The sequence below is a fragment of the Lathyrus oleraceus genome, chromosome 7 (assembly GCF_024323335.1).
Source record: "Lathyrus oleraceus cultivar Zhongwan6 chromosome 7, CAAS_Psat_ZW6_1.0, whole genome shotgun sequence".
NCBI classification, from domain to species: Eukaryota; Viridiplantae; Streptophyta; class Magnoliopsida; order Fabales; family Fabaceae; genus Lathyrus; species Lathyrus oleraceus.
The window spans coordinates 12,543,015-12,615,103 of NC_066585.1; the positions used below are offsets into that span (position 1 = coordinate 12,543,015).

The following is a 72,089-nucleotide window of genomic DNA, read 5'->3' on the forward strand; positions in this document are numbered from 1 at the left end:
TATATGTAGATGACATATTACTCATTGGAAACGATGTCCCTACCCTGCAACAAGTAAAGTCTTGGTTGGGGAAATGCTTTTCTATGAAGGACCTAGGTGAAGCATCCTATATATTAGGAATCAGAATCTATAGAGATAGATCACAAAAAATGTTTGGCCTAAGTCAGAGTACATACATAGACAAAGTGCTGAGACACTTTAATATGCATGATTCCAAGAAAAAATTCATACCTATGCAACATGGCCCGTGTCTATCAAAAACACAATCCCCTTCAACTTAGGAAGAAAGGGATCGCATGAATAAGATTCCATATGCATCTTCAATAGGATCTATCATGTATGCCATGTTATGTACTCGACCAGATGTCTCGTATGCTTTAAGTGCAACGAGTAAGTACCAATCTGATCCTGGTGATGCTGATTGGGTAGTTGTCAAGAATATCCTTAAGTATTTGAGAAGGACTAAGGACTCATTCTTGATATATGGAGGTCAGAAAGAGTTGGTTGTAATTGGATGCACCGATGCTAGCTTCCAGACAGATAAGGATGACTTTAGATCGCAATCTGGTTATGTGTTTTGCTTAAACGGTGGCGCTGTGAGCTGGAAAAGTTCAAAGCAAGATACAGTTGCTGATTCTACAACCGAGGCCGAGTATATTGCTTCCTCAAGTGCATAAAAGGAAGTTGTTTGGATCAAAAAGTTCATTAGTGAACTTGGCATAGTTCCTAGCATTGTGGATCTCGTTGGTCTCTATTATGATAACAATGGTGCTATCGCACAAGCTAAGGAGCCTAGATCTCACCAACGATCCAAACACATACTTAGGCGTTATCACCTCTGTCATACCCCAAAATTTGCCCGTTGATATTACAAAGCATTTTCCAAGACCCTCCGACTTGTTCCACAAGGCACTGACATCCCAAAGGAACGAAGGCCCAGCTCACGAATGGCCCAATCCAGAAAATGGCCCAAAACTGGCATGTTCGCTACACGCTCGCCTAGCGAACGTTACGTTCGCTACACGCTCGCCTAGCGAACGTTCGCTACACGCTCGCCTAGCGAAGCAAACGTTCACTACCAGCTCGCCTAGCGAGGCTGACAGACAACAAAAAATTTCGGGCTTCGTTCTGAGCCCATTAGGTCATGAAAAGGGCATTATAAATACCAGCACTTCAGTAATGAAAAGAGGACGAAAAACAGAGGAAGATGGACGGAAACCCTGGCACGGAAACCCTGGAGGCTACTTTAGAGAGTTCCGAGTGAAAAAACCCTGAAGGCCGCTTCCCCGCCCCGAAGCTACCGCCGCCCATCTCAATCCGGCTCGCCAATTCAAGGTTGCAATTCGATTGCAAACAGGTTTGCATTACTATTATCGTGTTATTTTCTTAATTTGCATGTGATGCCGCTTTATGTTCTTAACTTGCATGTGATAATATAATTGAATTCATAAACATATTTGAGGTTTTGCATGTGAATTTAAATGTGCCTGGATATTGTGAATGCTGAACCATATAATTATGTGTTGGATGCCATGAGCCATGCCGCAGGTTGAAGTCATACTGTTCTGAAATTCAAAACCCGCAGTCGCTCGCTAGCACATCGCTAAGCGAGCATGCAGCGAGTATTCGCTAAGCCTTCGCTAGGCGAGGCCGGCGCGAACCTGATAGTAGCCAGCTTTTCTGTTATGACTTTTCATTCATGTTTTATCATAGCCAGGCATTGTTTATTTTTTCCTATTACTGTTGTGATTTCTTTTGCGGTGCAATCTTTGATTGCACCCGGATTTGGTATGCTAACCCGTTTGTTGAATTTTGCAAAGGTTCATATGTCCCAGAAAGAAGATCGCCGTTTAGGTCTTCCACTTTATTTGTGGGATACCCTTGGGGAGACTCACCCTAAATTGCTTAATTAATTTTAATGTGTTAATTTTAATGTATTAATTTTAATGTATTAATTTTAATGTATTGATTTTAGTATGGACTTAATTACTTAATTGACTTTAAAATATGACCTTTAAATATGTGATCTTGGACCTCTCTTTTGCCTTATGATATTACGGTACTACGGTCATGTCCCGCGAATGTGGGGATACACTTAGCAATGGCCCTTCGATTAAATCATCATAAAATAAATCATGGTCCCTCGGATGTTGCCTTCGAAAATACAATTTTGTCCCTCGATGACCCTTCGGTGTAGCCTACGGTTAAATGATGATCGTCCCTTCGAATGCTAAGGTATCCTTACAACTGTTGCCTTCAATGACCTAACGATGACCCTACGGTGACCCTTAAACATCCAAAGGGTAAGATTACTTACTTCTCAATAGTAAGGACAGTTTTACCCTCATAAGGATAGGAAATGCCCATAACGACCTCAGGAAGGTATAACTCTCAATTACTGGATCATAACCTAAAACATTTTCCACCCCTCACACTTTACACTTTACAAATCCTAGAAAATCACCACTTGGTATACATTCATACTAGAATCATTACCGAGTTATATTTTTCTAAACCATTTTCAAAATCAAATGAGATAAATACTTTGTATACATTCATACGAGAATCATTACAAAGTTAAACTCTCTTTCAAACATTTTTTAAGCAATTCACCGACACTTTTCAGACAAAAATATAAGTGATCCAGTAATTAAGAGCCCATGGATAACCATGGATACAAAGGGTGCTAACACCTTCCCTTTGTATAATGTACCTCCCGAACCCAAAATCTATTGAGGTCTTTCCTGTTCTTTTCCACCTTTCCTTATTGGATAAAAGAAAAGTCGGTGGCGACTCTTGCTAACCGCGACATTGCGATAAAAAGCAAAACACCCTAAAGTCAGTTCACCGTGTGACAGAACTGGCGACTCTGCTGGGGACACTTTAAAAAGAGAGGTTACCTTAAAAACAAGATCACTTATTCCAAATTGTCTGATTTACTTTTAAGGGATTGCTTGGGTATTTTTGAGTGAAAGATCCTACACCCGGATCTAGTGTACCTTAGGTAAGTAGCAATAGATCATCGCGATTATCCGGCGTATACTGGAATGGTTAAAATGATGGCTACGGTTAATGTGACACTTTGGATGTCCCGATGTTCCTCATGTTTACTTGAGAAAAAATTTGGCATCTGCGTGGTGTCATCAAAGCATTAACCAGACCTTTAGAACCCTAATTGACTCATCCTAGCCATTAGAAAGTAGTGAGATAACTGACTTCGGTTCCGACTGGGGTTGGTTGAGACTCGATACTACACTCTTTGAGATTGGACTTTAGGGAAGCTTCGGTCAACCACTTGGTGTTGCACTGAAGTGGACTTGAAGGAAGGTCAATGATTGGAGATCCTTTTAGAACCCGGTTACTATTCTAGGACAGGTTGAACCAACCAAACTTCAGTGGGGAGGGTACTTACCTATGGAACTCATGCAAGCCTTAAAACCTAGGAATGATGGTTGTGTGACTTGCTTGTGCTTGTTATTTATTTAACCTCATAACATCATAACATCATAACATCATGACATCATAACATTGTACTAACCATTTCAAGGACTTAGGGATTTAACTTTGCTCTGTTTTGTACAAAAAAAAAAACAAAAAAAAAACAAAAAAAAACAAAAAAAAAGTTTCCCTTTTCAGTAGTTTATGCAAAGTTAAATTCCAAAAGGCCTTGAAAACATTTCATGCATTGCATAGCATAACATAGCATAACAGGCACTCTAAAGGGGTCAGTGTTCTCACGGTTTTCCTCCAAACAGAAAAATGGACCTCGAACAAACTGTCAAGGATCTCCATGCTCAGAATGCTCAACTCCAAGAGATGATCTTGAACTTATCCAGGGGGCAGGAGGAACTGAAAGCTCTCTTGCTCGAGAAAAAGAAAGACAAGAAAGCTGTGAGTTACATTAACCCGGGAAGAAGGCTTAAAGGACAGGCTGCGGGAATCAAAATCAGAATTCCGAAGGATCAAGAAGAGGGAACAGAGACAGATTCAGAAGATGAGAATGCTGATCCTTTCAACCCTGAGGATGACGATGAAGATTACGAGAATGAACAGTACTCTCCAAAAGATGGCAAGTACAAGTTGCTGGAAGAACGCATGCTAGCTATGGAAGGTCAGAAGGCGCCCGGTCTGGATTTTGAAAGTTTGGGTCTAGTCTCCGATGTGATCATTCCTCGCAAATTCAAGGTCCCCGCTTTCACTCAGTATGATGGGGCATCTTGTCCTCAGATGCATCTGAGAGCTTACGTGAGAAAGATTCAGCCGTATACCACTAATAAGAAGCTCTGGATCCATTTCTTCCAAGAGAGTCTGTCTGGCACACAATTGGAGTGGTATTATCAGCTCGAGAGCTCTGACATCCACACATGGACTGATTTAGCAACTGCTTTCTATAAACAATACCAGTATAATTCTGAACTAGCGCCTACTCGGCTACAGTTGCAGAATATGACTATGGGATCTAAAGAAAGTTTCAAAGGTGAACATGTTGAAAATGGCATTCGAAGTGGGAAGATACAGGCGACTATCTTTGATCCTCCGGAGACTCCTAATGGCATCACTGCCCCTCTGCCTAATCAGGGCGAGACTGTCAACGCCGTGGAAGATATTGATAACGATTATGACTTGGATAGCTGGATTTCCCCAACAATTGGTGACGGACTCAATAATTGGAAGGCTGAAGACACTATCCCGATTTCCTTTAGTCAGGAGTAATTGTTATTGCTATTTTTGTGTTTCAAAGCATTGTGTCTATACCCGGGGCATAATAGCTAATTTTTCAAGGGTTTTGTCATTTCATAAGCATATTCATATTCAATAAATCAATGGACTTTTTGCATTCAAATATTGCGCTCTTTATCTTTCCTGTCATTTTTTTCAAAACAAGCTATGTTTTCTTGCACACACGCACGTAACAATTTGCCGATCCATATCCACTCTGAATCATGTTGGTAATGACTCTGCTACTGTTCATTATGACTTTGAAAATCCGATCTACCAAGCCAAGGATGGAAGCGAGGAAGATTGTGAAGTCCCTGGAGAACTTGCCAGACTGGTACTACAAGAAGAAAAGACCATATAGCCGCATGAGGAATCAATTGAAATTGTAAATCTGGGTACTGAAATAGACAAGAGAGAAGTCAGAGGTTTCTTGGGGCCCTTGAATTACATTGCCCGATTCATTCCACACTTGACTGCTACCTACAAACCCATCTTCAAATTACCAAAAAAGAAAAATCAAGAGATGGTATGGAATGATGAATGACAAAATCAAGAAATATCTCCAAGAACCTCCAATTCTAATGCTACCAGTTGAAGGAAGACCTTTAATCATGTATTTGACCGTGTTAGAAAATTCAATAGGGTGTGCTGGGGCAACATGACGAGTCTGGTCGAAAAGAGCATGTCATACACTGCCTTAGCAAAAGGTACCGACTGTGAAACAAGATACTCACAGCTCGAGAAAGCTTGCTACGCTTTGGCCTAGGCTGCTCGCCGACTAAGACAGTATATGTTGAATCATACCACTTTATTGATTTCTAAGATGGATTCTATCAAATATCTACTTGAGAAACCTGCTGTCTCCCGAGAGAGTTATCACTGATAATGGTACTAAACTGAACTCTACACGCAGTTCAAAATAAAGCACCATAACTCTTCTCCGTACCGGCCAAAGACGAACGGCGCCGTGGAGGCTGCTAACAATATCAAGAATATAACAGTAACATACAAAGACCGGCAGGAGATGTTACCTTTTGCTCTTCATGGTTACCGCACTTCGACAGGGGCAACCCCTTTCTCTTTAGTCTATGGAATGGAAGCCGTTTTACCAGTGGAAGTTCAGATTCCCTCTCTAAGAATTGCGAAAGATGCAGGCTTAGATGAGGATGAATGGATTCAAACTCGACTCGATCAGATAAATCTGATTGATGAAAAGAGACTTGCGGCTGTTTGTCATAGGCAGATATATCAGAAGCGCATGACCCAAGCATTTAACAAAAAGGTCAAGAGACAGGTGTACCAACTTGGCGCCTTGGTAATAAAGCGTATCATTCTACCACAAGGTGATCCCAGAGGCAAATGGACTCCCACACACGAAGGGCCATTTGTAGTTAAGAAGGTATTCTCTGGTGGAGCCATGATGCTTGCTACAATGGATGGCGAAGAGTTCCCGCATCCTGTGAACGCTGACATAGTTAAAAAAAATACTACGCATAAAAGAGACCCGCTAGGTCGACGTACCTAGGCAAAAGTAAGGGCATCCCGGCGAACCAAAAGGGTTCGGGCAAAAAATTAGGGATAAACATATAAAGACATACACCCGGCAAGTCGAAAACCTGAAAAGGCGGCTTGAGCAAAAAAAGGGTATCCCGGTGGACTGAAAACCTGAAAAGGCGGTCCAGGCAAAAATTAGGGATTAAAGCGTATGACTATGCCCCGTTCTCTGTCTGCTCCAACCAAGTTCAAGGGACTGAACAAGCCAATCGCTTCTATCCGACAGCAGGAGATGAGATGCTTGAAGACATAATGACAGTGGTGGAATTAGAATCGATAGGACTTTTTCTGCATAGCTTTCTCTTTGTTTGCCTGACAATTTCCTCTTACTAGGATTTCTGTCTCCTTGTACTCAAATTGCCTATGTATAGGCCCTCTTTCAAAATCAATACAATTTCATTCCCAAAAAGTTGCTTTTGTCTTACTTTCTCTGTTTTGTTTGCGTAAACGTCCATTGATTTAATGTGAATTGATATATGCATTTGAATATGATCTATGTTTATCAAAAATACATGCCTAAAATGGAAATAGCAATTACTACGAGACTTCAGGACCAAGGAGAAGGTCTAACCATGCTTCCCAATGAATCTGTTGCTAATTCGATTCCCCGGGCAAAGCCAGCTATTCCCCAGAAGAAGTCGATATCATCAGACAGATTGATCATCTCTTCCATCCCCAGCCAGGCTCTGTTGAGTGGTTCCATTGTCAGACCGAAATCAAGTATCCCCCAGCTAAGAAAGGGTCATCAATACAAATATCACCGACCAGAAGACCGAGATTTATTCCCCCAGTAGAGTCCCCTGGAAGAACGTTTCAGACGCATAGTGCATTCATTACATCATTTCACATCACATACCTACATACAATTTTCATTCCGCATCATATACATTACATCATTTCATAACATATACATGTATACAATGCTCTCATTCATTCCAGACGCATAATTCACTCATTACATCATTTCACAGCATACGCATGCATACAACATTTGCATCTCATGCATCATGACATGGCATGAAGCTAACTTTATTTTTCAGGTCAATTATCCTCCTGACATAGTCAAAACAAAGGTCCATTCAGACGGACACCCTTATCAATTACATTCAGGATTCAACTACATCTTTCAGATACACTCCATGACAACATTCATTCTGACATCCTCCTAACGATGGCATCTATAAGCCCATCCCAGATATTCATTGCAAATACAGCATACACAAATACTATCAGATATAACCTAGTGTACGGTACATTTCTGAAGTGTAGTCTAGTGTACGACTACCCCCTTTTATCATCAGATTCAGCCTAATGGACGGCTCATTCTGCTCAGATACGGTCTAATGTACGACCCAATTAGACCTTCGTCTCCTCATATGCTACCTAGTGTACGGTACATTTCTGAAGTGTAGTCTAGTGTACGACTACCCCCTTTTTATCATCAGATTCAGCCTAATGGACGACTCAGTCTGCTCAGATACGGTCTAATGTACGACCCAATTAGACATTCGTCTCCTCAGATGCTACCTAGTGTACGGTACATTTCTGAAGTGTAGTCTAGTGTACGACTACCCCCTTTTATCATCAGATTCAGCCTAATGGACGGCTCATTCTGCTCAGATACGGTCTAATGTACGACCCAATTAGACCTTCGTCTCCTCAGATGCTACCTAGTGTACGGTACATTTCTGAAGTGTAGTCTAGTGTACGACTACCCCCTTTTATCATCAGATTCAGCCTAATGGACGGCTCAGTCTGCTCAGATACGGTCTAATGTACGACCCAATTGGACCTTCGTCTCCTCAGATGCTACCTAGTGTACGGTACATTTCTGAAGTGTAGTCTAGTGTACGACTACCCCCTTTTATCATCAGATTCAGCCTAATGGACGGCTCATCCTGCAACTCCAATACAGTCTATCATAAGACCCATTTGGATCTTCAACTCAGAGACGATCTAGCGTACGATCCATTCTGATCTTTCATCCCCATCAAAGTCATCCGCCTAACGAACAGCTCACTCTGATACTCAGATATGGTCCAGTGTATGATCCATTCTGATCCCTTATCCCCAGCAGCATATAGCATACTCTGACTCCCCAGCGAAGTCAACAGCATGATGGATGATTCACTATACGGTCTAGCGTATGACCCGGTATGACATCCATGTCTTCAGACATTGTCTAACGTACGACACAATCTGGAAATCTCGTCATCGAACCTCCTGGATGGCACCTTTAAGCCCATCTCCATCAAGACTAATGGACAAGCGCAAATTTTTGGGGCATTCTAGTGTTCAATAATCTTTCACCTCCAGACCACGAACGGCATACTCGCCATTCTAACTCTCTCGGTTCAAGAATATTGAACAGGGGCAGCTGTCATACCCCAAAATTTGCCCGTTGATATTACAAAGCATTTTCCAAGACCCTCCGACTTGTTCCACAAGGCACTGACATCCCAAAGGAACAAAGGCCCAGCTCACGAATGGCCCAATCCAGAAAATGGCCCAAAACTGGCCTGTTCGCTACACGCTCGCCTAGCGAACGTTACGTTCGCTACACGCTCGCCTAGCGAACGTTACGTTCGCTACACGCTCGCCTAGCGAACGTTCGCTACACGCTCGCCTAGCGAAGCAAACGTTCGCTACCAGCTCGCCTAGCGAGGCTGACAGACAACAAAAAATTTCGGGCTTCGTTCTGAGCCCATTAGGTCATGAAAAGGGCATTATAAATACCAGCACTTCAGTAATGAAAAGAGGACGAAAAACAGAGGAAGACGGACGGAAACCCTGGCACGGAAACCCTGGAGGCTACTTTAGAGAGTTCCGAGTGAAGAAACCCTGAAGGCCGCTTCCCCGCCCCGAAGCTACCGCCGCCCATCTCAATCCGGCTCGCCAATTCAAGGTTGCAATTCGATTGCAAACAGGTTTGCATTACTATTATCGTGTTATTTTCTTAATTTGCATGTGATGCCGCTTTATGTTCTTAACTTGCATGTGATAATATAATTGAATTCATAAACATATTTGAGGTTTTGCATGTGAATTTAAATGTGCCTGGATATTGTGAATGCTGAACCATATAATTATGTGTTGGATGCCATGAGCCATGCCGCAGGTTGAAGTCATACTGTTCTGAAATTCAAAACCCGCAGCCGCTCGCTAGCACATCGCTAAGCGAGCATGCAGCGAGTATTCGCTAAGCCTTCGCTAGGCGAGGCCGGCGCGAACCTGATAGTAGCCAGCTTTTCTGTTATGACTTTTCATTCATGTTTTATCATAGCCAGGCATTGTTTATTTGATCCTATTACTGTTGTGATTTCTTTTGCGGTGCAATCTTTGATTGCACCCGGATTTGGTATGCTAACCCGTTTGTTGAATTTTGCAAAGGTTCATATGTCCCAGAAAGAAGATCGTCGTTTAGGTCTTCCACTTTATTTGTGGGATACCCTTGGGGAGACTCACCCTAAATTGCTTAATTAATTTTAATGTGTTAATTTTAATGTATTAATTTTAATGTATTAATTTTAATGTATTGATTTTAGTATGGACTTAATTACTTAATTGACTTTAAAATATGACCTTTAAATATGTGATCTTGGACCTCTCTTTTGCCTTATGATATTACGGTACTACGGTCATGTCCCGCGAATGTGGGGATACACTTAGCAATGGCCCTTCGATTAAATCATCATAAAATAAATCATGGTCCCTCGGATGTTGCCTTCGAAAATACAATTTTGTCCCTCGATGACCCTTCGGTGTAGCCTACGGTTAAATGATGATCGTCCCTTCGAATGCTAAGGTATCCTTACAACTGTTGCCTTCAATGACCTAACGATGACCCTACGGTGACCCTTAAACATCCAAAGGGTAAGATTACTTACTTCTCAATAGTAAGGACAGTTTTACCCTCATAAGGATAGGAAATGCCCATAACGACCTCAGGAAGGTATAACTCTCAATTACTGGATCATAACCTAAAACATTTTCCACCCCTCACACTTTACACTTTACAAATCCTAGAAAATCACCACTTGGTATACATTCATACTAGAATCATTACCGAGTTATATTTTTCTAAACCATTTTCAAAATCAAATGAGATAAATACTTTGTATACATTCATACGAGAATCATTACAAAGTTAAACTCTCTTTCAAACATTTTTTAAGCAATTCACCGACACTTTTCAGACAAAAATATAAGTGATCCAGTAATTAAGAGCCCATGGATAACCATGGATACAAAGGGTGCTAACACCTTCCCTTTGTATAATGTACCTCCCGAACCCAAAATCTATTGAGGTCTTTCCTGTTCTTTTCCACCTTTCCTTATTGGATAAAAGAAAAGTCGGTGGCGACTCTTGCTAACCGCGACATTGCGATAAAAAGCAAAACAACCTAAAGTCAGTTCACCGTGTGACAACCTCATTCGAGAGATAATAGATAGAGGAGATGTGAAAATATGCAGAGTACCTACACTTGACAATATTGCTGACCCACTGACAAAGCCTCTTGCGCAGCAGAAGCATGATGGCCATACTAGATCTATGGGCATTAGAGGTATGCCTGATTGACTCTAGTGCTAGTGGGAGATTGTTGGTGTAAGCCCTATAGGCCAATACTTTTGGTACTTGTATCGAATTATTTATTAATAATAAAAGGCTTTTTCTTTATTAAGTTTGTCTAATAAAGTCCCTAGAATAGATAGTCCGTTTAATGTATCAAGTGTGACTTAATCATGAGATCACATTAAACATAAGGACACTATTCTTAAAGTATTCATAGTCGAGCTTTATTGTGAAGTGGGATAACATTAAAGCATTAAGACTATTATGTATATAGACTGATGATCACATATCATGAATCATGGATAAGGAGTTATCAAGTCTTAAACATAGGTAGGAATATTAAGAGTAATATTTATACTAGATTGACCCGCTATGAGAATACTATATAGAATGTTATGCAAAGTGTCATAAGTTATTCTCATGGTGATAATGGTGTATACCACCCTTCGACCTGAAACCACTATGAACCCTAGATGTAGAGTCGAGTGCCTTATTGTTGATCAAACGTTGTCCGTAACTGGATGACCATAAAGACAGTTGATGGGTACTCCACGAAGCATGCTAAGGGACATGAGTGACCTAGATGGAATTTGCCCATCCTGCGTAACAGGACAAATGTCTATGGGCCCAATATTGAACTGGACAAGGATGACACGGTCTATGCCTTGTGTTCAATATAGACATAAGGGCAAAAGGGTAATTATACACATAATTATTATCACAGAAGGATTTGTCAGATCACATGACATTTTCGTGTCTTGGGTAGCAGTGATGTGTTGCTAGATACCGCTGACTGTTTATTATGTTAAATACGTGATTTAATATAATTGCTAATGCCTCGAAAACCTACAGGGTCACACACAAAGGACAGATATATGAGAGATAGAGTAACTAAGGAATACCGTAATGTACGGTGCCCTTAAGTGAGTTGTAGAACATCGTAAGGTACGGTGTACTTAAGTAGATTACGAAATATGGTAAGGTACCACGCGCTTAAGTGATTTTGGCATATTATAAGATATGGGCCATATACACTTGAGTGAGCTTTTAAGCTTGCAGCCCACACAAGTGGTTATATAAATAGAACCCTTGTGTAGAAGCATTAGTGTAGTTGCAGTTTCGTTTCTCTCTCTCTTTCTCTCTCTCTCTCTCTCACTCAAAGCCTTCATTCGTAGCAGCTAGCACTGAGATTGAAGGAATCCGTTCTTGTGGACTGAGTAGAGGCGTTGTCATTGTTCAACATTCGTGATCACTTCGTAGATCTGCATCAAAGGTTACAATCTCCACAAGAGGTAACGATTCTATCACTAATCATGCCCATTCGTAAGGATCATTAAAGGAGAAATTTTAAATTCTGCTGCGTTTTGGATCGCCCTTCTCCTTCAATGGGCATGTAGTTGAGGATTTTTCACATATGAATAATTTTAGAGTGTGGAGTGGAGTGAAGAAGGATATACCTTTGGTATTAAGAAACGTGTGATAGTAGCATTATGGTCATAAGTGTGTGTAACTGATTACCTTGTTCTGAGATGGTTATGAAGTATCACACTCTTCATTTTGAGCAGTGAGTTTTGTGTTATGAGAAATTGGAGTATTGGTAAGAAGCGGAAGACAAACCAAGATTGAGTATGGAACAAAGTGTAGAAAGTGAAATGGACTAAGTAACATGAACTCGTAAGTTAAGGACAAAGATTGTTAGTTGTAAGTCATCTAGACAAGTAACCTTTGTGTAATGAAGTGCGTAATGGATACTGGTTTGGAAGATAATTCCAATCAATAAGTGTATGGGAATGTCAATGTTCATCTTGAATGCATATTATTTGGTTGACAAGAGTAGGAGTGGCTTATTAGAAGTTAGATTGTTGTTGATCTTCCTAAGTAGTGTTTGGAATTGGTTGATCACGGAGTATGATGTTAACAACTTGTTGGAACTAAGTATATTCCAAATCTCATTGGTGTACTGTTATGGATGTGCAGGTTTGAGAATGGAGTTGCAAGTTATTTCAAGTCGTATTGATAGTTTTAAAGTTGGAATTTTGAAGGTGGGTTGCGTATCTGATCAGTTGTAGATATGTCAAAGGAGATTGACATTTGGTATCATTTGGCAAGGATTAATCTTCAAACATCAATGTACATGTGCCTTGCAATCTAAGCTAACTTCAAACCATCTAATATGCAATTTTGGACCTTCAGCTATAATTTCATGGGCCTATGCGCGCCCATGCATCATTGCATCATCATTTGCCAATTTTGGAAAGTGGAAGTGAGTGTGCAAATATCACTTGATTCATCTATAAATAGAGCTTCAATTACTCAGAATTGAAGACACCATTGCGCCAACTTTGATCCCCCATTGAAAACCATTCACTCTCATAGGATAAACCTGATAAATTCATTTGAATTTGAGCTTGAATCTCCATTATTTTGGAATTCAATTCTCCAGGAATCCATTGCTTCTAAACCTTTCCATTCTCTTCCTGCAAGCAATTGAAGTGAGTCCAAGCACAAGCCAGATCAATATCCATCGTGTTCAGACCTCCATTGAAGGTAATTTGCAGAAATTTTAAGCTCTTCGATTCTCTTAAATTCTTGCTCAATTCCATTGATTCTTTGGTTGTCTGAAGTCCTACCAATGTAGGCAAGAAGATTGAGTTACTTTGAGGTCAAATCGAAGCAACTCAGTTCATGTACCTCGAATTTCAATTCCATATATCTCTCAATATGTTTGGAATTGGAGTAATTGGAGGTCAGATTCGAGCTCAGTGCCATTTTCTCTTTAAGATCATGTCCTTGTTTCTTTCTTTGGTGATGGTTCATGTTAACCAATCCGGCGAGACTCATCGGAGAAGATGACCGGAGCGCTGGCTCCGGTGGTGACTTGGCAAGGTTGTGAACCATAGGATCCATGTCTCATGTTCTAATCTTGATTGTCCCTTGTGATTACCATATTTGCCACGCGGTTGACTCAGGTGCACGTGGAGCGCGCGTTTTGGATCATCAGATCTGCCACCTCAATTAATGAGGGAGATCTGATGGTCCACGTAATTTAGAACTTCTGAATTTTTGTTTTAATTGCATTTTCTTCAATAATTCATATTAAATTCAATATTGATCCAAAAAATACGGGGCTTTCACCAAAAAATTTCAAATATTTTTCTCTTCTATATTCTGAATTAAATATATTTTTTTGGATCATTATTAATATTTTTCATGAATTAATTGATTTTGTATTTGTTTTTAATTGCTTAAAAATATTTTTAAATGTCCAAAAATTATGAAAATTTTTCTCCAAGGTCCTTTGACCTTGTTTGACCTATGATAAATCTCATGGTCATTTCTTTGGTGTTTTAATGAGATTTTAGGATTCGGAAAAAATATATTTGAATTAAATGCACTATTTTATTATTTTTAATTGAATAAATGCCATTTTAATTGTGTTGACCATTTGTATTGACTTGTTGGAGTTTGCTTTTTATTGTGGGGCCTTGGTCAAGGTTGATTTGACTTTGTCAAGTTAATATCATTGGATTTAGGGGATTGATGGAATGTACATTCCATCTCCCAAAATAAATGAATGATATTAATTTAATAAAAGTCCTCCTTTGACCAATTTGTGATCTCATTCATCCCCTTCCCACTTCATCTCATTCCTCTTCTTAATCCCTTCATTTCACTTGGCCTATGACATCTCAAAGTCCTAATGCTAGTTGATTGAAAAATTGACATGAGTATGGATGAGATTAGGCCACACCTTTTACATATCCTTTTTGGGTGTGGTATGTTTTATGAGCATAGTCCATTATACTATGTCTCCAACATGCATTAACACCAAAATTCTATTGCCCGGCCTCAAATAGTTGTGACTTCTACATAAGTCCAATTACGATTGCTTAACATATCGCTAAATTTTTTACACAAAAGTCATAAGCATTCTAGTTAGTGAGATTGTAAGTCTCCCCTCTTTCATGGTATTGTGTGGAAACTTGGTCTTCTTTCCTTCCTTTGGAAGATGTTTTGGTTCAAGGATCCATGCTTGTGATAAGTGGGTTGAGTGTCCTCCAAAGAATGCCTTGCAAAAGCAAAAGCAAAGCAAAACTAACCTCTAACTTACTAACTATTGACTTTTAATTTCAAGTTTTTTATCTTAATGCAATTTATTTTTAGCACTTTATTTCATTTGCCATTGTTCATATCATTTTAATTGTTTATGTTAATGAAATTTTCACTTTGTCCATTTGGACCATATTGTGTGATATATTTTGTTTATGTATACTTTGTTTGTTTGTGTGATCTTTGACCATTAATGTACATAATAATCATAAAAACCCTAAAAAAACTTTTGAGTGGACTGTTGGCTTGATCTTGGACAAATGGACTTAGAATCTAGGCAACCTCCCTAAGCTAAAGGACTTGGCCCATGCCAACTAGTGAAGAACCAAGTGCTTGCAATTTGAATTCATCTGATACATCATTCAAGATCTCTCTAAGTTCATCTGCAACATGATCATTGTGAAGCTGTCATTTTTGAACCTGTGGAATTCATCTGTTGCATGGGCTATTTCTGAAGAAGTTTATGGAATGGATAAGCTTGGATGAAGTCATCTTTATTTGATGCCTTTTCTCTTAAATAGAGTATAATTGTGCATTTGTGTGTTGCTTGATTCTAAAAGTCCAAGGAAATTCTGGGTTTCTATTGACATTTTTGTCTATTGGATTGCTACCCATTTGGTCAGATTTTTTCAACTCTAAACTTTTAAATTTTGTGCATAGGATAGTCTCTTCATCTTCCCCCAATTTCTTTAATTTCAAAATCTAAAATCTTCTTTGTGTGAACTATTCTTGTTCTAAACTTTGACCACTTTTGCAAAAAAAGATAGAAACTTTGGCCTTATGCCATTGCATTTTCAAACTTATTTTCTTAAATCAAACTTGTAAATGAACTTAACAATACTTGACTTAAACTTTCAAAAAAGCCAAAAAGAACTAACTCATTCAAATCATTTGAGGCCTTTGTGCCTTTCAAACTTAAATTTTGTTCAAATCAATGCATCCATTTTGAAATTTGTAGCACGAACTACGAGGTTTTGATTTCTCATTTTTATGTTGGTACGTAGGCACAAAACCGAAGGTCTTGTCAAACATAAAAATATAGTTAATGAATTCTTTTCTCATCCCCTCATTCTATTTGTTTGTAAACATCACTTTGTACAAAATACATATGCACACAAAAAGGGCTCCCTAGGAGTACCTAGGACACTTTGGGTGCTAACACCTTCCCTCTGTGTAACCAACCCCCTTACCTGTTATCTCTGAATTTTATTAGTTTTTATTTAAAAACTTCTTACTATTTGGGTTTTGTTCATACTTTTCCCTTTTCCCTTGATAATAATAAAAGCGCGGTGACGACTCTTGTTAATTGATCTTTAGCTTGTCAATAGCTTAATGATCATGAATTTCCCGCTACAACACTATTTTAGTATTTTTAATTTGAATAAATGACAAATAAATTTGTTGACCAATTGTGATGACTTGTTTATGTTTGACTCTTGTTGTTGGGCCTAGGTCAAGGTTGATTTGACTTTGTCAAATTAATATCATTGGATTTAGGGGATTGATGAAATGTATATTCAATCTCCCAAAATGAATGAATGATATTAATTTGGTAAAATTCCTCCTTTGACCAATTTGTGTTTTGATCCATTTCACTCCCACTTCATCGTATTCCCTTTCTTTATGCATTCATCTCACTTGTCCTATGATATCTCAAAGTACTAATGCTAGTTGATTGAAAAATTAACATGAGTATAGATGAGATTAGGCCACCCCTTTTGCATATATTTTTTGTGTGCGGTATGTTTCATGAGCATAGTCTACTATACTATGTCTCTAACATGCATTAACACCAAAATTCTATTGCCCCGCCTCAAATAGTTGTGACTTCTACATAAGTCCAATTACCATTGCTTAACATAACGCTAAATTTGTGACATAAAAGGCATATCATTCTAGTTAGTGAGATTGTAAGTCTTCCCCCTTTCATGGTATTGTATGGAAACTTGGCATTCTTTCCTTCCTTTGGAAGATGTTTTGCCTCAAGGATTCATGCTTGTGATAAGTGGGTTGAGTGTTCTCCAAAGAATGTCTACGAATGAAAAGCAAAAGCAAAGCAATACTAACTTCTAACCTATTAACTACTAACTTTTAATTTCAAGCCCTTTACTTTAATTCCATTTAATTTTTGCTTTTATTCATTTGCCAATTATTTACGTTAATGCAATTTTCACTTTGTCCACTTGGACCATATTGTGTGATATATTTTGTTTGTGTATACTTTGTTTGTTTGTGTGGTCTTTGACCATTAATGTACATAATAACAACAAAAAACTCTAAAAACTTTTGTGTGGACTGTTGGTTTGATCTTGGACAAATGGACTTAGAATCTAGGCAACATTCCTATGCTAAAGGACTTGGCCAATGCCAACTTATTGAGAAACCAAGTACTTGCAATTTGAAACTTCATCTGATACATCATTCAAGATCCTTTTGAGTTCATCTGCAACATGATCATTTTGAAGTTGTTATTTTGAACCTGTGACTTGTGGAATTCATCTGTTACATGGGCAAATTTGAAGAAGATTATGAAGTGGATAAGCTTGGATGTGGCCATATTTATTTGATGCCTTGCTCTTCAAGATAATATAATTGTGCATTTGTGTGTTTCTTGATTCTAAAAATCCAAGGGAATTCTTGGTTTCTATTGACATTCTTGTCTATTGGATTGCTACCCATTTGGTCAGATCTTTTCAACTCTAAACTTTTAATTTTTGTACATAGGATAATCTCTTCATCTACTCCCCATTTCTTTAATTTCAAAAATCTCTCTCCCTTTTCAAAATCTTCTTTGTGTGAACTACTTTTGTTCTAAACTTTGACCACTTTGCAAAAAGATATAAACTTTGGCCTTATGCTATTGCATTTTCAAACTTATTTTCTTAAATCAAACTTGTAAATAAACTTAATTATACTTGACCTAAACTTTCAAAACTCCAAAAAGAACTAACTCATTCAAACCATTTTTAGGCCTTTGTGTCTTTCAAACTTAAATTTTATTAAAAGCAACGCATCCACTTTGAAATTTGTATCACGAACTACGAGGTTTTAATCCCTCATTTTTATGTTGGTACGTAGGCACAAGATCGAAGGTCTTGTCAAACACAAAAATATAATCAATGAATTCTTTTCTCATCCCCCCATTGTATTTGTTTGTAAACATCACTTTATACCAAGTACATATGCACACAAAAAGGGCTCCCTAGGAGTACCTAGGACACTTTGGATGCTAACACCTTCTCTTTGTGTAACCAACCCCCTTACCTGTAATCTCTGACATTTTATTAGTTTTGATTTGAAAACTTCTTACTTTTGGGTTTTGTTTGTACTTTTTCCCTTTTCCTTTGGAAACAATAAAATCGCGGTGGCAACTCTTGTTATTTGATCTCTAGCTTATCCATAACTTGATGATCATGAATTTATCGCTACAGTGAGAAGTATATCTTTATATTTTTTTTAAATGTGCCACCATGTGCTTATTCTTATCATTTTATTAGGTAACTCATCTCTTTAATTTTAAATGAGTTATTTTCATCTATTTTGTTATATATGATATTTTTGCTTTTTTCTATGATTATTTATCCTCGACTTTTAATAATACCAAGGGGGAGAAGTATACTATTAGATGGAGAATACTCCAACATTTTTCTTCTTAACTTCTATTTTAAGTCATCTTCCTAAGATATGCTTTGGCATCATCAGGAAGGGGCAAATATGATTATGTGCTTAACAGATTTAACAAGTCTTGATGATGACAAATGAATAATATAATCTATCATAAATATCATCATGTGAATAAAAATATTATTTAAGTAAATCATAAAGAGATAAGTTAGTGATGATTCTCCTAAAAGAATCACATGCTAAAAAACAACATCAAAAAACAATGTTGTATTAGTGAATGTACAATAGCGAGAGAATGAAGATCTTCTCACGTGGTGATTGTGAGAGACTCTCTGTTTAATATCTAGAATTAATGGATTTCCTCATCAATACTAATATTGAGGTATTTATAAAGAAATCATTGGTCCTGAGCTAGAAATCTAGGAAGCAGTTTCCCTCATCCCATGATCAGAAACATGATGGTAGTGGAAGACTCATTCTCCCTAAAATTGTGGGGGAGATGGCTTCGCTTTGACTGATATACCTTTGAAACCTCATAGTCCATGTGTGATAAGAGGAAGAGATCAAAGATCTCAGAATGGAGAGATGTTCCAATAAGACCGCTTTAAGGTGATTCAGGCGATCAACCCTGCTTAGGGCGCTCGGCCAATGTTACCACACTTAGTTTGTGATGTCTCTTCACAAAACCTTCCTCTCCGGACCCACTAAAATTATCTCATTACACAGTATCTCAAACACGATACCTTGGAAAAGTCTAAGTGATTTAATCAAGGCAACGATAATTTATTTTTGGACGAGATTGAGATAATTGAAATCTTCGGGCAAGACTTAGATAGTCGAGTCCTTCAGGAGAGACTGATACAATTGAGTCCATCAAAAAAGACTTAGATAGTCGAATCCTTCAGGAGAGACTGATACAATTGAGTCCATAAAAAAGACTTAGATAGTCAAATCCCTTAGATGAGACTTAGATAATTGAGACATTCATACGAGACTAAGACAATCGAGTCCCTTATATAAAACTCATGATTATATATTAGGGAGCAAAAGTTAACAAAAAATCAAAATGAAGAACTAAAGTGTATTAAAGCTTTATCATTTATTTTGTGTGATGAGTTGTGTGAGTCCAAGTTTTGCATGTGCTTAAAATAGATTTAGCTATCTTGAAGAGCAGATTCGTAGAACATTCGTGTAATGTTGTGTGACAACTGTAATGCAGCTGTTTGTTTGTTTGATTTATAATTACATTTTTCAGTCTTCACTGAATCAAACCACCGCCGCAAACCATTCACTCTTCCTAAGCCCTTTGTCGTGTCCTTTTTATTTCACCATTATTACTACTATCTTGTTAATGTCTTAAAACACTTTATTACTCCTTTTAAAATACAATTACTCTAATCCTAGTACCTTCATATATCTTTGAGAGAGACACAGAAAAGACACAGATCTATCAGATTTAAGAATTCTCAACAACAAGATGCATGCAAAGACAGACTCCGAGGTTACTAGCCTTGACGCATCTTCCACCACAAGATCCCCTCGTCGACAAGCATACTATGTTCAAAGTCCATCTCACGATGGTGAAAAAACAACTACCTCCTTCCACTCAACTCCTGTCATCAGTCCAATGGGTTCTCCGCCTCATTCCCACTCTTCCTCTAGCCGTTTCTCCGGTTCCCGCAAAATCAACAACAACCACCGTAACGCCAAACCTTGGAAAGACATCGATGTTATTGAAGAAGAGGGTCTTCTTCAAAACCAAGATCATAACCGTTCTCTCTCTCGTCGTTACTATTTCCTAGCTTTTATTCTTGGCTTCTTTCTTTTGTTCACTCTTTTCTCTCTTATCCTTTGGGGTGCTAGTAGACCCATGAAACCCCATGTCGTAATTAAGGTGAAGTTTCCATTTTTATAACATCTTGTGGTTGTTATCTTAAATGGGTATTCATCCATTTTTTGTTTTTTGTTTTGCAGAGTATAAAATTCGATCATGTTAGAGTTCAAGCTGGTTCTGATGCAACCGGTGTGGCTACTGATATGATCACAGTGAACTCAACTGTCAAATTCACATATCGGAACAAAGGCACATTCTTTGGTGTTCATGTTTCGTCCACGCCTTTAGATCTATCCTATTCAGATATCGTAATTGGCACCGGCGATGTAAGTCTATCTCTCTAGATTCTTTGGTGTTCATGTTTGACTATTAGTCTTCAATTGCAGAAAGTCAACACATCTGTCATCGTTGGATCGAGATCGCTAGATTTTCAATCTAGTGATCCCGATCCAAGAGTTGACAGTAGGCAATTCATGTTCAATACTTTAAGGGTTAGGAGAATGTATCTGATGTTTGACACATGTCAGAATCACAAACATCGGTCACGATATTATCAAAAATCGCTAACATTAGGCAATCTAGATTCAATACTTTAAAGGACATGATGAGTGTGTATATCGTGTTTGACCATAAGTCAACAATTGAACGTATGCGGCACTTCGGAGGAGTTGGATTAAGATCGTGTCGTCTAATTTTTAATGCAATGATCTTAGTCCAACTCATACTAAGGTGTTGAAGCCTGATTCAATACTTTAAGGAGCATGATGGTGTTTGATACATGCCATAATTACAGACACCATAAACTCCAGACAGGATATTAATGAAATAGGCAATCTAGATTCAATATTTTGAAGGACATTAGGGCTAGATTCACTATTTTGAAGGACCTGAAGGTCTACTCTCTCCATTCCATAATTGATGTATCTGATTTATGTATCACATGTCAGAGTCACAGACACAAGATTAATGAAATAGGCAATCTAGATTCAGTATTTTAAGGGATATGAGGGTGTATGATATATGTCAGAGTCACGGACACCAGACACGATATTAATGAAATAGACAACTATATTCAATATTTTGAGGGACACGAGGGTGCTGGACACATGTCAGAGTCACGGACACCAGATACAACGTTATTAATGAAGTAGGCAATTCAGATTCAATATTTTGAGGGACATGGGGTACATGTCAAAGTCACATATACCATATACGATACTTTGATGGGCACGAGTGTGTGTATGATGTTTGACACATGTCAGAGTGTTGTGTTTAATGTTCGTGCGGTCACCTTAATTTCATAATTTGACATCAATTACTGAAAATTGTGTTATGAATCTTTTTGTTCGGATTTGAAAATGTTATTGTAGATGAAGAAATTTTATCAATCAAGGAAAAGTCAAAGATTAGTGAGTGTAGCAGTGATGGGAAGCAAGATCCCATTGTATGGAAGTGGTGCTAGTCTAAGTAGCACAACAGGTATGCCAAGTACACCAGTGCCATTGAAATTGAGCTTTGAGATTAGATCAAGAGCTTATGTGCTTGGAAAATTGGTGAAACCAAAATACTACAAGAAAGTTCAATGTTCTGTCATATTTGACCCCAAGAAAATCAATGTTTCTGTTCCCCTCAAGAAGAATTCTTGCACGTATGATTGATTGAGTAATAGAAAAGTGATTAATTGGTTGAGGATACAGCTAAGAGATGGAAAAACGCGTTTTGTAGTCATAGAAACATAAAGACAGGTTTGGATTCGGTGGAAACTTGTGATCAGCATTACTTTTTTTTTAAACTTTTTTTTTAAATTTTTTTATTTTGTCCCATCATGTGATAATAAGGTTAAGATGTCCTTAATGTATTATTGTATTCATTATGAATGTTGTAATTTTATTATTTTAGGTAATTATTATAGACGAAAAAGTTGAATTATTCTTTTATTAGTTTATGATGTTAGATTTATATATTCTAAGCTCCACCATATGGGTGAAGTCACCTATTGTATTGATGGCCAGCTTGTTCCACACGGTATGCCAATTTTATACAATCTATAAAAAGAATTATAAAGTCAATTCATGTTATCTCTCTCTATCAAATGAAAGAAATAAAAACAAAAGTTAAATATAAAGCTTGTTGTTGTTGAGAAGCTTTATTTTTGTTTGATATGTACTATTTTTATTTATTTATTTTAGAAGTTTTATATGATTATGAATCGTGGTTGGATGAAAGTCAATAGATTAAATATAGAGTATGAAAAATTCTGACAATAATGAGATTTTTGTGTCTTTATAAACACTGCTTTAATACCAAAAAAAAACATCATAGGGATGTTGTTATATTCAATTATTGCGGTTGTGATGGAATTACTCAAAATTACACGAAATGGGTATAGTATGGTGAAGCGACAAAAAAGAGGCCTATGTCACATATAGTTGAAGATGATAAAGTTATGAATGATACTTTAGAAGACATCATTCGTGATATTAGAGTTGATGCTTTCAAGAATGTTAATGTGATAGATACATTGCGAAGAGACATGGAAGATTCGTTGTATCCGGGATGTAAAAAATTTACAAGATTGTCAGTTGTGTTAAGACTATTTAATCTTAAGGCAAGAGGTGGATGGACGAATAAAAGTTTCACTGAATTGCTTGAATTGTTGAAAGAAATGATTCCCGAAGGTAACACGATGTCGAACTGTACTTATGAGGCCAAGAAGATATTGTGTCCAATGAGTTTGGACTATGTCAAAATACATGCATTTCGTAATGATTGCATATTATATATGAAAGATTTAGAAAATATGAAGGAGTGTCTGAGGTGCGGGGAGTCACACTACAAGAAGAATGGCAATGGTGTTGATGACGATGATGGTGTAACTAGCAAGGGTGTTCCTGCCAAGGTGATTTGGTACCTATCGATAATTTCAAGGTTCAAGAGAGTGTTTGCTAATGTTAGTGACGCAAAGAATACTATATAGCATGCAGATGAAAGAGTGTGTGATGGAAAAATTAGCCATGTAGCCGATTCATTGTAATGGAAGAAAACTGATTCCCTGTATCCATACTTTTTCCTTGAACCGAGGAACCTTAGGCTTGGACTTTTCACCGGCGGAATGAACCTTTTTGGTCATTTGAGTACTAACCATACGCCATGGTATGTTCTTCTCATACTTAACAACCTATCTTCATGGTTGTGCATGAAGCGCAAGTATATGGTGTTATCAATGATGATTTCGGGTCCAAAACAACCAAGGAACGACATTGATGTTTATTTAAAGTCATTCTTTGAAGATTTAACACTTTTGTGGGAAGAAGGTGCTGATGTTGATGATGCGTATATAGGTGATAACTTAAAGTTGTGTGACATGTTGTTTTGCACAATCAATGACTTTCCTGCATACGGTAATTTTTCTGGATACAGCATCAATGGACATAAAGTGTGTTCTATATGTGAAGTTGATACATGTCACCACCAATTACAAAACGAAAAAAAGACAATTTATCTTGGGCGTCGAAAATTTCTAAGACCTAATCATCCATATCGTAGATTACAGAAGGCTTTTAATTGAGAGCATGAGTTTGATATCGCTCCAAAGCCCTTAACTGGGAAGGAAGTTTATAGAAAACAACAACACATTGAGGTTGTCCTTTGAAAGAAACAAAAAAAAGTATGTGGAGAAAAATATTTAGAAAAAGAGTTGGTCTAGTCTTGATGTGATGCATGTGGAGAAAAATGTATGTGATAGTCTGATTGGAACATTTCTCAACATTAAAGGCAAGACAAAAGATACTAAGAAATTCCGCAAAGATATGGTTGTGATGGGTATACGGCAAGAGTTAGCCCAAAAACAAGTAGGAAATAAAATCTATTTGCCCATAGCATGTCACACTCTTTCTAAAAAAGAAAAGAAAAAATGTTTTTACGATTGTTTGCATAGTATCAAAGTTCCCTAATCGTACTCATCAAATGTGAACAAACTTATGTAAGAGAACAATCACAAATTAGTTGGCTTGAAATCTCATGATTGTCATATATTGATGCAACAACTTCTATCAGTGGCTATCCATGGTATTTTACCAAGAAATGTAAGGGTAACTATAACCAGATTGTTCTTATTCTTCAATGCTATAGGTAGTAAAGTTATTGATCCTATAAATTTCGATGACTTGGAACACGAAGTTGCAGTTATCTTGTGCCAATTAGAGATGTTTTTCCCTCCATCATTCTTTGACATTATGGTTCACTTAGTTGTTCATCTAGTAAGGGATATTAGAATTTTTGGTCCAGTTTATTTATGGTGGATGTATCCGGTAGAGCATTACACGAAGATTTTTAAAGGGTATTGTAGCGGTGTATTCGTCACTTTATGATTTATTGACTAAATCAAAAGCAAAGCATACAAAGAATCGAGTTACCACCGCATTTTTATTTATCCAAAGGAATGGCTAAAAAGCGAACAAAAGCCTAAGAAGTTTTACACATAGAAAACTAATGAAAAGGTCAGAGATTTGGGTAAGGGGTTAATTACGCAATGGGAAGGTGTTAGGCACCCAAAACGTCCTAGGTACTCCTAGGGAGCCCTTTTCACAACTTGTTGTATGAAATGTTATTTGTTTATAAAATATTTATTATGCAAACATGGATTGAAGGGATGAGAAAAGAATGTACAATTTATTATTTTTGTGTTTGAACGGATGAACCCGTTGCCTACGTACCTTTCCATGGAAGGTAAGGATCAAAACGCCGTAGTTCGGCTAAAAGATTTCCAAAAGTAAGTGAGTGGATTGATTCTAAACAAAAGCCCTAAGGTCTTTCATTATCCACGGGAGAAAACTCGACCTTATACAAACAACAAGTCCACCATGTGAGAATAACTTCGACATACTAGAGGGGTTAACCCTGTTTTCAGTATGGAAGTCTTACGGTTCGATCACTAAGGACAAAAGGCGAGATTAACATCAACCACTAAGATAATTGAAACCTGTGGCTAATGTATGAAAACTTGATGAAGAAGTGGACTTGGGCCACAAAAGCAATTGAGTAAGTGAAATTAACTGGTTATGATTATTCACAAAAATGAAGTCAAAGTATGATTAGAATTCAATTCAAAAGAAGTATTGTAAAAATGGAGTTTTGAAAATCAGAGGCTTAGGGCCTAGGTTTCTAATTTGAAAAACAGATGAAAATGTTTGCACAATAGTTTTCAAGTTTTGGGTTAACATGCAAATGGAGGTTTCAAGCAACAAAAGATGGGAGGGTGAGGAAGTAAAACTTCTTAGATGTTCACCTCTTGAGATCATATGTAGATGATTCAAGTGATTCCTTTGGAAAAGGCAACAAGCAAATAACAGATGAACAAAGTAAAATGGATACCGGATGCCAATCAATGGACTTATTCCAATCTCACAAAACAAAATGGATACCGGATGTCAATCAATGGACTTATACCAATCTCACAAAACAAAATGGATACCGGATGCCAATCAATGGACTTATACCAATCTCCTAAAACAAAGAGAAACAAGGATACCAGATGCCAATCAATGGACTTATACCAATCTCCTAAAACAAAGAGAAACATGGATACCAGATGCCAATCAATGGGCTTATACTAGTCTCACAAAGCAAAGAAACAAGGATGCCAGATGCCAATCAATGGACTTATACTAGTCTCCTACCATATCACAGGAAACAAACTGCCAATCAATGGGCTTATGCTTGCCTCCTCCATGGACAAAACAAAATGTTACAAAGTGATGAACAATGTTTATGAAATGATATACAAGTAGTGATGAGAGATGCACAAAGGCACACTCAAGCAAACATGTACAGATGAATCAAGTAAGCAAACAAACAAGTCAATTAGCACACACTATATACAATCAATTAGGCTCAAGCAAGGTTAGGCTTTACAGCCAACTGGAATGGGGTATTTTGAGCTCTTAACCCTAACATTGAGAGTTAGGGTGAAGCAGATGAAATGGAGATGGGGGGTGTGCCTCATAGCTCTTATCCCTGGTCAGGGAGAGCTTTGATTAATGGAAAGTGTGGGAGTTTAGAAAGTAGGAACTCTTCTCCACAAATGATTGACTCTATAAGATCTTGGGTTCTTATTCACAATGCATCAACACATGGTGTGAGCAAAGTGAATGACACACTGAGTAGCAGGAGATGGATTACACATCTCTTTTATCTGCCAATTGCCTCATAAGAGGACTTTACCTGCTTGGCACAAAAATTAAACAATCACAAGCATTGCCTCTTAAGGAGGGCTTCAGACAGGTGCCTACCAATAACAGTAGGTCTTCCAGACTACATGAAGATTAGGGATTATACCTAAGTGGTTAAGCAACCAAGCAAAAGCAAAGTTCAAATGAACTTAAAGCAACTTAGGTACCTGTGGAAACAACTAAACAGATCAGTACAATACTCAGACAAACAGACAACAGTCAATAAGCAACAGGCAATCCCAATGTACAAAATGTGTAAGCCATAAGGCAAAACTCAAATGAGTTAGCATCAACCTACAAAACACACAAGTGTTAGTAATCAAAAGCAAACATCAATATTTACATGATGAAGCATCATCAACCATGGCATTTGAATGCTTTAACCTGAAATCAAAACTCAAATATAAGCAACAAACCACTAGGTCAAAGCCTAGGGTCAAAGATGGAGAAAAAATTTGAAACAGGAGCTGAAATTCAACACAAAGTAACTTCAACCACATATTGACATATCCTAAAAAGGCTCACATCAAAATCATTAACCAAATGCATTTCATGATCAAGTGAAGTCAAAGTCAATTTCAAAGCTCATATGTGATCATCATGAATGAAAAATTCAAATCAAAACAGAAATGATTCAAATAAATATGAAAAACTTTATGCACGTTCAAGACATCCACAACATCCATCACACAAAAAATCAGAAGCATTGGAGATCATTTAGTATGGAAATCAAGTTGCACAAGTTGGACAATCAAAGGTGTGACACAAATTGTCACACCAAGTTAGCACAAGCATAAAACAGCAATGGAGCATAGGAAAAATACCAAACCAAAACCAAAATGTCAAGCAATGTGTCTAGATTCATCATGCAAAATTTCAGGTTCATTGGATAAGAAACAAGCATTTCACAATGAGATAAGCAAGGCAAGGTCACAATTAGACATATGATCAATCAACCTAGAACAAATTATTTTTCCAGCCAGGCACAACTTACACATTCATGCTCATAAAAAACTAGACAGAATAAGGAGCATTTTGCAAAAAATTGGGATCAAATTGGATCAATTTTCAATTTGTTATGATTTTTCTAAGTTGAAGAAAAAAATTGAAGTCAAAAATGAGCATAGCATAAAAAATGGGAGGGAAAAGGAAAAAATAGCAAGACATTTGAAACAAACGCGCTCGGCCAGGATCAAACCTGGTCCGAATTTGAATATTGCGCGCTAAACAAAACGGCAGCGTTTTGGCTAACCCTAAGCTTGGCAACGTGTTTCCAGAATTCGTAGCAAACGCATGAACATTTCGTAGCAAATTTGCAGCAAACTCATAGCAATTCTGGAAATGCTATGAACTTCATAGGTTGAAGATGAAGATCATGATGATCTTCATGTGAATTTCCAGAAAATCCAAAAAGTGTCTAGAAATCACAAACAAATACACCATTCGAATCATCATCACATGCACATCAAAGATCCACAAACAAATCATGCAAAAACATCCTAACCAGACTGAATCGAAGAAAATCATTTCAACATGTCAAATATTCAATCATACATATCTAGCTCAAAACAGCACCAAATCACACGATTCTTTCACCAGATTCATCAGGACAACAAGATCTATAACAATATAGCAACGAATTTGAAAATTAGAGAGGTCGAATCCTGACCTCTTGAAGAGCAACACCTTTGAATCGCGCGCTACAAGCTCAGCCAAGCCTCAAATCTCCTCCACGATGCTTATTGAAGTGATTGATGATGAATTTGAAGCTCAAGTATGCACGAATCCAGCTCAATTTGCAAACTCCATGGATGCTCCAAGCTTTGAATCTGGTTCAATATGGCACGATTTGCTTTGATTCCACATCCAAATCTCCTCAAAAACACCTCATGAGCATGAATCAATCAATAGAAAATGTTCTTGTGTGAAGAATTTGAAAAATATTTTGAGAGAAAAAAAAATTGATGATTCTTGAATCTAGATCTGAAAATGAGTGTTAATGATGAAAACAGTTATGTTTAACCTTATATATGCCATGCTAATCATGTTTAAAACCTGTTTAAGCCTAATGCAATTGAGATTAGCAACTTATGAGGTGTATGTACAAAATGGTATTTTCACCTCATGCACTTCATGCATGCGTGAACAGTGTACAATTCTGGTCCAAAACCTCTCAAACAAGGCCCATGCACACTTTTGAATTTGTTTTGTATGCATACAATCATCCAAAATGGTTTTATGAAACTTCCTTCAAAAATCTTCATGAGTGAGCACATGATTATGCAAGTGGAATTCATGCCATGTAATGGATGTTTTGGAAACTACAAATCATGATGAACAAAATGCAAAAAGAACCACTCATTTTGGAGCTTTGGTTCAAAAGTTATGTCCATTTGAAGTTTCAAGCACACTTTTCCATGATTTGATCATATCTCCTCAACCACACCTTAGAAATTCATGATCTTGGACATTTTGGAAATAGGAGAGAAAGATCTACAACTTTCATGTTCAACAAAATTTCATTTGAAGTTTTCTTGATGATGTAATATTGAGTTGAAGTTGGTCCAAAATCTTTCCATTTTTGGAAAGTTCAAATTATAGGTCACTTGCTATTTTTGGAAATTTTTGACCTGGCTTCAAATTCTTCAATGTGAGTGTTTGAAATGTCAAATGAGACTTGTTTGAACATGAATGAAGTATTTCCAATCACTTCCCACCTCCAAATCCACAGTTGACTTTGCAGTTGACTTTCTAGGTCTTCAGTTGCCTTGAGAATGTTCTGAGGAAATTCAAGCCTCTACCACTTGGGATTTTGCTTCAAAATGGCATCACAACTCATGTGAACTCTTGTGAATGATTGTGGGGTCCAAATCTCAAGAATAACCACCATCTATTGCTCAATGAATGCCTTTGATTGCCTTGACCTGTTATTGCTTCATCTGCAAGACAAAGGTTAGATGACATATTTTTGTACTTTTGGTTAGTAGTTAAAAGGAAAAGCAATGATATATAAATGCAAGGAATGCTTGGTGATCAAGAACCACTCTCAAAAGAGGATCCCACCCACAGGGAAGGAAGCAAGGTGCACAATGATCCTTGAGGCAATGCAATGATATGATATGATGCCATGAGGGATCTCAGGGACAAAATTGGGGTCTTACAGGTATACAAAGAATCATCATCGTCTGAAAGCTTCGATCGTAGAAAGGTACATCACAGAAGAAGCTATTGAGTTTTGTACAAACTATTTGTCATAAGCTTCCTTTATAGGAAATCATGAGTCTCATCATGATGGATTTTATGATGGTAGAGGTATTTAAGGTTTAAATGTTAAGACATTTTTCTGAGAAGTAGTTCTTCAAGCACATTTGCATATATTGAATAAACTTAGTGAAGTTCAACCTTACTTGACCACTCACAAAAGTCTTTTAAAGGAAAAATTCTCCCAGATGAATGAAAAATGATTATTGACAGAGCATAACAAAACTTTCATAAATTGATTTAATGAAAGTATTTCTAAATAGAGTAATGCATCAGGTCTTTGCAAATGGTTGTCATGTATGCCTAAGTTTAATGTAATTACTTGGAGTGCATACGACATTTCTAAATATGCATTCTATACAAAATCAATGGATGGTCATAACACCATGCAAAATAGTGGGGTTATGGTTGAGGTTGAACCCATGTACTTTTCTAGTTCCAAACATAACAATCTTGTACTAGCATCTAGGATGTATTTTTGGGCATTGAGGAAATTTTGGAGATTGACTATATTTATTTTTAAGTGCCTTTATTTAAGTGCAAGTAGATTAATAGTAACACTGGTGTAGAAACTGATGAATTGGGATTCACACATGTTGATATTTGTAAGGCAACTTATAAGAACGAATCTTTCATCATGGAAACCCAACTAAAACAAGTTTTTTATGTCATTGATCCTTCTAACACTAGATGGTCAATTGCTCTTCAAGGTAAACATATTCCCGATAGTACTGATGAAAATTAAGATTTTAGCTATGAGACTCCTTGTTTAGCAACACATGTACATCAAGCATCTGAAGAAAATGATTCAGATGATGTGCATGTTATTCGTCGTGATCGTGAAGAGGGGATATGGAAAAACTAGTAAGTAAATGTTTTATATCCCTTTGAAATTTATAATTAATCATTTTACTCATTTTTAATCATTGTACTATATATTTTAATTTGTTGTTGATTGACCTAATTAGTTTTAAATGTTGTTCAAACTATATGTGCTTAAGGATCAGTGACAAATCCTATTGGACAACCTATAAAAATTTCCATTTTGGTTATTGTTTTATTTCATAATCCTTTGTTTTAGTTTTGAAAATGATTTCGTAATTGGTTTTGTAATACAGGTTCCAAAAAATATGATTCTATATTCCTGTAATTGGTTCTAAAAATATGGTTCTATGTTCAGGAATATGGTTCTATAATACAGGTATAAACCACAATACAAAAAAAACTTCACCCCTTGGTGTTTACATAAAATCGAGCTAAAAACATTGAGAAATTACATCAGTGTTTACATAAAATTAAGGTAATAACATTGGATGCGCCATCCAATTCTAAAAATAATAAAAATGTTGATGTTGGGGATCGAACCTACGAACTTTTAATTTCTAACCTCGGTTTTAGAATCACTGAGGTGATAAGTGATTGTTTTTCATGTCGTCATTCGTTACCTCGCATGTGTAGCCGAAGTTAAATTCATTTCACGACCGACGTTAGATGTGTTATTTGTAATAGTGTATAAAGCCACACAAAAACTAAACAAACTACCACAATCCAGCCGTAACACAGCCACCTTCCAAAAACTACACCACGATAAGGGTCGAGCTAAAGCTGAAGTCGGTTAGGTTGCCATCTCCAGATCAAAATCACCATGGAATTAAGAACAAACACACATACACACACACTTTCAAGATGACCATATATCCCGATCCTTTATTGATTAATCTGAAGTATATGGTCTTGAAGTCGGTCTGTAAAGGTGTAAGAGTTCTCAGATGATCTACCCAAGAACCATTTCCAAACCAAAAAACATATTTTTTTCTCCACCTCTTTCATGCTTGATAAAGTATCAACAAACAATCTCATTACGGGCCATCCAGGTAGTCCAAATCACAGCATGGAAAATCATAGAAAGACCCTGTAGACTTTTGTCTGCAAGCTAAAACAATGAAACTTTCAAAGAGAATCTTAGGGTCCTTAGGAAGAACTATCTATCACATCAACCATTTAAAAATCTTATACCAGACACTACTAGTTATGTCACAAGTGACAAACAAGTGATAAGTCGACTCGACGGAACACTATAAAACGGGCACATGGCATTTCCAGTATCCACAATCACCTTTCTCTTGAATAAATTCTCTCTAGAGGGGAACTTATCAAGTAGAAGCTTCCAAGAGAGAAAAAATTACCTTATAAGGTGCCCAACTACTCCAAATGTGCTCGGTGTTATATTATGACTTTATTTGATAATTTTTTATTTCCAGAAAGTACTAGTAATACGGTAAATATTATGTATTTACCGTTGTTATGAAACATAAATAAGGTAAGCATGTATAGTTGAGGTTCAGCTATTTTGGCCCATCTATATAGTGTGATGTGTAAAAATGCCAAAAAAAATACTTGTACTTTTTATTCTTGGGCGTATTTGCTACAAGCATGGGGTTGGTCAAGAATATCGTCACTCGCCCCGGTAAACGAGAAGCCATTCATATTCTCGTTTGCAACGAAGTAAGTTTAAAACTTTACCATATAATTAATTAGACTTTATATTACAATTAACTGTAAATAATATTTTTCAATTGTTTTTGAACTAGGTGGTCAGTTAGAGGGATGAACTACACTAGGTGTCTGAAACACGCTATAGTAGTCTATCGCAATCTATTGGATCACATTGGACCAGACGATGTAATACTCCTACACAACTTATTTTAATTTTAAAATAGTTATCAAATTATTTATCATCTAATTATGTCGTATTGTTGTACAGTTTATCTGGAGGCCATGTCTGGGTCTTGATCATCAGGTTAACCATGACGATATTGCAGTTTAGACAGCAAAGACACCAATTATCTGATTCACTACTGTGGAGATGCACCAGAGTGACCGGGTAAAACTGCAGTTCGGTATGCAGCAACAAATTCCAGAATCTCCGACGTGTTTGGGAGATTGGCATCAAAAAGGAGTCGATGTCTAATGGGATTATTCCGACTGGAGAGACTTCGCCAAAGAGATGTGTCGTCATTGGAGGAATCGACGACAACACATCATAAACGAACCAGTCATACATGGTGCTAGACCAACTCAACAATATATGGCATGGTTTAGGTCAGTTACAACGCAACAATTTGTGTCTGGGCCAAGGTATTTGATTGATCCTCGTCAACTATCTTTGTCATCATACGCCCAACAACAAGTCCTCGTTCAACACCAATGTCAAACCACTCAAACACAACAACCAACCTCACACCGTCACCCTACCACATACACCCAACAACCAAACACCCAACCTCGCAACACATTCATGTCAAACACCCAACCTCGCAATTCATTCATGCCACACACCCAACCTCAAAACCAAGAATCAAACCCTACCCACCAACAACCATATACAGCCACCACAACAGTCTATGCCCAAATGATTCATACGGTTCACTTCATCGTAGCCCCCACCAATGACCACTCAAACATCACATCCTCAAAACACTCAACCATTGTTTAACTATAGTACATCCCATGAACCATTGTTTTGTTTCCAAAATGATTCAATGTCTCAATTCAGTCAACTATATCGTCCACAAATCACCCAACCACATCGACCCAACTATGATAGCATGGGCACCGAACTCCATTGTGGGAGACCTCGAATGCAGACTAACGCACCTGGATGTGGAACAGGGGGACGTTTCGATCGGGCCGGTCATTGAATTTTTTTATCAGTTCCATGTAATTTTTATTATAACATAAATAAATAAATAAAATCAATATTTTATTTAATTAATTGTTAAATTAACCAATAAAAAAATAAAAAATAAAAAATAAGGTGTATGCGCCAGATGAATTGGCGTATACACCACTGTATATGCCCATGCGTCATGGTTGCTAGCACCTACATGCAATGCTTTGAAAGCATGCGCTAACACCAGTGGCGCCTCCTCTTCATGTTAAATGGATGCGCCAGTTGATCTGACACATCTGTTTGGAAAGGTGATTATTCCTATAATTTTTTTGAAAAATTAATTATTTCAAAAATTAATTTAAAAAATATAATTATTTTTAAAAAAAATCGCATTCTAATTCTCTAATCCCTATTGTCTCGTTGTTTATGTTGTTTCTATGTCCAATATTATAACTTGCTAAATATTTATTCCACTATAGTACCTTTTTCTTTTCTAAGTCATGAGAATGTATTTAGGAAGAAGTGTGCTCATTGTCATTTTAATAACAATTTTCTTATCTTCGACATTTAAACGACCGATAATAGAATGACATTCTAACTTGTGATCTAAGTCATGGTAAATGTAAGATAGTAAGTACACAGACAATTTCATATTTTCTTATTACAGTGTTATCGTGTTTCAACTTTCTATTTTATACTCACCACCTCTTTTACAATCTAACAATATAAAAATATTTTCTTTTATAAGAACTTGAATGAAACTTCTCAAAACTACACCAAAATTTAATATTAGTACATGAATTATAATTGTGAGTTAGATTAATTTATCTATCTTGTTAAGTCGTCTCAATTAAATAGTTGTAGAGAGGGAAAATAATTATAGTTGTAGAGAGGAAAAATAATCTGTCAAACTGCATCACACATGCTTAATAATTAGTCTACACATCTAATTCTTTTATAGGATAAACGTCAATCTATACTTCCATATAGAAAAGAAATACCAAAATTTAGTGTAAATTCTTTCTTCAAATTTTATTATTCATTTAAATACTTATTTACAATTTAATAAATTTTAAATCAAATATAACATAATTCTTAAATCAATAGTAATTAGAATAAATATAATAAATGATATCATTAATTTTTTATCCACAACTTTAAATTTGACTTTTGTTATAATGAGAATAAATTGCGGTTTTCATACGGAAATTAAATAATATAAAAAAAATGAAGTCAAAATCTATAGGTAATACTTCAATAAATAACTCAGTTTGAATTTAGAATATTGGATCACACAAGCTCATGAGATCTTATCAGAGTTTCTGCACCATATCTTACTTTACCATACTTTGTCACTCAGGCGTTTGATTTTCATAGAATTGCAGTGAAATAATAGCACTGCAACGCCAAAGCTTCATATTGTAACTTCAGGAATTTCTTATTGAACATGCATCAGGACATGAGATTTGATTTGCGAACGCGGATCCAAACGTTATGTTTTACAAAAGTTATGTTTGATGAATTCTGCCATCTCCACATTGCAACACATATGCATGTTTTCATAAACTCCTCTCAATAAAAGGCATTTTGAACAAATTTAACTGAACCGAAGTCTGCCCTTATTTTTCTACCATTTACTTCCACTGATCAGCTGTACACAACAGAATATACAGTTGCTTCACCTTACCTCATCAACAGTTCCTGCATAAAAATAAAGTCTTACGGTTATATTCTGCAAAACAATAGTCAACATGCACTTCTATCATCATAGGGTCTATGTAGCCTAAGGATTAAGGAATTGCTTATTATGTGTTTCACAAGTTATATTTCAAAGAAATAATTGTATCAAACTAATATAAATGCTCGTGTAGTACATGATGTTTCGTAGAATAACTTGATTCTTTCAACACATGCTGTACAAAGCTCATCTACAATTCAAGTGATGCAAAAAATTGATATCCCTAGGTAGAAGCAATTGGCAAGTACTGACTGTACTGGTCACAGTGCTGGGAGCTAGGTGACAAAGATTAATATGACGGATACACTCTTCCTATAATGTAATGCATGAGCATGAAGAATGCAGATTACAAAATTATTTACCATTCCGGTAGTGATCAGCTTATCTTTCTGGGCTTTCTTCTCTTGATTGCACTCCACACACCAGCTAGAGAAGCCTCTTCTAAACTTTTGCATTTCTCGAAAAACTGAACTGCACGGAAATAATGAAACTTCATATTTAATTTAGTAAGTAAAATGAAAAGAAAATAATATAATTATGAATCCATTCAGGTAAAAAAATAAGAGGAAAACAAAACATATTAAACAAAAAAGGCAAATATACAGGAGGGAATTATACAACTGCTTCATTATTTTATGTTTATTGCTTTAAATATAGAAAGCCATCAGGAAGAATTCAGGAGGGAATTATACAACTGCTTCATTATTTTATGTTTATTGCTTTAAATATAGAAAGCCATCAGGAAGAATTCAGGAGGGAATTATACAACTGCTTCATTATTTTATGTTTATTGCTTTAGTTGGTTTCCTAACTTTCTTTTTTTAGCAAAAACAAAAAGTTTGAGTGAAGCAAAAAGAGAGAAGCCACAGACATCATCCCAACTATGTTAGCACCCCTGCACCCACATCCAAACTGCTCAACTCTAACCAAATATTATTAAAATGAAATAATAAAGAAAAAGCTTAGGGGGACTAGGCCAAAACCCAAGGTAACAACAATGCAGACCAAAATGATTGGCCAACTGCCTCATTAAAAACCTCACCAGGGAAAACCCAATGGGATAAAACCTTGAAGGAAAAAAAAGGTGCAGTTTGAATCCAAAAAAATATCAAAGAGCATAGAAACAAATGCATCCGAGGAGCACAGAACCAAATGCAAATTCGTTTGTGTAAAGTACCAGCAAAGGTCATTGAATTATATGAGATGGTTCTAATATTGGAGGGGAATGAAGGGGGGCAGTGAAACAACTTGTTGCAAAGTGTCATGTTTGTCAGTGCAGTAAGTACATGGCAGCATCACTACAAACTTGGCCTATTCCCAATGCTGTATGGGAAGAGATTAGTATGGATTTTATTACTAGGTTGCCTAAATCCAAGGGGTTCGACACAATCTGGGCGATAGTGGACAGATTAAGCAAGTATACTTTTTGGTACCTTTGCAACACCCCTATACAGCCAGGTCTTGGCCTGAGATCTTTGCTAGGGAGGTGGTGAAGCTGTGCATGGGATACCTCTATCCTTAGTGAGTGATAGAGATACTATTTTCACGAGTCATTTTTAGCAAAAACTATTTAAATGCAAGGCACACAGTTGCGCATAAGCACGACTTATCATCCAGAGTCTGATAATCAGACAGAAGTGATCAACAGAGTTTTAGAAACTTATCTACGTTGTTTTTCAGCGGAGCAACATAAGGTTTGGAGAGATATTGTTAGAACCCCCAATATCCCTTATATGCCTCCTATTCTAAAATTCTACTATAAAGAGTGTAAATAAGAGCATTGTAGGGAATGGAAGGATTCACTCATTCTATTCATCTGTAGAAATAAAGGGGAATTTCCTCTGTAGAAATAATAACAGAAAACTGTTGTTATTCACTCTATCTGGTTTCTATCTTTTTTCCGGTTCTTGAATAACTCTAGCAGCAGCATCTTTACTATTGATCGGTCACCATTTCCATTGAATTCCCGCCGTTAATCCGACATATTTTCATCACTTTGGTAAGATTTAAGTTTGTTTTTAGTTGCTTTTGTAGAGACAAAAGTGAAATAACACTTAAAATTGGAAGGAAACTTAATTGTGTATTTATTGAAATGAATCTAAGGCATTTTATAGCCTTTTACACGTACTGAAGTAAAACAGAAAGACCAATTTTTATGGCAAGTTATAAGGAAATTCAAAAGCAACTAATCCTAGATAATAGGGAAATCCATAAGACTAGGGATTTATTGATGACGTGAATAAAGTAAATAACTAATTTTGACTATCATTCCCTCCCTTAAGCTAATGCATCTGCATTGAGCTTAAACTTCAACTGCATCAATTACTCCAAGCATTCCACGGAGCTTCACAAATTGCTCCAATTTGAGAGGCTTTGTCATTATGTCGGCAATCTGTTCTTCAGAGCTACAAAAACTCAACTTCACAACTCCATCATTTACCAAGTCTCGGAGAAAATGAAATCTTACTCCAATATGCTTGCTTCGTCCATGAAAGACAGAATTTTTGGACAGCTGAATTGTAGAGCTGTTGTCACAATAAATTTCCGTGCTTCCTCTTTCTTCAGCTCCAAGTTGCTCCAATAATCTCCTAAGCCAAATACATTGACAAGCACAAAGTGCAGCAGCAATGTATTCAGCTTCTGTAGTTGATAGGCTCACTACAGGCTGCTTTTTCGAAGCCCATGAAATTGCTCCAGACCCCATAATGAAAGCAAAACCTGATGTGCTCTTCCGGTCATCCACATCTCCAGCATAGTTGCTATCTGTATAGGATGTGAGACCTGCATTTCTTCTGCCTCTTTTGTAGAGTATGCCAAATTCAGTGGTTCCTTTTACATACCTTAAAATCCTTTTTGCTGCACACCAATGAGATGACTTTGGATTTGCCATGAACCTACTAATCAAGCTTACTCCATACATTAGATCTGGTCGAGTGGCTGTGAGGTACATGAGGCTTCCAACTGCTTGTTTAAACATGGTAGTATCTATTCCATCTCCAGCCTCATCTTTTGATAATCGTGTTCCCGAAATGATGGGATTCTTCACGGAATTGCTGCTCCCCATGCCGAATCTTTCAAGAATTTCTCGAGCATATCTTCTCTGGCAGATAAATATTCCAGCTTTATTCTGTATCACTTCAATTCCCAGAAAATATCTCATCATTCCTAAGTCAGACATATCAAATTCTCTCATCATTGAGCTTTTGAATTTATCACACATACTCTTATTGCCTCCAGTAAAGATGAGATCATCTACATAAAGACTAACAATAAGCATGTTACCTCCTTCTTTCTTGGTAAATAAGGTGTGCTCGCTGGAACATTTTTCAAACCCTTCACGTATAAAAAAAGCTTCTATTTTGCTGTACCAAGCCCTTGGCGCCTGTTTAAGGCCATACAACGCCTTCTTCAATCTGTAAACCTGGTCTTCTTTCCCCTTTTTGATAAACCCTTCTGGCTATTCAACGAAAACCTCTTCTTCAAGTTTTCCATGAAGGAATGCACTCTTCACATCAAGTTGAAATATTTCCCATTCATATTGAGCTGCAAGTGCAAGAATTAGACGTACCGTATCAAGTCTGGCTACTGGTGCAAAAACTTCCATGTAATCGATTCCATATCGTTGTGCATATCCTTTTGCCACCAATCTTGCTTTGTGCTTTTCTACTTCTCCACTTTCGTTGAGTTTGGTTTTGAAAACCCACTTGACTCCAATTGGCTTGATTCCCGTCGGTAGATCGGTTAGCTCCCATGTGTTGTTCTTCTCTATAGCCTCCATCTCAGCTTTCATTGCCTCTTGCCACTTTATGCATCGATGTGCTTCTTCGAATGAGCATGGATCATTTTTGCTTTCGGCGATCAGCATCATGAGATTTTCTTCTTCTTCAGCCAAATCAGCCCCTGTCACATAGTCTGTCATCCATATTGGTTTTCTTCTAGCTCTTATGTCCCTCCCTTGAACTAGATTTTCTGGAGCAGTGTTGCTGTCCTCACTTGCAGGTGATATGATTTCACTTGAGTTGCCACCACCATCTTCATTTTCTTCTTGTTCAACTTCTTCTTCTTGCTCAACTTCTTCTTCTTCAAGATTGCCATCTTCATCTTCACATACTAACACATCAGCTTTCCTTTCTTCATCGGTTCTGCCCCAATCCCAGCTTTTCTCTTCTTCAAACACCACATCTTTGCTTACAATGATTTTCTTGGAAACAGGATCAAATAATTTGTAAGCTTTTGATCCATCACTGATTCCTAAGAAAACACACATCTTACTCTTATCCTCAAGCTTGGTTCTTCTTTGATCTGGTATATGAACATGAGCCACACACCCGAAGACTTGAAAATATGCCACCGTAGGCCTCACATTGCTCCATGCTTCTTCGGGAGTTGTATTTTCTATTGCTGAAGTTGGACTTCGATTTTGTACGTGCACACACCATCTCACAGCTTCTGGCCAAAATACCTTTGGAACTTGCCTTTCGTTCAATACAGCCCTCACACCATTCATGATCGTCCTATTTTTCCTCTCAGCGACTCCGTTTTGCTGAGGAGTATAAGCCGCTGTTAATTGCCTTCTAATGCCTTGAGTTTTGCAGAATTCGTCAAATTCATGTGAGGTGAATTCACCACCTCTATCTGTTCTCAAGCAAGCAATGTGTTCACCAACTTTTTTTTCAACACTAATTTTGTAGTTCTTGAAGTTTTGGAATGCTTCGGATTTCTCATGTAAGAAATAAACCCAAGTTTTACGTGAGAAATCATTTATAAAGCTTAAAATATACCTCTTGTTGCTGTTTGAAGAAGGCTTGAGAGGACCGCATATGTCGGCATGTACGAGTTGTAGTTTCCTTGAGGCTCTCCACATGCTTTTCTTTGGAATTGATCTTCTGTGTTGTTTTCCAATTAAGCAGGTGATGCAGGTCTTCTTTGGGATCTTCAGATTTGGTAAGCCATCTACCAAGTGTTTTTGTGATAATGTATTGAGACCCTTGTGATTAAGGTGCCCAAACCTGCAGTGCCACAGGTGAACTTCTTTTTCTGTCTCTAGCCCTGTTTGTAGACACATGGTCTCCTTTGGTGCTGCAGTGGCTGCCACATGAAACATTCTATTTCTACTCATTACTTTGCATGATTAAACCCTTCCTAGAGTGAAATACTTTACATATTCCATTTTGAATCAATATTGCCAACCCTTTTTATTGAAGTTGTCCTAAGCTAAGCAGATTATTCTTAAGCTCAAGAACAAAGTAGACATCTGAGATTACTTGAGTGACACCATTAACTTGGATTCTTACATTTCCTTTTGCTACCACATCCATTGTCATGTCATTCCCCAATTTCACAGTTTGAGAAATACCTTCTTCTAAATTAGAGAACCAACCTTTGTTTCCTGTCATGTGGTTGCTACATCCTGAATCCAAGAACCATACCTCCTCTTGCCTTGTTTGGTGCAGATCCATGTGTGACATCAGCAAGAGATCCTCTTCTTCTTCCATCTCTGCATAGTTTGCCCTTTTCTCCCATTCTGGACATTCATATTGAAAATGACCAAGCTTATGACACTTGAAGCATTCAATAATTGATTTGTTTAGGGCCCGTCTTTCACGTCCTCTTCCTCTTCCACCTCTAAAAAAGGCTCTTCCTCCTCTTCCTCTTCCAAATCTGTCATCATGAGCAACTTTCAACACCTGTTCCTCCACTTGATGTTCCTGCATCCTTTGTTCATGAACAAGAAGACTTCCATGGAGTTCATCAATGGTTAAGATGCTTAAATCATTTGACTCCTCTATCGAACATACGACATAATTGAATTTAGAAGTCAATGATCTAAGTATCTTACTGACCACCGTGCTTTGCCCCATGTCTTCACCATTTGATTTCATCTTGTTCACCACACTGAGGGTTCTTCCTAGAAAGTTGTCCACTTTCTCTCCTTCTTTCATAGCAAGCAATTCAAACTCTCTTCTCAGAGCCTGAAGTTATGCCCTCTTTACCTTTGTGGAACCTTGGTACTTTTGCCGCATCGATACCCAGATTGCCTTTGATGTCCCTTTGTCAAGAATAGTTTCCAGAATTTCTCTATCAATAGCCTGGAATAAAAAATTCTTAACCTTCAAATCCTTGAGCTTGGCTTCCTCCACACCTTTTCTCTGTGTTTCACTCGTTGTTGAGGTTCCAATCGCCGGCGCCGGTATTCCGTCGTCTACAAGACTCCACATCTCTTTGCTTCTCAGAAAATTTTCCATCATCATTGACCAATGATCATAATGACCGTCAAATTTTGGAATAGCTGGTTGCACGAACTTTTCTGACATTTTGTTTGTAGACTCACACACACTTTTCACTCCCAATCAGGCCCCTTGCGGAGCTCTGATACCAAATGTAGAGACAAAAGTGAAATAACACTTAAAATTGAAAGGAAACTTAATTGTGTATTTATTGAAATGAATCTAAGGCATTTTATAGCCTTTTACACGTACTGAAGTAAAACAGAAAGACCAATTTTTATGGCAAGTTATAAGGAAATTCAAAAGCAACTAATCCTAGATAATAGGAAAATCCATAAGACTAGGGATTTATTGATGACGTGAATAAAGTAAATAACTAATTTTGACTATCAGCTTTGGAGTCATTTATCATATTTTGTTGGTTTGGTATCGCATTGCATTCGATTACAAGTTTATGTCAAAAAGATCTCGTTTATGCTTCGTTTGGTAGTGTCATTGTTACAGGCCATTGCACAGGTTTAAAAGCAAAAATGGTGAAGTTATGGATACTCAGAAAGGCAAAAATATGAAGAAACAGCAGGTCAACACGGGCACCCGTGTGCCACAACACTGCCCGTGTTGTTGATCAGGCTGAGCAGAATGGGAGCAGAAAAACAGAGATCAACACGGGCACCCGTGTGCCACCACACGGCCGTGTTGATTAAAACAGTGCATTAACACGGGCACCCGTGTGGAGGAACACGGCCCGTGTTGTTGCCTTTGTAGCTTATGCTGAAAATAATTAAAACAGAGGATCAACACGGGCACCCGTGTGGTGACACACGGCCGTGTTGATTGGGCGCAGCTTGGAAACCCTAACTTTTGTTTTGTGAACCGATTCTGCTCATTAAGGGTAGTTTGGACCTTTTGCTTGGGAGATTCATCTGAAGCTATAAGAAGGCTTGGAAGAGAAAGAAGAAGGCACCTTTTTACAGACGAAAGAAAACATTGCATTGGAGAAGATAGCGAATACGACGGATTTGAAGACGGCGAGATTCAAGGGCATCAACCATTGAAGATCAAACTCTCCTAATTCTTTGTAATGTCTAATCTTTACATTATGAGTTCTTTAAGTACTATGAGAGGCTAAACCCCCTGATGCTAGGGGGGTGGTCCTGATGTTATCGCATGCTATGAATTTGAACCAATGATTTCTTGATTACTATGTTACGTATTTCAATTCAATTGTGTGATGTTATTATGCTTTTGTATCGGACAAATACAAATTGATCTATGACTTCCAATAACAGGATTGTGATTGGTAGGGTTTTCACACAATTGGGTTTATGAATGCATCATCTAGGATTAGTAACTTTCGTAAATCACCGTAAACCTTGATATTTTGTATGATTAAAACCAATGATTAATTGAATGGACATTTGAGTAAGAATTGGTAGTTTAATAGTTTCTTCCTTAAAGACTTAAGTAAGAACATTCTGAGGTTAGGTGATTGAATGTTTCATATGTATCAAGAAAATCGTGACTGAATTCATAACCGGTTAAATCAACCACTCACCCTAGCATCTTTTATCTTAATCAATTATTTTTACTATTTTTGTGTTTACTATTATAAATTCCAAAACAATCAAACCATTATCTTTTTGTTCTGATAGAATCAAATTAAAATAAGTATTTCCTACGCAATCCTTGAGATCGATACTTGGAAATAAAACTCCTTATTAGTACATCGGTAAAAATAATACACTTGCTATTTTTGCGATCAACTATGTATGATAGAATATAATGATAAGGTGTATTAGACTAATATAGGAAGTTGTAATCGCAAACAAAATATGAAAGCACCTTCTGCACCACAGAAGTAGGTTGACCCGATGACCAGCAATTGTGGCTCTGGCACCATGGCGATGACGACCATGATGAAGCACAGCACAACCAGGAACATGCGAGTAATCAAAGATCTCCTGTTTTCAAATAAAACACTCCTTAAAAAAAAGGCACACAGAATTATACCAATGAAAATTTGAAAGAAGCAATGATCTCTTGGCAATACTTGTTGTAAAAGCCAGTAAGGAATTAGGAATAAATATTTGAATTAGTTTAAATTAGACTATTGGAACTAGTTTACATTAGATTAAGGTCTGAATGCAATTAGATCTGATCTATTTTCTGTTTTATCTGTTGTATTTGTATCTATGTTTTCCAAAGTGTTAACAGATATGTTAGTATTGATCAAAACTCTACTAACCTTACAACCGGATTACTAGAGCTGGTTTCTAGGGAACCGAGAGGTTAATTCAAAAAAGAAATACATTGTATAAACTATATAAAAAGTTTCAGAATAAACATTTTTATACTTCTTCATCCATTCTAATATGTTTATTTAAAATCATACAAATGTAAATAAAAAGTATATTTCTCTCGTGTGCATGCTCAAATATTCCAAGTCATTTGAAAGAATGAAAGTCAGTAAGGACGCTTGAGCCAGCAGCATCAAAACAGATGACATCAAATTAACTATGATAGCCTTTCTCATCCATGTTGATACTAAAGGATCAGATAATTTAGTTTGAGATTAGAGCAATGCATACTTAACATGAAAATTTTAACAGAAATCCTAATGCAAGTTTGCTTTTATGTTGTACCATCTCTCCATTTCTTAACTCTTACCTCTGAATGACCCATTGTATTTAAATGTTTATCACATCGCATTCCCCGAAAATACAACTCTCCTCCAGAAAATTGCCTACCCAGGCAAACATTTAAGGTAACTTCAGAGTCATCCACATGGAATTCTACAAATGTAATATTATCAGTTAGACATGAAATAGGTTGAAATTATAATGGATGTATAAAATAAAGTAAAACATATTGGTAACTCAAGATGTTTAGCAGGAATTATATATTGTTGTTGTAAGGTTCGCTTATAAAGATGCTAGCCTTCACTAGAATAAATGGCCAACATTATGCACATGGCCTGTACAATGGAAATAAAATTCCGTTGTCCTTAAAAGGTAACAAAGCGATATAAAATATGAGAAACACAATGATGATAAACCAGACAGTGTGATGCATGCCATATTCTAAGACATGGCTGGAACATGCATTCACTTTTAGATAGATATATCACCGATAAAGAAACAATAATCAAGCATAACTCTTACCCATATCAACATCTCTATGTGAACCGTACTCAACAATAAACCCGTGGTGAGAATCCAGGGTTGATCCACCAACTTCTGCATAGAACACTGTATAACAAAGAATAAATTGACTGAAATACATTTTAAGAGAATGAATAACTTATACAGCGGACAGTCTCTTAAAGTGCATAATTACATAAACATAATTGGTCAAATTACCATGAGCAAGAGTAATCAAGCAGACTTCACTCACCTTTTGACAATGGAGAAATAAAATCTTCCATAAGCTTCTTGAGCATAGTTTGAAGGCCAAAGTCATCAAGTACAGCACCATATTGATTCATCGTATTGGGACGCATTACATGGAGTTTTGTTCTGTCAGCCCACTTCTCAAAATGTTCAACCTAGAGAGGCCAAAAAAATAAATTAAACAGAGAAAAAATAAAGTATCTGAATATACATAATACACCACACCCTTGCAGGTTATAAGCTATAACTCAGAAAGAATAAAATATTGCTTAGACCTCGATAATTAAAATCATAAATACCTCAGTTATCAGTAACTCACAAAAACGTGGTTGAAGCATTTCAAATGTAAAAATGCCTGGGGCAGGTTCAGACATTATACTTCTAAAGCTTTGTTCCGTATTATCTTTAATTGCTTTCAGAAATGCAGGTACAAAGAATGCTACGGGATCAATAGTGTACAACTCTTGATGCAGAGGCTGCAAAATTGGATAGAAAACATGTAAGTCTTGTTAAAAATGAGTAGGAAATGTACGGAAGATTGTCATTATAAGTCTTAAAATAAATCATAGAGTCTGCTGATTTGAATGGAGTAACAGTTCTTTTATAGCAACTTCATAGATGTTGAAATATTAACTAGCTAAAAAAGAACCAAGCGCCCAAGAAAAATGCATAATTTGAGCTCATAAATATTTAGCACTGATAGTGTGCAAGGAAACAAAATTCAATAGAATGTGCAATGTATATTGTTAACAGTATACTTGATATGGCAAGAATAGAGCATTAATGTTCCATATTCCATATTCCATTCCCCCTATTTGACTATCAACTATTGCCGCTTAATATAATTTGCAAGACTGTAAAAGTTTGCAACTGACTATAATTAATGTAATTCACACAACCAAACCAGTCGAAATAGTTTGCAATAGCAGTAATTCACACCTTATCCCTTCTATTAGGCTCAGGCCCATTCCTGATAAAGACAGGTAACATTACATTAAGGTTAGCACAAATAATAGGAGATGGAGATTTGTTGTTTGTTTAGTTCGGTGTTTAAATTTTATATGTATTTCATATTATTAGGACAAACTAAATGTTTGCCAAAATTGGGAAGTGGCTTAATATTTCTTAAATCTAATAGATTTACAAAATTGCTTGGGTGACATTATTTCCCTGAAACTATTCTTTCAGGTCGAGACTGATCCAAAAATCAATCAAACAGGGGTTGAAAAAAGTTATTAATAAATATTGCATGAAATTTTATCGTTATAGTTCAACATACACACATCTTACCATTTAGATATTTGAATGTGTATTTTGAGAAATAATATCACGATATATCTAAATGGTGAGACTTGATTGAAGGTTTTTGTAAAACTATTTTATACTAATAGTGTATACAAATTAAATTCTATTAAGAATAATAATCAATAATAAAACAAAATAACAGTAGTGAATATATAATATCTATTGAAATGGAGGGTTGCAGCCCACCCTTGCCACTCCCTGGGTTTATCCCCTCTTTAAGGTTCCACATTTCACACTAAATAGGCCATGAATTAATATTTGGTATAACATACCTGATAATTTGACATTATCTTCTCTCTATATTCTTTTTGCTTTTGATCCTGCCATAATCACATAGAAACCACCACAAAATTATGGTAAAATAAATACTAATAAAACAATAAATGTTAGAAGCTGATAAACATAAAATGATTATGACAACAAAGTGAACTTTTTTATTTTACAATATTTAAACATGAATGAAAATTTTCTCAAAGGCAGTTCCACCTTCCAGGTCATAGCAATGAACCAAAAGTCACAATAGAACTAAATGCTACAACATTATTATTATTACATCAACTTACTATAGAACTAAATGCTAGAATATTATTGCATCCCATTCTCACCAAAAGTTAGGATAGCAGACGATAGAACTAAATGCTAGAATATTATTATTATTAACGCATCCCATTTTCAGTGAGTTTCTCTTCCTCCAGATCACATCAACTTCTCAATCTTAATTAGTTTTCTCGGTCTCACAGCATTCAAAATACCATTTTCAGTGAGTTTCTCTTCCTCCAGATCACATCAACTTCACAATTTTAATAAGTTGCATCGGTCTCACAGCATTCAAAATACCTAACTATACACTCAATTCTAGGTAGTATTTGAAACTACCTACCCCATGTACAGCCCTTTAACAAGACAGAGACCATCAATTGCCACCATGTTATATACACCACATACTGAAATTAATGTTCAGGGCAGTGTAGTCAAGATCGAGTGTTGGATCGTAAGGTCTTACGTGCTAAGGCTGCCTGAGAGTGCTACGATTAGAGAAATACTGTTTTCCTCACCGGCGTGGTCAAGATGGAGCTTTCTAAAGCAAGATCGTAAAAAAGAGCGTGTTGGGCCTTTTTTTTAGGCCTGTCTAAACGGGTCGGGTTTTTTAAGTGAAAAAACGGTTCTTATTCTTTCAACCTGTGAACTCCCTCCTAACCCTAAAACACAAAACTGCCTCGCCTATTTCACAATAACTTCCTCTGCAACTTTTAAGCTTCATATTCCCCATTCCAGCTTTCCCCTCTTGCACCTCTGTTAAGTCGCCGTCAACCTTCCCCACGGCGACGGCGATGGCAGCTTCTCTCTCTACCATCAGTGTTCACGTTCCTCTTCTCCCCTCTGTTGACGTTTTTCTTGGCATCATCTTCTCCCCTCAGTTAACGTTTTGCTTAACACCATTTTCTCCCCTTTGTAATGGCCTGAAATAGAGGCTCGCAGAATGTATCATCAACAGCTGAAAGTGGGGCTTCTGCTCCTGTTTAGTCAATTACCAATTTCCCCTTCTGTAGGATCTTACGTAAACGGTATGTCTTTTACCATCTTTCACAACCCGGACGATCCTACTTAAGATCTAGTGCTTGACTACATTGGTTCAGGGGAAAGAAAAAATTATCAACTATATATGACACATTTTGTAATGCCAATGAACAATTGCTTGATTACTTAATCTTTGAAACTTGCTACCTACAACTAGTCAATTACTCTTAGCATAGGAGTCATTAATATATCTCACAACAAGCTTTGAGAAACCAACAAATGACTGAACGAAACACTATATGGATTATTTTTAAAGAAAAATATGGATAATAATAATAATATAAGTTACAATTCATTTCCAAAACATCACTCTTTCATTAATGTAGTTTAGCAACTTTAAGATGTGTTTAAAAATCCAGACCGGACCAGTTTATCCAATAAGTCCAAACCCAAATGGAACATTTCAATGAGTTACGGTTCAGACCCGTAACGAGATCCACTGAATTTCAGATCCCTTCAATCAGCAGGTTCTCACACTCACGCAGTTAACCACAATCCACATTGATTGTTTAAAAATTGATATCTTAAATCAGCATCGTGCAATCTCGATCTAATGGCCCCCCGGCTGACTGCGTGATTGCGGGAACCTTCTAACGGCAGAGAATCCGAATTCAAATCCAACAACAACAACACTCTACATCCGGACATGCTCCACCAATTTCTGTGTTATACTGTTTTATATAAAACTAATGTTCAGCACATAATCTGATAGAGTTTCAATTCAATAGAAAATGCATAAGAGTGAGACAACTCTATAGAATCGAATTATTTAAAAATTGCAAAATGGAATATACTAGATGTACTAACCAATTCATAACAATTAGCCTAACTCTACAAACAATACTCAGCAATGTATTTTTGAAAATATTGCTCAATATACAAGGAATGCATTTTCAGCAAACAAAAAAAAAGTTTCTCAAAATCAAAATATAATAATGAAGACAAATGGAGAAATCGAAGCATACCCTATAGCGCAATGCTGGAGGCACATAATCTTGCAAAATACCGCGCATGTATGAAGCTTTGTTGTTGCGAGACGCGCCGAGCATGTAACTCGGAAGGTGCATCTCCAACGAGCTGAGAAGCATAGAAGAAATATCCAAGTTCATGTCCTCGTACGATTCAGGTTTGTGATTCTTGATCGGATTCAGCACCAACCTCGACATTTCCTTGCCCCTGCTAGAGCTCCCAGCCTCGAAGCTGTTTTTGCCGTATTGACTGGTGCTCCCCGTTGCCGGAGAAGCTTCTGGTTGGCGGCCAATGGAGCCACCGTGAAGTGAAATGCTTTGACTGGTTCTGCATTTGGAAAATTAGGGTTTTGAAAATGTCCAAATGGGAATTAGGGTTTATGAGAAATTAGGGTTTTTCAAAGGAATTTTAACTCTTTAGTTGTTGTAATTAGGTTTGAATTTTTATTATAAATCATAAATACATAAATAAAATGAATAAAAATAACAAATAAAATTGATGGGGTTATATAAAGACAGCACCTTTGTAAGTGATCTCTACTAGATTTGGAGTTTGATTGTTTAGATTTCTTTCCACCATGTTTATGCATTTTGAATCAAGACTATTGATGAAAATATCTCCTTCTCTATTTCTTAAGAGATTTCTGAAAAATAAATAAATTCTAGTAATTAGCAACTATATATAAATAAATTTGAGGGATTTTCTTTGACTCTATCGACTTTTGATTCGATAATGAGTTGTTGTAGTATGCTTTGTTTTGATGACAAATTTTAGAATGCAACTTTTGATTTATGTGTAAGAAAGTTGAGACTTCATACATATTTATTTAAAAGTTTTGTCATCGTATTAGGTTTAGTGTCGATTACGTTTTCGTTTTTCTATTTTGTGTTGTATAACAAAAAAATGAAATACTTTTAAGTTTTTAATAATTATAAGTAAATGCTTATATTTGTTCACATTTCGCATCATTAGAAAATCTTAACTTATCTTATATTCAACAACCGACAAAATTTTCTTTTGTTACATACGGCACCGAAGTCGTCATTCTAGTGCAAGTCGAAGAATTAAGTTGGAGGACAGTGCACCCCTTATCCAAGGAAGACAGTGTGAGAGCGATTGGAGAAGAAGTAGACTTCCTTAGAGAAAAAAGGGAATCTACTGCTTCCTGAGCGTCGTCACCAAACAAACTACCTTTGCACAATACAACAAGCATGTGCGACCTAGAGAATTTCAACTTGTGGACTTCGTCTTAAGGCGAGCCTACTAGAGAATTTCAAGTTGTGGACTTCGTCTTAAGGCTCGCCTACGTATGAGGGAATAATGTAAGATACTAGAAGCTAGCAGCTAATTGAGAAAGGTCGTACAGAGTTCAAGTCAGCACTGGGAAAGAAGCATACATCTTAGAGGCTCTGATGAGATAACCAATTTCAAGAACATAGAACGCCACTAAGCTCAAGTGGTACTTTAGTTGATTTATTCTCGTACAATACAAAGGGTGAATGATAATTACAGCTTATTTAATAAATGATAGATAGATAGATAGATAGATAGATAGATAGATAGATAGATAGATAGATAGATAGATAGATAGATAGATAGATAGATAGATAGATAGATAGGTAGATAGATAGATAGATAGGTAGATAGATAGATAGATAGGTAGATAGATAGATAGATAGGTAGATAGATAGATAGATAGGTAGATAGATAGATAGATAGATAGATAGATAGATAGATAGATAGATAGATAGATAGATAGATAGATAGATAGATAGATAGATAGATAGATAGATAGATAGATAGATAGATAGATAGATAGATAGATATAGATAGATAGATAGATAGATAGATAGATAGATAGATAGATAGATAGATAGATAGATAGATAGATAGATAGATAGATAGATAGATAGATAGATAGATAGATAGATAGATAGATAGATAGATAGATAGATAGATAGATAGATAGATAGATAGATAGATAGATAGATAGATAGATAGATAGATAGATAGATAGATAGATAGATAGATAGATAGATAGATAGATAGATAGATAGATAGATAGATAGATAGATAGATAGATAGATAGATAGATAGATAGATAGATAGATAGATAGATAGATAGATAGATAGATAGATAGATAGATAGATAGATAGATAGATAGATAGATAGATAGATAGATAGATAGATAGATAGATAGATAGATAGATAGATAGATAGATAGATAGATAGATAGATAGATAGATAGATAGATAGATAGATAGATAGATAGATAGATAGATAGATAGATAGATAGATAGATAGATAGATAGATAGATAGATAGATAGATAGATAGATAGATAGATAGATAGATAGATAGATAGATAGATAGATAGATAGATAGATAGATAGATAGATAGATAGATAGATAGATAGATAGATAGATAGATAGATAGATAGATAGATAGATAGATAGATAGATAGATAGATAGATAGATAGATAGATAGATAGATAGATAGATAGATAGATAGATAGATAGATAGATAGATAGATAGATAGATAGATAGATAGATAGATAGATAGATAGATAGATAGATAGATAGATAGATAGATAGATAGATAGATAGATAGATAGATAGATAGATAGATAGATAGATAGATAGATAGATAGATAGATAGATAGATAGATAGATAGATAGATAGATAGATAGATAGATAGATAGATAGATAGATAGATAGATAGATAGATAGATAGATAGATAGATAGATAGATAGATAGATAGATAGATAGATAGATAGATAGATAGATAGATAGATAGATAGATAGATAGATAGATAGATAGATAGATATAGATAGATAGATAGATAGATAGATAGATAGATAGATAGATAGATAGATAGATAGATAGATAGATAGATAGATAGATAGATAGATAGATAGATAGATAGATAGATAGATAGATAGATAGATAGATAGATAGATAGATAGATAGATAGATAGATAGATAGATAGATAGATAGATAGATAGATAGATAGATAGATAGATAGATAGATAGATAGATAGATAGATAGATAGATAGATAGATAGATAGATAGATAGATAGATAGATAGATAGATAGATAGATAGATAGATAGATAGATAGATAGATAGATAGATAGATAGATAGATAGATAGATAGATAGATAGATAGATAGATAGATAGATAGATAGATAGATAGATAGATAGATAGATAGATAGATAGATAGATAGATAGATAGATAGATAGATAGATAGATAGATAGATAGATAGATAGATAGATAGATAGATAGATAGATAGATAGATAGATAGATAGATAGATAGATAGATAGATAGATAGATAGATAGATAGATAGATAGATAGATAGATAGATAGATAGATAGATAGATAGATAGATAGATAGATAGATAGATAGATAGATAGATAGATAGATAGATAGATAGATAGATAGATAGATAGATAGATAGATAGATAGATAGATAGATAGATAGATAGATAGATAGATAGATAGATAGATAGATAGATAGATAGATAGATAGATAGATAGATAGATAGATAGATAGATAGATAGAGATAGATAGATAGATAGATAGATAGATAGATAGATAGATAGATAGATAGATAGATAGATAGATAGATAGATAGATAGATAGATAGATAGATAGATAGATAGATAGATAGATAGATAGATAGATAGATAGATAGATAGATAGATAGATAGATAGATAGATAGATAGATAGATAGATAGATAGATAGATAGATAGATATAGATAGATAGATAGATAGATAGATAGATAGATAGATAGATAGATAGATAGATAGATAGATAGATAGATAGATAGATAGATAGATAGATAGATAGATAGATAGATAGATAGATAGATAGATAGATAGATAGATAGATAGATAGATAGATAGATAGATAGATAGATAGATAGATAGATAGATAGATAGATAGATAGATAGATAGATAGATAGATAGATAGATAGATAGATAGATAGATAGATAGATAGATAGATAGATAGATAGATAGATAGATAGATAGATAGATAGATAGATAGATAGATAGATAGATAGATAGATAGATAGATAGATAGATAGATAGATAGATAGATAGATAGATAGATAGATAGATAGATAGATAGATAGATAGATAGATAGATAGATAGATAGATAGATAGATAGATAGATAGATAGATAGATAGATAGATAGATAGATAGATAGATAGATAGATAGATAGATAGATAGATAGATAGATAGATAGATAGATAGATAGATAGATAGATAGATAGATAGATAGATAGATAGATAGATAGATAGATAGATAGATAGATAGATAGATAGATAGATAGATAGATAGATAGATAGATAGATAGATAGATAGATAGATAGATAGATAGATAGATAGATAGATAGATAGATAGATAGATAGATAGATAGATAGATAGATAGATAGATAGATAGATAGATAGATAGATAGATAGATAGATAGATAGATAGATAGATAGATAGATAGATAGATAGATAGATAGATAGATAGATAGATAGATAGATAGATAGATAGATAGATAGATAGATAGATAGATAGATAGATAGATAGATAGATAGATAGATAGATAGATAGATAGATAGATAGATAGATAGATAGATAGATAGATAGATAGATAGATAGATAGATAGATAGATAGATAGATAGATAGATAGATAGATAGATAGATAGATAGATAGATAGATAGATAGATAGATAGATAGATAGATAGATAGATAGATAGATAGATAGATAGATAGATAGATAGATAGATAGATAGATAGATAGATAGATAGATAGATAGATAGATAGATAGATAGATAGATAGATAGATAGATAGATAGATAGATAGATAGATAGATAGATAGATAGATAGATAGATAGATAGATAGATAGATAGATAGATAGATAGATAGATAGATAGATAGATAGATAGATAGATAGATAGATAGATAGATAGATAGATAGATAGATAGATAGATAGATAGATAGATAGATAGATAGATAGATAGATAGATAGATAGATAGATAGATAGATAGATAGATAGATAGATAGATAGATAGATAGATAGATAGATAGATAGATAGATAGATAGATAGATAGATAGATAGATAGATAGATAGATAGATAGATAGATAGATAGATAGATAGATAGATAGATAGATATAGAGATAGATAGATAGATAGATAGATAGATAGATAGATAGATAGATAGATAGATAGATAGATAGATAGATAGATAGATAGATAGATAGATAGATAGATAGATAGATAGATAGATAGATAGATAGATAGATAGATAGATAGATAGATAGATAGATAGATAGATAGATAGATAGATAGATAGATAGATAGATAGATAGATAGATAGATAGATAGATAGATAGATAGATAGATAGATAGATAGATAGATAGATAGATAGATAGATAGATAGATAGATAGATAGATAGATAGATAGATAGATAGATAGATAGATAGATAGATAGATAGATAGATAGATAGATAGATAGATAGATAGATAGATAGATAGATAGATAGATAGATAGATAGATAGATAGATAGGTGCATCATATTGCAGCTGGCGCACCCGTTTCATATTTCGAAGAAAACATGGGATATGATAGCAAGGTGCATCATATTGCAGCTGGCGCACCCGTTTTTAGGAGCTAATCACTCTAAGGGCATAGACGGTGGATTCTAGAAGATGTCAACCTTGAACCAAGCTCAAATTTGGGGGTGGGGAAGGGGATCCAATTCTTAGATCGGGAGCGGTCCCTGTGGCGCCAAAGAAATTACGCCAGTTCACAACAAATGTGGCAAGTAATAACAAAACAAAGAAATTACGACAATTCATGAAAAGTGGGACGGAATATAACAAAAGAAGAAATTATGTGAGTTCCCAATGAATGGGACGAGTAATGACGAAACGGGCACAAAAATTAGCAAGCAATCATAATTTGTAAGCAAGCAAATACATAATCTCCAGAAAAATCAAAATACTATGTGCAAATTGACAATATCGTGAAGGCATAAAACAACAAGAAGATATTTTCATGACAACCAAAGCCATTCTCGCTTCGCCAACACTCCATCAACCATAATGTTTGATGGGCTGATTAGGTCACGAGGATCCTGAACATTCGTGCAAAGCACTTTAATCTGGTTCACAACATTCATGAAGGAGGCCTCTTTCCTGCCTTCATTGGTAGTCGTATCAAGATTCGCCTCCATCTAAGACATCTCATCATGATAGGGCCACCCTAATCCTTCAAGTGTGGGAAGAAACATTTGTTGAGGAAGACTTCATATTTCCAAGAGCATTCCATTTCTCCTCAACCGCAATCAAGTTCAGCACTGTGACAATCAGTTCAAAAGGGATACCATGAACATCCATCTCCTTCTTAAGGTTGGATAGCTAATCTGACCCTTTATAGGGATTTGATAGCTCTTCCTGGAGCTAAAGTTGCTCAAAGATGATAAGGCCATACTTATTCTTCCATGAGTTCTTCTCTTGAGAAAGGTTGGTCGGCGCTAAGATTATCCCCTCGGCTCGTAGCAACCTAAGACATTAAGGAGGCATCGTGAAGCAAATGATAGGTTGACTCGGCAAACACTCCTAACTTTCCCGTGTGAGTAAGATTATGTATGTAGGTGTAGTTTTCCTCATAGAGACAAGTCTTTACTTCTGAATGAGTATTCAGAATCCAAGACCGAAAGACAGTAGACAACTTGCAAGAAGATGATGCTTTGTGGTCAGGCAAAACAACAATAGCACAACCTAGTTCATAATCCTTTATTTTCTTGTTTGGACCTTCCTTTTCTTTGATCAGCCCTTTATCCTTGTTCCTCTTATTATTGTCGGTTGAGCCAGCAAGCCGATCATTATTTTTCTTGCTCTACCACTCAGAGGACAAACGAGTTACCTCTGGCTACGACCGTCCAACGTTGATGAATGGTGGTTGAACAGTACTACAACCCTTCCAATAGAATTTGATCGCATTCCCCTAACAAGGAGAATCGGGCTTCCACTACGCGTTAATCCTTCCTCTTCTTGAAGAGCCCCTCATAATGTCTCGCATGTTATCTAAAAATCAAAATAAGGTGCATCAATAGAAGGTTTAAAAGAATAGTATAAGCTAGCATTGTTCAAAGCATGCACACTTTCTTACCAAAGAGTTCCTTCATATCTTGGGTGGAATTCGCATCCACCATCGCCCGGGTGTTAATAAACCACTCACCTTGAGTGGTAGGGGACACGTTAATCCATATTTGGAATTTGATTGGTCCATGTAAGTCAACCCTCATTGATTGTTCAGTATCCGTGAGAGAGACACGGGGGATGAGATAAGTATTGGAGTCTTGATTGAAGTGGTCCTCAGACCAACAGTTTCGAATTTTGTTTGTTGTCCGTGCAAAGGGCCAGATTTGAACCAATCATGACTGAGGAGATATAACATGACCTAAAATTCAACTAAACTTTGAATGATCCTTGAAATACTTATGGTTGTTAATACAGACGTTAAAAATTTGTTGGCTAAACATAGTGAAAACAACCCCCGACCACGTCCCACTTTCATTGAGGTGCGGCAGACTGTGAAAATATGAAGAAGAAAAATGTTCACTTAAGTAGAACCCTCTTGTTACCTATACTCATACCAATATTGGAACATCTTGACAAAATCCTAAACCACCAGGTGCAGTTGGGAAAAGGGTGGTACCTAAGTGCTTAAGTACCCTTTTCTTAAAGGCATTGAAAGGCGGTCTTAGCTTTAGCTTGTGGAATATGCATTTGTAGATAGGGATACAACACCTTCCAAATGCATTGTAGATCCTCTTGTCGTTGTCAACTAAAGAGACAAATCAGTCGAATGATGGGGCCACGGTCACGTAAGGGCTCTCAATGCTAGTTATAATATCAAAAAAGATGGTAATTGTCGCCAAGCGTTCTAAATCCATCCATTCATATTGGTCGGCTTTAGAAATATCCACCAGGTTCTCACGGTGCCCATATTTGAATAAGCTCAGACAAGGGAGGTAATATGGACAACATCTTCCCTCAGGTCAAGGTCACTACCACCCTTTGTAGAGCTCAAGCCAGGCGTGGGGTTATCACTGAGCATGTTTGGGTCATGGATAGACTGATTAACCTCTAAAATATTAACGCTAAAAAATATATAAAATGTATGGGTGATCAACCCCAAATAATGACGAAAGATCTCCACTGTTAGAGTCATCTGGTACATCCATAGGTATATTCGCTAAGTTGGCCATGACAAGGAAAGGGTAAGATACAATGTATGGGTAAAAGAGATACAAAGATACCTTAGAGTAGGAAAATAGGTCTAAAGGGTAGAAATAGCGAGCAAGCTCGAAAGACACGGTGACACGGGAGTCACAAGCCCTAAATCAACGAGATGGCAAAAAGATTAAAGGTTATCAGAGTTTGTAAGATAATCAATGTCATAAAATAGCAGAGAATTCCAATGAGCAATGTGAACAAAAGTTCTTTTGAAATCCAAATTGTATTTATATATGAGAGTGAGACAGACCAATCAACGATCCAAGTTAAAAGGATGGTGGATGGATAAAAAGTAACTATCAGATTTTAAATTGGAAATAAAATGACACTTGAGTGGTCTCGAACACCCTATTACATGCATCACACCCTAACAAGCAAACGGGGCCATATGTATTAAATCCTAGGAAGCGAAGCATTGACATAACTGACATTTAATGTGCATGTGTCCCACTTCCTTGGTAACCGACTTCTAGAGTTCTCCACGACTATTAATGGTGATCCTAACATTCTGCAACCAACATGAATGAAAAAGACTTTTCATTCAACACATCACAGCAATCCTTGGGGGCAATTATTTTAGGTCCTTAACCCATCGATGGAGTGTGTCATTTTATATATAGAACTCATGTTGTAATTTAGACACTTTCAAAGTAACAAGTTGAACCTTTATCGTGCGTCATACAATGACTCTGCCTCTTCTTGAGCAAAACTGGTAATTGCAGATTTTATTTCCACAAACTGAGCGTTGGAACAATACCTCTCGAGAAACTTGTCTTCGAGCTCTTTCAAAGTCTGGATATTTCCATTTGAGATGTACTGTAACCAATCCTTTGCACGACCTATCAAGGAAAGACCAAACAAACATAATTTTACTCGATCGTCGGTGATGTCAGCGACCGACTTACACATCGAGCAAGTCTCGTAAAATTTAGCGAGATTATCCCAAGGATCTCTGATTGCTTATCCGTCGAACGATGTTTCCTTCAAACCTATCAGTACGAACTTTTTGATGTTAAAGGTTACCAGATTAGCATGTTGAAATCCTAAACAAATTTGGCTAGAGTTGGTCCTCCTGCAATAGTCCCCCAATGTTTTACGTAGTGGGGTGTCCATCTCTACTTTTTCTTCTTTTACTTCTTCACTAACTTGAAGTGCTTATCTTTTCTTTGCAAAGTGTGTGTGTTGTTCTTTCAATTTCAGGATTGATTAGTATCAGCGTCATGTCGGTACCTCGCATAAACAAATAAAAAATACCTTAGTAGCACCACACCAAATAACATAAAAGTAGAAAAAAAATTAAAATTAAATTTAATAACAAAAAATATATAAATTAGAACTAAAATTTAAAACTTAAAAAATTAAAACAAAAACAAAAATTAAACAAACAAATGGAAAACTAAAAAATGTCGCACTAAATTGCCTTGTTGAAAATCAACAATCCCTAACAACAAAGTCAAAAACTTGATGATCTCTCGGCTAGTGTACTGATAACGTAGAAGTAATAATAAAAGATTCTTCTCCATGAGTATTTGATTTTAACAAGGAAAACGAGTTTGAGTTAATATAACGCAAGGGAGTTTGTTTTTAAATTGTTTATTTCATCCGAAAATAAGAGAAAATTAACTTCGGAAAATATACGATGATAGAGGCGATTAGGTCTTTTCGTTAGAATATCATACTTCTATTATATTGATAAAATATGCATTAACAGACATGTAGAGACATAAGAGTTACATGACAGATTAACCCTACCACTACACATAATTCATTCGTGTGCAACTCACTAGTCTAAGCATTAATTTTCCGATCTCTCAAGCCAATTGAAATGTCATACTAGGCACTATAGTGCATTATTCCTAAGTCACAATTCCTAACTAGATAACCAAATAATTATCCTATTTCTGATAAGCAATCTTACGGTCAATATGTCACTACTTACCTAGATCAAATTGTGTGACGTAACATGCAATAGGCAATAAACATAAGAGGTAATTGAATATTAACAATATGCCAAAATAATAACAATATGTGAAAACAATAACATTAACATCATCCATTCATATGTCCCAATAGAATAAAAACATGTCCATCATACAAAAATACCTAACCTAGGAGAAATCTAACTACTCGTAGTGTAAAATAAATATACCATGAGTTTAGATTCATAATGCATGAAAAACCACTAAAAAAATGCTCTATAATGCATCAAATGGCCTCCAAAAGTACAATATTGTCCTTGTCGTCACTATAAAATGTGGAATTTGGAACCCTTTAAAAAATGGCAAAAGATGCTTTTAATAAATAAAAAAGTATGTCAGTTGAAAAAGCAGCATCGCTTTGCGACAGTCAGTATCGCGCCGCGATGACATGCATCACGCACGCGAGATATTTAGTGGCGAAACACACGCTTTCTCTCCTTTTTCTTCACAATTTTCATTATTTATTTATATATTCCTTGTATTGGTTTTTTGGTCATTCTTCTTTGTGAATTTCTTCCTAAAAATCACGTGATGACGATTGTTGTCATGGGACTTAACATACCCTTGGATGGAAAGAGAAACTGGGATATATTTTTGTGTTCATTTACGTTACTGCATTTTAATTTTCTTCATTATATATTATTGTTCTTCCGAAAAAATAAAAGAAGCACAACATCTGCAAAATAAAAAAATAAAAAAAATTTAAAACCTAATTCATCTATCTTAGGTTGCTCAATCATACTTACACATAACCCCTAAAATCTAAAACCTTGGTGTTTCAAATTGAAGCCCCCATATATATTTATTATAATTGGTATGTTCAACTTTAATGATGTGGTCATTATAGTTGTTTAAGTACGTTTTTAAACTGTTTATCAATCACGATTTACATTATAAGACATTTTTGATAGTATATATAGTTTTTTTACATAAAAATGATGCTTCTTTTTAATAAATGTGTTACTTATTGCGTATTATGACATTTTTAACGAGTGCAATGACAATATTTTATATTTGATTGTTGTTTCTTTACAAAAGGCTATTGTTATGGATCTACTATCATATGGGTTTCGTTTATTTATTCGTTATAAATCGGTGTTGCTTCTATGTTCCCTTTATTTATATTATTATGTATCCCATCCTTTCTTATTATGATTTTGTCACGCTTAAAAAAAGCAATGCACCTACATATATTTCAATGTAGTTTATGTACTGATGCAAGAATAAAAATTCCAAAGAACCGACTACACATTAAACTCTCTTGAAAAAGGTAGTGTAAAACCTATGTGCATATAATGACCTTATAAAATGTAATGTAAGACCTACAAGAATCATAATGACCTTTCAAAAGGAAATGTAAGACATACATGCATCATACTGACATTTAAAAAACTAATGTAAGACCCATAAGGATCATGATGACCTTTCAAAATGAAATGTAAAACCTACATGACCTTTAAAAAGAAATTGTAAGATCTACATGAATCGTAGTGACATTTTCATTTCAAAGGCAATGTAAGACGGTTATCTTATATTTTTGACACACATAATAAACGTAAGGATTCAGGGTCGAATTTGGCTATAACCGAGATTTGAGGTTTCAACCATAGTCGAAATGGTCATTTTTGACCAGAAGACCACCTAACTATTTAAGGAGAATTTTTTGTCGAACGAGGTTGGGAAGTTGGTCGAGAGGTCCATTGAAGACCTTGGTCGACTTAAAATACTTGGTGAGATTTGAGTTTTTTAGTTGACGTGACTATCAGGTTTTTACCGAAGAAAGTTGGATAAGATCATACAATTATTCAAGAACACGTAGAGACATATCAAAGACGAGAGATGCATGAAGGAAAAGACATGTCAAGTTTTGCTAAGTCGACCATTATAGACGATTATGTTAAGACTAGTATATAAGCAGTGTTTGTTTATAGCTTTAGGGGTCCGAAATTTTACACATTACACATTCAAAGTATTGAACTGTGAAAGTGAGAAACGAGTTTTCAATATATGTATTTGCATTCCATTTATAAAGTTAATTTATTCCTTTAACCTTTTCATTTTATCAATACTTTACTGCATTTTCTTTATTATTCAATGTTCTTGACGTTTATTGTCAAAGTCTTTCGAAACATACAATTTTTGCACAAATCTATCTCGTGATGTTTTCGAGTTTAATCCCTTAAGTAAAATCAAACTTGTCTTTGTTTACTAAATTTTGCTGTAAACAAATTGGCACGTCCAATGAGGCCCATTTTTGTGCGAAATTTTTGTTTTTTCCTCTTTACTCATTCACACATTTGTCTAAACAAAGTTCTTCATTTATTAAACTTTTCAATGCCTTGTGTATATGAGATTGAGAAGTGGTAAAATAACCAACAAGGAAGTTCTCGTTCCATCTAGAAGAAGACACGTTAGAATGAAAGTTCCTAGAATATCAATACTAATAAAGAACGACCACCCTGTTCTACGGGCGGAGGCACAGTCGCTACACCTTCGACTGAAGCAAGCGCCTCCATAATAAGTACGACGATTACGCCTTAGATTATGAAAGATGGGGTAATAGTTCCTCCACCAGTAGCATCTAGTATATCCATAACACAAGGGGTTACATAATCTATGACAAGTGACTTTAGACCATGTGTCCCAAGTCTAACATTGTCTATGTTTAATTGAGAACAACCTTATGGTATGCCAACATTGATGATGGCAGGTTTGCACTTGAATATATCAACTTTTTCCAATAACATGACTATGTTGTCACATGTTCATCCTCATTTGGCATCAGGGTATGTTATAAACAATCTTAGTCAAAATCTGAAGTCACAATTATGGGCAGGATTCATCATTCTAGTGATGCCAGCAGTAACCACAAATTTTATGATGGTTATAAGACAATGAAATGGTTAACATACTCACCCAATAAATAAGCACTATGTTTAACCCTTTGATTCATAATATGAATCATAGTTATCAACAATTAGTGACTCAAGTGTCTCGAATCGTTGATTTCTTTGGCGCCCCCTTCGGGGTCAAGTTCGACCCCAAATGGTAAGGCCAAATCAGAATGTAGGAATAATTAACGAGGAAAACATAGTGAACCAAGGTTAGTAGTGTGTGCCTTAAGTTTTCGAACAACGGATACTTGTGGGTGTCGAACAAAGGAACCCACTAGTTTTGTTGGTCAATAGAAATCAGGATGCTAACAAAATAGTCCATCAAGCCCAACAAGAAAATTTGGCAGGACAAAGTAACCTTATAGCCATGGTCAAAAGAATCATCACCCATAATGGTTTGAATATAGGCCCACATAGGCCTAATTATACTTACCCTTTGTGGAATATGTAATACAGACAAAACTCCCAAGGGGTTAGAAAGTTCCTAAGTTCACCAAATTCGCTGGTGACACTAGTGACTCCACAGTCGAACATATCGCTCGATATTTGACCGAAGTATGGGATATAAAAACAACGTGAATCTAAGGATGAGATATTTCCCTAATTCCCTCACAAAAAATGCATTTGCATGGTTTACGACACTCCCCGCACACTCCATAAATAATTGGACTTAGTTATAAAGTTTATTTCAACCACAATTCTACATGGGGCAATCTAATATTATTTCCCACCAAACTTTATGGGTCAAAAAACTTCCCATTGTTTTCTTTTCAGGTTTCTTTTCTAGAATACTTTGAAGGAAGGAAGATTGAAATTCACTGTAAAAGGAAAGACACCAATGGAAATTGACTTTAACCTATTGCAAATTGAAGCCAATTATGTTTGTTAGGTTATTTGTATTGGGATTGGCAACATTTTGTTAAAACAAGTGAAATAGCAAAATGTTGGACAAGATGTCTTGACATGCTTGTACGACATCGTGGCGTGTTGTGGTTTTACATTCTTATAAGATTTACTTATAGCGTGAGATTAATGAAGATTCTTTGATGTTTTGTTTCATGCATTCTACGATTCAAAGTTCTTTTTTTAGAAGCTTAAAGATTGGTTCCATCTGTGCAATGTTTTCTAAGTATTAGTGTCAAAACATTTAAGGAAACATTAGATTTGATATGATTTGATTCTGCAGAAGATTATGTAGAACAGATGTCAAAATATTTAAGGAAACATTAGATTTGATTTGATTTTGCAGAAGATTATTCAGAATGGATGTAAAAACATTTAAGGAGACATCAAATTTGATTTGATGTGATTTAATTTATTTTAGATCTGCTGATTTTTTAGCCCGAAGCCCATGCTATTTTAGGGCTTTTTAAAGGATGATTTTAAACCTAATAAGACAACTAAGTTGCGTATGTAATAGTCTATGTTAGGGTTTAGTTTGTTCATTGTTTTTGTGAGTCATTCCTATATCACTTAGATGCTTGAATTGGACTGAATTTTTGAGTTGTAATTGTGAGTCACTCGTAAGCTTTTAAGCAAGAGTGGAATTTGTTTCATTAGAAGTATGTTTTCTATTTATTGTTACAAGTCGTTATCATTGTTGTATGATTTAAGGGAAGTAAGAAGGGTCACATATCTAGGAGAGTCTTAGATAGAAAATCCAAGGGTAGTGATTAAGGCAGAAGTTTGTAAAACCAGAGGTTGTTTAGAACTTCAAACTAATGTTATTATAGTGGATTTCCTTCTTGGCTTGGATGCCCCCAGATGTAGGTGACGTTGCACCGAACTGGGTTAACAATTGACTTGTGTTATTTACTTCCTGCTTTTTACGTTAACACTGTAATTGTTTATGGTGTGACATGTTCTGATCCAGGTGTCGTGACATCGTATACGACATCTGTTATCTGCATACTTGTTTCTGGTGTGACATGTCATGATCCTGGTGCAGTGGCATTGTATATGATATATGTTGTATACATACTAGAATTTCAATTGATATCGTAGCAGACACCCTGTTCTATTTTGGATGAACTCCATGGAGATATTTTCTGGTACTATGGACAAGGAAGAAGGATTTGTCAACATACCACCTATTTTGGATGACACCAACTATTATTATTGGAAGGCGCGTATGGTGGCTTTCTAAAATCTATGGAGAGGAGAACCTGAAAAGTGGTTATACAAGGTTGGGAACATCCTGTAGTGCAGAACAAAGATGGGAAGGACACAACTAATTTGAAGCCTGGAGAGGATTGGTCTAAGGAAGGAGATGGACTTGCTCTTGGAAACTCCAAAGCCTTCAATGCCTTGTTCAGTGGAGTTGGCAAAAACATATTCAGGTTAATAAATACATGTGTTGTGGCCAAAGATGCATGGGAAATCCTCAGAACCACTCATGAAGGCACATCAAAAGTAAAAATGTCAAGACTTCAACTTCTCACCACCAAATTTGAGAATCTCAGGATGAAAGATGATGAGTGTATTCATGATTTTCACATGAATATTATTGATGTTGCCAATTCATCAAGTGCCTTGGGAGAGAGGATATCATAGGAGAAACTTGTTAGAAAAATACTCAGGTCTTTGCCTAAGAAGTTTGGCATGAAGGTCATAGTTATTGAAGAAGCACAAGACATCTGCAACATGAAAGTGGAGGAGATTATTGGATCACTTCAAACTTTTGAATTAGCTATCAGTGATAGATCTAAAAAGAAGAACAATAACATAACTTTTATCTCCAACACTGAGGATTAAGAGGATCAATTTGACTTGGAGACTATTGAAGGAATTTCTAATGCCATTGTGCTTTTTGGGAGGAAATTAAATAAGGTGTTGAAGAAAATGGATAGGAAGTTAAGACCTAATGTCAAGAACATGTCATTCGACATCAGTAAGAATAATGATTCTCAAAGAAAAGCAAGCACAAAGGAAAGCTCAATTAAGGAAAAGGTATTTAGTGTCATGAATGTGAGGGTTTTGATCATATTAGATCAGAATGTCCCACGTATCTCAAGAAACAAAAGAAGGGCTTTTTTATTTCTTGGTTTGATGATTCTGAAGGTGAAACTTATGATGAAACTACTAAGCATTTTATAGATTTCATTGGTAGATATAAATATGATAAAGATTATAGTGATGAGGATGTCTCTTATGAACAATTGGTTGCTTCCTACAAAGAGCTTTGTGCTAGAAGTGAAGAGGTGTGTAAGACAGGAGAAGAGCAGAATAGAATCATAGCCCAACTGCGGGCTGAAAAAGAGAAACTTTAATCTACTATCACTAATCTTGAAAAGGAGGTAACCCTATTGAATTCTAAACTTGAAAACATGACCAAACCAGTGAGAATGTTAGACAATGGGTTTGATATGTTAGATGAAATTCTTCAAGTTGGAAAAGGGGTTGGAAACTTAAAAGGTATAGGTTTTGATTAGAAACCTCTGAAAGGAAAAAACCCTGTGACAAAATTTATTCCTCCAAAAAGGAAGTATGAGCCCATGATGTCCGACCAAATATTACAACATCCTGCCAGACATCAGGAAACTCAAACTAAAGCCAAGTTCTTGCCTTGGAAATGTCATTACTATGGTAAATATGGACATATAAAGCCTTCCTGCTATAGTCTGTATGGTTATCCAAAACATCCAACATATCTTAGGGTTAATCCTATAATGATTAAAACTAGAAAATAGTGGAAACCTAAGGTTGTTGATACTTGTTTTATAGCCCATACTTCATTTAAAGCTTCATCTAGAGAAGACTAGTACTTTGACAATGGATGTTCTAGACATATGACAGGGGTCAAGAAGTATTTAGTGGACATTCAATCTTATTCCACCAGTTTTGTCACTTTTGGTGATAGAGGTAAAGGTGAAGTTAAAGGTATAGGAAAAATAGGTTACACTAGTCTTCCTATACTAGATGATGTTCTGCTTGTGAAAGGACTGACTGCAAATCTCACCAGTATTAGTCAGTTATGCGATCAAGGTTTAAAAGTCAATTTCACTAAGTCATAAATTTTGGTTACAAATGAAAAAAATGATGTTTTGATGAGAGGAGTTAGGTATAAAGACAATTGTAATTTATGGATACCACAAGAAACTACTTGCTCTTCCACATGCTTAATGTCCAAGAAAGATGAAGTCAAGCTATGACACCATAAGCTTAGACATCTGAATCTCAAAGATATGAAGAAGATTATGTCTTAAGAAGCTATTAAAGGTATACCAAAGCTCAAAATTGAGGAGGGTAAAGCTTGTGGTGAGTGCTAAATTAGGAAGCAAACCAAGATGTCACACCCGAAGTTGCAACGTCATACTACTTCCAAAGTTATATAACTTCTTCATATGGACTTAATGGGGCCTATGCAAGTTGAAAGTCCTGGTGGAAAGAGGTATGTCTATGTGGTTGATAATGATTTTTTAAGGTTTACTTGGGTGAATTTTATTAGAGAAAATTTTAAAACTTTTGAGGTATTCAAAGACCTTTGTCAACGCCTTCAAAGAGAGAAGGAAATGTGATAGTCAGAATCAGAAATGACCATGGCAAGGAGTTTAAAAATGCAAAATTTAGGAATTTTTGTCCACTGGAGGTATTGGTCATGAGTTCTCATCTCCCATCACTCCTCAGCAAATGGAGTTGTTGAATGTAAGAACAAAACATTACAAAAACCGGCTAGAGTTATGCTTCATGCAAAAAATCTTCCTTATCATTTTTGAGCTGAAGCAATGAACATTACTTTCTATATCCACAATCGTGTTACTCTGAGGGCTGGTACTTCATCTACTCTTTATGAACTATGGAAATGAAGGAAACATATTGTTAAATATTTTCATGTGTTTAGGAGTAAATGCTATATTTTGGTTGATCGTGATCAGAGGAGAAAGATGGATCCCATAAGTGATGAAGAGATATCTCTTGGTTACTCTACAAACAACAGAGCTTACAAGGTATTTAACTCTATAAACAAAGGGCATGATGGAATCCATTAATGTTGTGGTTGATGATTCAATTATTGTAAAAGGGATTGATGTCGATGAAAATGTTGGAACATCATCACAACAGATTGATGCTTCAGAGAATATGGAAGACATTGAGTCCAACATTGAGCCAGCAAGTACTGAATCAGATAACCCTCGAGCCAACAAAGGTACCTCTATCAGAATTCAGAAAGATCATCCAAAGTAACTCATTATTGGAAATCTTAATAAAGGGATCACCACTAGATCTAGATATTGATATCCAATGCTTTCTTTGTCTCAAAGTTTGAGCCTAAAAATGTGAATGAGGCCTTAACTAATGAATTATGGATTAATGCTTATGAAAGGAAAAGTACTTTTAGAGGATGCTTCTTTTTGGGAAATAATCTTATATCTTGGTTCAATAAGAAGAAAAATTGTGTGTCCTTGTCTAGTGTTGAAGTTGAGTATATTACAGCAGGAAGTAGTTGCTCTCAATTGATTTGGATGAAACAAATGCTAAAAGAATATAATGTCAAGCAGGATGTCATGACATTATACTGTGAAAATCTGAGTGCAATCAATATATCAGAGAATCCCATTCAACATAGTTGGACAAAGCATATTGATATTCTTCATCATTTTATTAGGGATCTTGTTGAGGACAAAATTGTTACTCTTGAGCATGTGGATACTGAGAAGTAACTAGCGGATATATTTACTAAAGCTTTGGATGCAAATCAATTTGAGAATCTAAGGGAAGAATTGGGAATTTGCATGTTTGAAGAATTATAGCAATCACTGATATGGAGGCTTGCAATCAATATTTTCTCTTCCCTCCATTTAGCGGTGCACGAAACTCTAGGAAAATCATTACAAACTTTCCTTGTTTTTCTTCCAACATGCCATCATCTCTATCACACCTACTCCATTGATTCCATTATCTTTACCCTATGTAAATTGTTTATCATTGTTCTTATTTACTTTTATCTCTATATAGTCAATCTCAACTCCAAATTTGTCATCCAGACGTCTAAAACTTCTGGCTCAACACCAAGCAAAAGCATCATGGATCAATCGCCCCCTAGGATTGCATGTGTTATTGTGGATTATTCATATTTTATAACTAATGTCGTTCCTCTCTCCATGGTTTTAGGACACATTCCTACTAAAAGGAAGGCTAGAACACCTACTGGGAAAAAGGCTAGGCCTTAAACTATAAGTAAATATTCTAACACCTCAAGGTCGGTTCAAATTATTTCTAGTGAGAGTAGGAATATTGAGCCCTATGTTGCTGTCAAGAAACCTCACTTTATGACTAGCTTATATCTTGATCTAATTAAAACCATGGATGTCGAACCTGCTGTTGTTGCATCAGCTAAAAGTTCTGTTGTTCCAAAAGCAATGGGTAGTGTTGATTCAACTTTAAAACCAGGCTTTGAAAAATCGGGATTTGACTCTGGTACTGTAAGTATAGATAACCCTAAATCTAATAAGACCTTAGGCCAATATAGTATGAATGTTGTTGATAAAAGTATTGTTGATAAAAGTATTGTTTATAAAAGTATTTGTGTGTTAATCTCTCAAATTTTAGGTATTGAATCTAAATTTTAATGTTGTGTCGGATGTCACGACATCCTTGACCCAAACTGATCATTCTATTGAAACCCCTCTTAAAAAATCTGACGGAAAGCCTGATATTAAGTCTGTTCCAGTTAAGTCCTCTAAAAAATCTGAAGATAAAGATGATTCTAACAATATGTTTGTTGAGATATCTGACAAAGAAGAGAATGATAGTGTGAAGTGAAGGAGAATAGTGATCCAAAACGCAACGAAAATTAAAATTTTCTCCTTTAGTGATCCTTACGAATGGGCATGATCAAGGATAGAATCCTTACCTCTTGTGGCGATTGAAACCTTTGATGTTGATCTACGGAGTGATCACGAACGTTGAATGGTGACAACGCCTCTACTCAGTCCACACGAATAAATTCCTTCAATCTCAGTGCTAGCTGCTATGAATAAAGGCTTTGAGTGAGTGAGAGAGAGAGAGAGAGAGAGAGAGAGAGAGAGAGAGAGAGAGAGAGACATAAACGAAATTTCAACTGCACAAATGCTTTTGCACAAGGGTTCTATTTATAAAATCACTTGTATGGGCTGCAAGCTATAAAACCCACTTAAGTGTATGTGGCACATATCTTATGATATGCCAAAACCACTTAAGCGCGTGGTACCTTACCATATTTCGTATTCTACTTAAGTACATTGTACCTTACGATGTTCTACAATTCACTTAAGTGCACCATACCTTATGGTGTTCCTTAGCTACTCTATCTCTCATCAATCAGTCCTTTTATGTGTGACCCTGTAGGTTTTCGCAACATTAGCAATTATATTGAATCATGTATTTAATATAATAAACAGTGAGCGGTATCTAGCAACACATCACTGCTACCCAAGACACAAAAATATCATGTGATCTGATAAATCCTTTTGTGATAATACATATGTGTATAACTACCCTCTTACCCTTATGTCTATATTAAACACAAGGTGTAAATCGTGTCATCCTTGTCCATTTCAATATTGGGCCCTTAGACATGTATCCTGTTATGTAGGATGCTTCGTGGAGTACCCATCAACTGTTTTTATGGTCATCCAGTTATGGATAACATTTGATCAACAATAAGGCACTTGACTCTATATCTAGGGTCCATAGTGGTTTCAGGTCGAAGGGTGGTATACACCATTATCACCATGAGAATAACTTATGACACTTTGCATAACATTCTATATAGTATTCTCATAGCGGGTCAATCCAGTATAAATATTACTCTTAATATTCATACCTATGTTTAAGACTTGATAACTCCTTATCCATGATCCATGAGATATGATCATCAGTCTATATACATAATAGTCTTAATGCTTTAATGTTATCCTATTTTACAACAAAGCTCGGCTACGGATACTTTAAGAATAATGTCCTTGTGTTTAATGAGATCACATGATTAAGTCACACTTGATACATTAAACGGACTAGCTATTTTAGGGACTTTATTAAACAAACATAATAAAGAAAAAGCCTTTTATTATTAATAAATAATTCGATACAAGTACCAAAAGTATTGGCCTTTAGGGCTTACAAGAACAATCTTCCACTAGCACTAGAGCCAATCAGGCTTACCCCTAATGCCCATAGATCTAGTATGGCCATCATGCTTCTGATGCGCAAGAGGCTTTGTTAGTAGGTCAACAATATTGTCAAGTGTAGGTACTCTGCATATTTTCACATCTCCTCTATCTATTATCTCTCGAATGAGGTGAAAACGCCTAAGTATGTGTTTGGATCGTTGGTGAGATCTAAGCTCCTTAGCTTTTGTGATAGCACCATTGTTATCACAATAAAGATCAATGGGATCCACAATGCTAGGAACTATGCCAAGTTCACTAATGAACTTTTTGATCCAAACAACTTCCTTTACTGCACTTGAGGGAGTAATATACTCGGCCCCAGTTGTAGAATTAACAACTGTATCTTGCTTTGAACTTTTCCAGCTCATGGCGCCACTGTTTAAGCAAAACACATAACCAAATTGTGATCTAAAGTCATCCTTATCTGTCTGGAAGCTAGCATCGGTGTATCTGATAACACTGAAATTTACCGTACTTTCGAGTCCGATTTCACATGCATTCTAGTTGTTTTATTGTTATTTTGTTGTGTTATTGCTATGTTTTCCTTTGTTTTCAGGTTTTTACTTTTATCGGAGCCCCGATCGAGAAAAGGAGTGAAAAAGGGCTAAAAACCCTAATATTCAGCATTTTGTTCTTGTGGCCTACCCCATGGCTGGCGCCATAGACCCTGCCATGACGTGTCCAAGCTCAACTTCCATCAACTGCCACGTTCTCCACTACTTCCACTAAGGCGCCTCATTTTGTGCTTGTGGCGGGCACCACAAGAGGAAAATGGTTTCCCTCCCATTTTCAAGTTGAAGGGCATCCAAGTCATTTCCATCTTTTTACTTGCTTATAAATAGAAACTTCAATTCACTTTTACAATCATCCAAACTTAGAGCAGACGAAGATCCAAACTTAGAACAGAGGCAAACTCAGAAGCAACTTTGTTTCACTTAGGCATATATTCAGTATTTTAAAGTGGTAATCGCTTCGCATTGGAGTGTTACCACAATTGTGTAATCAAGTCTGTGATAGAGTCTGTAATCGAGTTTGGAGCACTTTGGAAGGAAGTTAATCCTGCCGCCATTTTCATTTCCGTATTGCAATTTACTCAACCCTCCGATTGGAGCAGGTTTTTATTACTTGTCTTTATCTTATTTATTTTCCCGCACTCGCTTTAAATTATTTATTTCCTCGCACTCGCTTTACTTTAATTTATTTCCTCGCACTCGCTTTACTTTAATTTATTTCCTCACACTCGCTTTAAATTATTTATTTCCTCGCACTCGCTTTAAATTATTTATTTCCTCGCACTCGCACTACTTTCATTTACTTTCCGCACTCGCACTACTTTTATTTAAATTAATGCACTTTTACTTTACCATGTCTAACTAAATTTATAAGGTTAGAATGTGAGGATCGTAATTGAACCGATAATCTGTACAATTGTTCGTAGAAACACTTAAGGGCTATTTTAACTTTCAACTTAAGTTTTTCCGCACTTAATTTCCGTTGGGTAAGATCGAAAGCCGTCCAATGTCTATCTAAACTTAATTATTTTTAACTATTTCAAAAACAGCGAAAGCGCTTTGTTTAGTTCATTAGGAGTTTTTAACTTAAGAAGAAAAGAGATTTTAAAACTATTTTCGGACGCGTTTATAAGCTAAGAGTCTGGTTCGTAAGAACCTCTTTTGGTTAAGAAATCCAGGTTATAATACTTTTCAACTTAGTCAAGATACTATATTTCTTAAAAATAGGTTTACTACTCTAACGCAATGCGCACCTTTTTATAAGTGACAATAAAAGGGTTTGATTAGGGAGTACAACTCGGTTCTGAATACGCGAAAGCGACAGTTCCTGTTAAATTAGTTCTTTTCAAAGTAGGAAACATTGCTCATAAGTAGTTCTATTAGCAAGTACTTGGATTATTAATTGATTACGTGAATTACATTCGACCCTGTCTT

General features: G+C 35.9%; 2 protein-coding genes across 3 annotated transcripts; one reads left to right on the forward strand and one right to left on the reverse strand.

Annotated features, from left to right (window-relative positions):
- The first annotated feature begins 19,720 nt into the window (after window positions 1-19,720).
- LOC127100628 (uncharacterized) lies at window positions 19,721-22,492 on the forward strand. Its single transcript, XM_051037872.1, has 3 exons — window positions 19,721-20,474; window positions 20,555-20,740; window positions 21,785-22,492. The coding sequence occupies exons 1-3, from the start codon at window positions 20,058-20,060 to the stop codon at window positions 22,070-22,072; spliced, it is 891 nt and encodes a 296-aa protein (XP_050893829.1). The 5' UTR covers window positions 19,721-20,057; the 3' UTR covers window positions 22,073-22,492.
- A 12,336-nt stretch (window positions 22,493-34,828) lies between these two features.
- On the reverse strand, window positions 34,829-49,481 carry LOC127100629 (2-oxoglutarate and iron-dependent oxygenase domain-containing protein CP2). 2 transcript variants are annotated; one of them, XR_007794461.1, is made up of 10 exons: window positions 49,306-49,481; window positions 48,781-49,111; window positions 46,510-46,557; window positions 45,232-45,408; window positions 44,937-45,087; window positions 44,705-44,791; window positions 44,211-44,335; window positions 43,386-43,504; window positions 35,679-35,782; window positions 34,829-35,279 (listed from the first exon to the last, which is right to left on the reverse strand). XR_007794461.1 is itself a non-coding variant. In XM_051037873.1 (10 exons), exons 1-10 carry the CDS (start codon window positions 49,371-49,373, stop codon window positions 35,262-35,264), a joined length of 1,233 nt encoding a protein of 410 aa, XP_050893830.1. In that variant the 5' UTR covers window positions 49,374-49,455; the 3' UTR covers window positions 34,829-35,261. The 2 variants fall into 2 exon arrangements, 1 of the variants encoding a protein (XP_050893830.1); XM_051037873.1 differs by having other exon boundaries at window positions 35,679-35,787; window positions 49,306-49,455.
- Between the last annotated feature and the right edge of the window lie 22,608 nt (window positions 49,482-72,089).

Bases quoted from the DNA above. Each gene is read 5' to 3' on its own strand.
- LOC127100629 (XM_051037873.1), bottom strand. From the start codon at position 49,373: ATGCATAAACATGGTGGAAAGAAATCTAAACAATCAAACTCCAAATCT. The intron at 45,409-46,509 runs GTATGTTATACC...CCAATTTTGCAG, and splicing joins AGATAATGTCAAATTATCAG to CCTCTGCATCAAGAGTTGTA. The intron at 43,505-44,210 runs GTAAGAGTTAAG...ATTTGAAAACAG, and splicing joins ATACAATGGGTCATTCAGAG to GAGATCTTTGATTACTCGCA.
- LOC127100628 (XM_051037872.1), top strand. From the start codon at position 20,058: ATGCATGCAAAGACAGACTCCGAGGTTACTAGCCTTGACGCATCTTCC. The intron at 20,475-20,554 runs GTGAAGTTTCCA...TTTGTTTTGCAG, and splicing joins AACCCCATGTCGTAATTAAG to AGTATAAAATTCGATCATGT. The intron at 20,741-21,784 runs GTAAGTCTATCT...ATGTTATTGTAG, and splicing joins TCGTAATTGGCACCGGCGAT to ATGAAGAAATTTTATCAATC.